Source organism: Carex rostrata, chromosome 11 (assembly GCF_964058835.1).
Source record: "Carex rostrata chromosome 11, lpCarRost1.2, whole genome shotgun sequence".
Taxonomy (NCBI): domain Eukaryota; kingdom Viridiplantae; phylum Streptophyta; class Magnoliopsida; order Poales; family Cyperaceae; genus Carex; species Carex rostrata.
This window is the reverse complement of record NC_135928.1, coordinates 7,692,279-7,764,367: the sequence shown is the minus strand read 5'-3', so window position 1 is coordinate 7,764,367 and position 72,089 is coordinate 7,692,279. Positions and strand designations below refer to the sequence as shown.

Sequence of the window (72,089 nt, the reverse complement as noted above, 5' to 3'; positions counted from 1 at the left end):
GAATTTAGTTGTCACAAAAGTACACATGGCAAAACCTCACTAAACTATTCTTACACTGAGTCTCACCAAATGAAAAAAAAGAGAGAGAGAAAAGGGAAAATGCTATTGTACTTTAGAGAAAGCATTTTCTCCCATGAACCAAAACTCAAAGTTATCTACTGTTACTATCTGCAAATACTTCTCCTGCGGTTTCTCTACATTTGCACTTGGTATTGTCTTCTTTACTTTTTTAACCGGAATCACAACTTTGTATGGCACTTCGACAATTTTTCCTTTCGGAGAAGGAATCTTTAGTAATTCGTCACTGCAAAATGCAACTTTTTTGGTCGAAATGAATAGAGATCCTTTAATGGGGCCGGCCGTGGTAGAGAGGAAGCATCTGCAGCCTTTGATCAATCTCTCTTCTTTATCGACAGAGAATGATTTTCGGAATAGCCTTTCTACTTTGCTAGTTTGTTGTGTCTTTTTGCTGAGATTATTCGATCTTTTTCTGAGCTTGTTGATCCAACTAAAACCAAAGCTCCTTCCTTCTTTGATTGAGGAACCCATTGGAATCCCAATTACTTGGCCTTCACTGAAATTCTTCATCTTTGCAAATCGGGCAATGCTACTTAATTTCTTCTCTTGGATGTTCTCTGTTTGTTTGATAAGATAATATTGTTGCTAAATGACTTGCTAGGGGCTTCTTATATAGACAAAGGTCTAAATGGAGGGATGAATGCTTTTCCAATTTCAAAAAGGATTGTAGTGCCTTTACAGTCATCATCGCGTCGTCAAGATTTAAAGTAGCAATAGAGAAATTGATGGTGTAAGGAAGAGAGAAAAGAAAAGAAAAAGTCAAGGTTAATAATAATATAGAAAATTCTATTCCTATGGGAAACAGAGTAGGTCCGATGGGCTTTGGTTCCAACGGGTTCACTCACCGTCGGATTGACTTTAGGATTCGCGCCAGAACTTTCGCGTCTGCTTTAATATTCGTGCGCACAAATCCTGAAGCAAATTAGATGGTATATCTGCCCATCGGAACCAAACTAGGTCCGATAGGCATCGGACCTACACCTTTCTCATTTCTATGACCTATGACACCACTGTGGAAATTGAGATATCCAGTGCATGATACCCGACCGTGTAGAATGGACCTGAGTTGTCCATTTCAGTCTGACACGAATCTCAAAACGGCCCCCATATTCTATGGGAATTTTGAAAGAAAAAAAAAATTAGTGCATTTATTTTTTATATTGCCTACCTTTATAAACAAGTTTGCTTACTCCTAAATCAAATTCATTTTCTTTTTCTGTCCAACACATTTTCTTCTCAACTTAATTTTTTTTTTTTTCAACCCAACTCTTTTACTTGCTTATTCTTGGCCCAATTTGTGAGTCCGCTTTGTTTGATGGGTATCACAACAACAAAGTAGGCATTTTTTGCGAAAGAAAAAACGCATTTATGATGGTACTCTGTTACGAAAAGTACCGTCACGAATAGAAAAAACATGTTTATGACGGTACTCCGTCACGAAAAGTCACTTTTTACCCTCGCGAAAAGTGTCAGCCTTTTGTACTGTATATTCTCACAGGTACCGTAGAGGATCTCTTTCACTTTACGGTTTGAGATTAAATCTCAATTGGTTTGGGATTTGGACTAGCGCAGGGGCAGTATTATTGGGCTTTGAGATTCGTGCCAAGTTAAAAGGAACAATCCGAATCCACTAATTATAAAAGATTCTCTTTTCAGGTAATGGAGAGGATGCGATTCCTATTTGATTGGAAGTATTCTATTTCTTCAAATACCTGACAAGATATGGATTTTCACTTTACACAAAGCTAGCGTATAATTTATTTCATTAATTTACACGGGCTGTGCTGGTCATAAATAAATTTGAACTTCTCGACACACATAATAAACCATGCGATTCTCGCAGCTATAAATGAACAGGAAAACAAAACAATATTTGTGATCATGATATATGATTGAATTTAGTTCTCACAAAAGTACACAAGGCAAAACCTCACTAAACTATTATTACACTGAGTCTCACCAAATGAAAAAAAAAAAGAGAAAAGGGAAAATGCTATTGTACTTTAGAGAAAGCATTTTCTCCCATGAACCAAAACTCAAAGTTATCTACTGTTACTATCTGCAAATACTTCTCCTGCGGTTTCTCTACATTTGCACTTGGTATTGTCTTCTTTACTTTTTTAACCGGAATCACAACTTTGTATGGCACTTCGACAAATTCTCCTTTTGTAGAAGGAATATTTAGTAATTCGTCACTGCAAAATGCAACTTTTTTGGTCGAAATGAATAGAGATCCTTTAATGGGGCCGGCCGTGGTAGAGAGGTAGCATCTGCAGCCTTTGATCAATCTCTCTTCTTTATCGACAGAGAATGATTTTCGGAATAGCCTTTCTACTTTGCTAGTTTGATGTGTCTTTTGGGTGAGATTATTCGATCTTTTTCTGAGCTTGTTGATCCAACTAAAACCAAAGCTCCTTCCTTCTTTGATTGAGGTACCCATTGGAATCCCAATTACTTGGCCTTCACCAAAATTCTTCATCTTTGCAAATCGGGGAATGCTACTTAATTTCTTCTCTTGGAGGTTCTCTGTTTGTTTGATAAGATAATGTTGTTGCTAAATGACTTGCTAGGGGCTTCTTATATAGACAAAGGTCTAAATGGAGGGATGAATGCTTTTCCAAATTCAAAAAAGATTGTAGTGCCTTTACAGTCATCATCGCGTCGTCAAGATTTAAAGTAGTAATAGAGAAATTGATGGTGGAAGGAAGAGAAAAAAGCAAAGAAAAAGTCAAGGTTAATATAGAAAATTCTATTCCTATTTGCTATGACACCACTGTGGGAATTGAGATATCCAGTGCAATACCCGACCGTGTAGAATGGACCTGAGTTGTCCATTTCAGTCTGACACGAATCTCAAAACGGTCCCCATATTCTAAATAGGAATAAAATTGATTCAGCTTGGATTGGCTATGGTAATTTTGAAAAAAAAAAAAAAATTTAGCCCATTTATTTTTGGGATATTGCGTACCTCTTATAAACAAGTTTGCCTACTCCTAAATCAAATTCATTTTTTTCTCAACTTAATTTTTTTTTTTCAACCCAACTATTTTTCTTGCTTATCCCTGGCCCAATTTCTGAGCCCGCTCTGTTTGATGAATTCAGATCCTCCCCGTACTGTAATAAGGAATCTTTTACAATTAATAGATCTGGACTGTTCTTTTTAACTTGGCACGAATCTCAAAGCCCAATAATACTTGTTAGCCCAAATCTCAAAGCGGCTGAGAGTTAATCTCAAACCGTAAAGTGAAGAGAATCTTTCACAGTACCTGGGAGGATACTTTTCCTGTTTGATTGGGAGGATTCTACCTCTTCAGATATCTGACAGGATATGGATTTCCACTGTGGAGGGGGTCCCAGGTTAGGTAAGTTTATCCGAGAGATAAGATGTTAGATAAATTTGAAGATGAGATTTGGATAGGTCTGCGTCACCTTATCTTTTCCACCGTTAACAATAGTGGAATCACTTTTGATTTTTCAAGAAACCAATAGTCCAATTTGATGGTCTTGAGGTGTATTTCTGGGGGATAAATGCTCCTTAAACAACTAGAGAAGCTTCTCATGGAGGTGCAACAAATTAATTATGAGAGAAAAACAGAACAAATCAATCCAGGTGGCAGTTACGGAGATAATATTTTAGTTATTATTATTGCTATCAAAATAATTTATTTGCTTTATTTTAACAAGTAAATATTGTGAATATTTTATTTTGTATACTTGATGAACTTGGGATGTGCGCTTTAACATTCAATTTAGTCTTAATGTGTAGTTTAATGGTATTATGTTCAGCTTAATTATTTATATATTTAATTTGATGATTTTAGTAATTAGTTTAGTAACTTTAATATTCAGCTTTTTTGCCTTAAAGCTTAATTAGGTTGTAATGTACTAATGTTTACATTACTATTTCACAATTCAGTGTTTTTTTTTATCATATTATTAAGTTTATTAGCCTTAATATTAATTCCGCATATTTGCTTTATATAGAGTTAGGCTAATATGACACTAGTGTTATATCAAACTAAATAACACCACATCTTAAACCCTTAGATCTGCTTTAAGATTCGTACAAAATGAAGTGCTTGAACAGTAAAAGCGGATAGTACGAATCTTAAAGCAGATCTAAGGGTTTAAGATGTGGTGTTATTTAGTTTGATATAACACTAGTGTCATATTAGCCTAACTCCTTTATATAGGTTATAATATAAATTTTATATTACATTACGATTTTACAATTGAGTTATTTAAGTACATTAGTATTTATCTTATTGGTCTTAATTTAGATTATAAGCTTTATCATTTAGTTTAAATATTTCAATCGAAGTTTCGTCGGAGCATCATCGAAACCGATGCCACAAGTTCACCAGAATCCGTGCGGAGATTGCATGAGATAGAAAAATAGGTGATTTAAATACTATTTTTTAGGGTTAGTGGATTAGACCACTAACAAATATATTAATAAAAAAGTTATTTACAAGTTTCTATTTTCTCCTCCTCTAGATATATACTAACATATCGGTATTGAGTAGTCAAAAACATATTGGCCAATAAAGTAGTTTGTAGTAAGAATAATAGTAATTATAATATGACTGAGGTTAGGTACTATATATATGGTAATATGGAAAGAAAAAAAAAGAGATTATAATATGACTTGTACTATGGATTCATATTTTTATTTATAAAATTCAAATATTCAGTCTAAAGAATTTACCATATTAATTTCTTAGAAATTGGATGAGAATAAAACGCTAAAATCTCAATTTCTTGAAAGTCACTAATAATGGACAAAAATTTTCATGAAATAAAATTCATGATAAAATTCTACATAAAAACATGAATTTTGATATAAAGAAGCTCTAAAATCTCAAAAGGGATAAATTTATACGAGTTTTTGAAGTTCTTGAGACAATTTTAGGTGCACAAATATGGTATCTAATCAACTCCCAGGTATCCACATGGACTATGCAGCATGTAGTATTATGTATCCACATATTCAAATATGTATATTTATGACTGCATACATGCTATTTTGAACGCAACAGCAAACCACATATGTATATATACGGCCACATTTAAAAACACCCATGTGTCAAATAAAATAATTTCACGTCAACATAAAAATATGTTGAAAGGACTAAATTATTAGTCCGTTTAGAACGGTAAAGGAATAATTTTCTTTTTCTTTTTATAATATATAGATATCTTGTTGACTATCTGTTTGTAAAGAAAAATTATAATTCCGTGATCCAGAAAAAAAAAATACTAATACTATGTGCTTTTAATTGTTTCCTTCAAAACTCGATGCAGTTCATCAGAATGATAATGTATAAATGTTTTCCCAAGTCATAGCGCGCCATGTAATAAATTTATAATTAATCAGGCAAAAAGGAATGCCTGACTAGGCTCTGCATGTGCACCGATCGATGGAGATCTTGTTTTCAATCGGCAGCAAGATTAATGAAATCTTGTGGAAAGTTGGTGGAGTTACACATCAGTCTGGTCTTTTGATGCATCAGCCATGAGCCTAACATGACCCCATTGACACATAAGATTCCTCATATATAAAAGCACTAAATCTTCTCGATCCCCATTGACATCTTTGGATTAATCCAATCTATCACGATGGAGACGAGACGTCAGAAAAAGGAGTGGGTCCCTTTAACTTTCTATATGCTCTCGTCGGCTCAATATTTTTTTTTGATGATTACTTTAAATCCTGATGACTGTGTACAGCAGCAGTTTGTTTGTTCTAAAAAGGAATAATCAATTTTTCCCTAAGGTCACCTTATACATGACCTTAGTATATTTATGTATGTCGCTAAGGTTATTATTTGTTTTGTTCTAAAAAGGAATAATTCAATCTAACTGATCGAATTGAGTTGTGGTTTAATCTCTTTACATGAAAGGAATTATACATGTTAGCTATGATAATCGAATGGAGTTGTTCTAAAAAGTAAGACTGTCGGATCGAACATCACATAGAATGATAATCCTAAACCTAGAGATAAAACATGTTAGCTATGATAATACTCCGGAGGTATATGATTGAATTATAAATTATGTATATCAGTATATGTATGTTGAATATATTAATTGTTTATGTGTTGAATGTTTTTTTTTTTTTGATGGTTGGCAGGTAACCGCCAAACAAATTTTATAAATAATATAAAGGGTTTAAGTACACAAATTTTCAAAAATAAAACGGAAGCAGTCCCTCCACACTAGTGACTATTATTTGGTCTAAATTGCTAGACCCAATAATTGCCCTCTAAGGTCCCTTCCTTGTTATAAAATTAAAACGCCAAAACATAAAAGAAATCAGAAAAGCAGTGCAATAAACTGAGAGTAAGCTGAACCGAAATTAACGACAATTATCCATTTTGAAGCCAAAACATGATCTCCCCAATGGCATCGACGGCCAGGTGTGATGCCAACCGTCGTTTGTTTGAGAAGAGTCTTCAATATATTGCGCTCTCTCCACAGTGCCCAAACTCCCCCCACTCATACCACGTCCCACCTTTCTTTGGCTGTCTTTGACTGAGTATCCCTCACACTTTTCCACACCTGAATGACTAATGTGGTGCCCTGTATGACACAGAAATTGAAACGAGAACATAGGCTTTGTCAGAATGCTGCCGCAAATCCACATTCCCATAGCATGTGGCATGTGATCCCTTGTCTCCTCGATATTAATTCCACACAGATGGCATTCCAATTGCACATTGCACCCCCTCATGCTTAGCACTTCCTGTGTCAGGATTTTGTTATCCAAAATTAACCAGACAAAGATTTTTACCTTCATTGGAATTTTAATTTTCCAAAGAAACCAAGGACAAATAAGTCCCTTTTGGTGTAAAAACCTGTATGCCGATGATGTAGTAAAGATTCCTAACACGGTCCATCGCCATCGCACCCCATCATTCCATTCTATGGAACATCTCATTAGTGGCCCCAGATTTACCAGGTCATTGAGGAAGAACGAATGGTCCTGACTAACCACTAACTGGACGGCTAAATTTATACCGTAGAGCATACGAACTATGGTGGACCATAAGCCGTCTGGCCTACTTGTGATTATCCAAAGCCACTTTGCCAGAAGTACTGCTTCATTTTGGGTTTGCAAATTAATGATTCCCAAGCCTTTATGTGTTGAATGTTGAATAAATATGATTGATTTTCTTTTGTATGCTGTGATGTTGAATATTTATTGAATGATGGATGTATAATATTGTATTTTTAATGGCTAGCAAATATAGATGATAGCCAATTATAAATCGTTTAATAAAATAAAATAAAAACATATACATGCAGTTCTAAATAACAAACCGTGTATAGTTAAGAAAATAATAATACACGGATGTCTTGTACGAACTGTGTATTAATCCTTGTTATTGTACACGGTTACTTTGACCATGTAGAAAACACCATTATCATTACCTTTTTCTACACCTAACACGGCCCATTCCTATATATTAACGGTGTATGTTAGTCTTATACAAACACATTGCGGTAACTGTGTACAAAGTATTTCCCTATTCATACACGATGCTTGTTAATACAATCATGTAACCGTGTGTCATTAGCTTTTTGAACTGTGTATGGTCACATTTTCTGTACTAGTGTTATAGAAAATTCAAAGTTCAGATAAGATGTTAGATTCCACTAATAGTCTAGCTTTTTAGACTGTGTATGGTCATGTTTTCTGTACTATGATTCCACTGTGTATGTGGTCCTAGGCTGATTTATCCAAAAGATAAGATGTTAGATAAAATTTAAGATTTGAATATGTTCTGCTGCGTCACTTTAATTATCTTTTCCACCGTTAGCAATAGTGGAATGACTTTTGATTTTGATCTTTCAAGAAACCAAGATCAGTTGGCATATTAAAATTTATCCCCTTGAAAAATCAAAACTCAAATACACCTCAAGGCATTTACCCCACCGTTAACAATAGTGGAATGACTTTTGAATTTTAATGGCCTTGAGGTATACTTGTGGGGGGTAAATGCTCCTTTACAATTAGAGCAGCTAGTCATGGAGGGGCAGCAAATTAATTATGAGAGATCAATGCAGAAAAAATCAATCCAGCTATGGCAGTTATTACTCTCATGTTACGGAAATAATATTAATTGTCATTATTATTATTGCTATCAAATAATTTGATTAATTTAAATTTTATTTTGAGTAATTAATATTGTGAATAATATATATTTTTATCTTGTATAACTTTCTATCAATAAACTTACACCACATTTGCATATATGTTGTTTTTTTTTTTTTTTTGTTGCTTGGGATCTAATGATACTGTTTATTCTAAGACCCCCAGATTTGTTGAAAGAGCCGCATATTCCATGGGAGTGTTGGAAAGCATGTGCACAACACAATATTGCACAAAACGACATTCTCCCGTAGACATGGGAAACGACAAGGTTCTGAACATAACTTTATTTTATAACAAAATATTTTAAATTACACAAAAAAAATGTTGTATTATAAATATATCCATAAAAAGTGTCATAATGCTTATAGGAAACAAACAAAATTTCATATATAATTTGAATTTTGAAAATAAATAATGTCATGATGCATATATTAATTTAGAGGTCTTTATATATACAAATAATTTTTTTGTTTGAAAATCCTACAGATGAATTATTTTACATATTTTACTTAATTTATGGTGAGAGGAGTTGGAATTCTCGATTTTTGAGTATTCAATAGTCCTAAGACTTTTTTTTAACTATGCTACTGCTCTATTCTCTTTAAATTTCAGTCCTTTCAATCAAAATTTTCTAGTCCTGCTTCTTAATTATATTGGACTAAATTCGTTCCGATATTAAGTCAGAATTTCGCATTAAGATTCATGCTAACAATTTAAAATTTATACTGATGAAGTACATACAAAGATACATATTTTATTGACCATCGGACTGCCCCCACTCTGCCGAATTAAACACAATCGATGCTATCGATTGCAATTAATAATTAATACGGCATATTTATAATGACGAGTGGGCGGATAAGACTATCTCCTTGGAGAAGAATGAGATTGGAGATGCGAGGACCCTTCCCAATTGTGGGTCTGAGGTCAGCTTAACTTTATTTTCCAATTTGTCATGAAAATCTTTTTTTTTGAAAACTTGGTAGTAGCTACCAAACAATTTGTCATGAAAATCAAAGGAGAGAAGAACGGTACAAAGATCTTGCAGAGGGGATTAGTTTTTCGGATCAAATATCTGTTCAGGCCCTTGTCGGCAGGAAGCATATCTTTGTAGTACTCTGTATCATTATCATTTTATGCAATTTCAGCTAAACGATTGATTTTTCTTGGACAATCGTAATATACGTAGGTCTTTCACATTCATATAGATTAAAATGAACAGTGCAAAGGGATGATGCTCATGTTTGGTGTATGAATAAAAAATATGATGCTATATATATTTAATTTAAAACTTATGATTAATTTCTTGTGATTGAATGACCTATCATAAAGTTTACATATCTTTACTATGGCGGGAGCACAGGATACAATCCTTATGGTTGGTACAGGTGATAGATCTGACTACAGAGATGGTACTCCTTGAAGATGTTTAGTGTTGTTGTGATTATATTGGTTTTAGCGGTTTTTATGCTTAATTCTAGTTTCTTTGTATTTTGTTGCAGAGGTACTATAGATGCTGTTCTTTTGTGGTTACTATGTGTAGTTATTTTTCTATAATATCTGGTATGGATAATTGTAAATGTTGTTATTGTTGTAGGCTGGTACTAATGGTGGTCCCAATAAAACATGTCTTTTGTATGGTTTTCATTTTAATGGACATCAGTGGGCAAGCTTTAACAGAATGCCACCAACTCATCCTCCGAAAACGAAGTGACAACATTTAAATGAGACTCGAGGACAAGTCTCGTCAAGTTAGGCGTAAAGAACTTATGAATCAAATATGACTCGAAATTCACTTCTAGGCCCACTTTTTTTAAAAAAAAAATAGACAATGCAAATTCATCATTCCATTTTATTCATTATGAATACTCTACTGGATTGTCGGCCATGACCTACGTAATAAAGTGCATTTATGACAGTACTCTGTCGCGAAAAGTACTGTCGCAAATAGAAAAAACAGAACAATAACGGTACTCCGTCGCGAAAAATCACTTTTTATCCTCGCAAAAAGTGTCTCATTCTTGTTGTGGTGGGAGAAAGAAGTAAACCCGAGTCAAAAGAGAGTCATATGCAGTCAGATCCGATCCATTAACTCAGTTATCTGACGATCTAGATTTAAACTCAAAAATTGAGTTACTTAGAAGATCTGAACTCCTCCGGATCCTCTAAAGTAATCCAATTTTTTAGTTTAGATCCGGACTGTTATATTCAAATCCGGGCTAATCCAGCTTGAGATAAAGCTCACGGGACCCTTTTAATTGAACGGTCCGATTCAAATTTGACAGGCCGGATCTAAACTAAAAAATTGAGCTACTTTAGGAGATCCGAATTCTCATATGTATCCAACTGCCTAAGTTGCTAATTAGGTGATTTCATTTTTGTTGATTGTCCCTCAATTTTATGAATAATACAAATATTTCGATTTCTAAAAGTTTGACAAGATTATTTTAATTTTGAACAAAATCATACAGCAGTTTTGACTGGACTCAAATATTTATAACTTGCACTGAAAATAATATTATGTTTTCCAGGTTCACAATGGAGTCCAATGAAAAAAAAAATATAAACTGAAAATGTGGCAATTAATTACTTAAGATAATATTCTTTATTTGTCCAGTACTCAAAATATTTTAGATAACGAGAACTAGTATTTGATCTAGTGGCAAAGACATATAGTCTCTATGTAAGAGATCATTGGTTCGAAATCCGGAAGGAGAAAATCATTTGTTATAATAACAAAAGTATTAAATAGTTGGGTAGCTTGACCTCCAACCTTACTCAAAAAAAGAAAAAGAAAATTAGTTAGTTAATGAAAAACTATATTTTGTTTCCAATTATTAAACTTTTATTTCAATATAAAGGTGTTCATTTATGCCGTGTTGACATCTGAAAGGATATAGATTGATTTGAGGTGAGCGTAAAATCATAATACCCTACTAGGTTTTACAGGATTCTCCCTTAAATTGAATGTACAATCCGGATATTTATCTGAATTTAAAACCCATTAAAAAAAATGAAAATAAATTAATTAATAACACTTAACTAGTTGTAAGATTCCGCAGTACCCTGTTCGTGTAATCCCTAAACAATACTAAAATACAAAATTCATTGCTCAGATTCTATGATTTCTGGAAACTAGCCTAAAATCATACTTACGCAGATAAAGCTCTAAAGAACTATGAAGGTGCATCATAGAAATGCTAAACATAGAAAGTTCTCATCAATAATTTTATGCGTAATTGTAACCTTAAAAAAAAAAAAAAATTCTGTCAGAGCAAAACTTCTGACCATATTTTGGAATAATTTGAAAGGAACAAAGAACTCGTTGATTATAAAACCATTAAAATTATATTAACACTAAATACTTCATACTATTTACACAACAGGAAAATTTTCACAAGATTGTTTAAATCTCTCTTCCAAAATAAAAGGAAAAAAAAAAGAAATTGGGCAATTTTATCAGAAGTCAGAGAGAGCTAGCTAGCTTGTTGTAAGCTCTCAAATGATCTCATTTGCTTAACAATGCCCGAGAACCAAAACTCAAACTTATCTATCGTTACTATGCGCAGATAATTCTCTTCCAGCTTGTTGACATTCTTGCTCGGTGTTGCTTCTTTTACCTTTGAAAGTGGAATCAGTACCTTATAAGGTATTTTAACAATTTCTCCTTTTGGTGAAGTGATTAAAAGAGGCTTATCACTACAAAAGGCAATTCTTTTGGTTGACATGAAAAGTACTCCTCTAATAGGTCCAGCTGTTGTGTAGAGATAGCAATGGTGACTCTGTAACAATCTCTCATCTTGATTTACAGAGAAAGATTTTCTAAATAATCTTTCAACACCACTTTGAGCTTGAAGAAATCTTTTACCAAGGTTCAGATTCCTTTTACCAGTTTCAGAAGAATTCTGTTTCAAGGCTTCTGCAAGTAACAAAAAAAAAATATTCTTGCATTAGATGAAGACATTTTAATGTGACTTGGTTAAATTAAAATTTTCTTGCTGAAAATCAGAAATAAATTAATAAATAAGATAAATTCCTTACCATGTCCAAGTCCTGTAGAGAGATTCTCTGAACTCTTGAGGAATTTTCTTATCCAATTAAAACTCGGCCGCTTTTTTTCTTTGATTGAAACAAATGATTCACCTTCTGAATGCGAAACGCTTGGAAAATCCTCTTCTGGAAATGTCTTAGACGAACCCGCTGGTATCCCAATTACTTGGCCAAGAGTGACGAAGTTCTCCATATTTGCAATAAAAGCTTTCTTTTCCTTTCTCCTCTTTGAGATGTATCTCAGTTTAATTTGTTGTTGATGGTAGTTGCTCTAATTCTTTTGTAATGGGCATTATTTATAGGGCGAGGAATGAAGGGATTTATAAATGCTTTATTTCAATTTCTTAATAGTGAAGTGCAGTTACAGTCATCACATGTCACCAGGATATAAAGTATGAATTAAAATATTATGTTTTACAACAACTACAAGTCGGCTACATTCATCATTGGATAAAAGTATTATGCAAGGTTTATATGTTTTTCAATAGTTAGGTGGCAGTTCCGTCCTTTTTTTTTTTACCAACCAACCAATAATCCAATTCATATAAATTGGTTTTGTTTTATATTTTATGAAAATTTTGAATACTACATAACCAATTATTTTTCAAATAGAATCAAATTGGTTCATAAATTTTTAATTGTACTATATTAGTTCTTGAATATTTAATAACAAATTATATTAGTCTCTTCACTTCACGAAATGGATTCAGTTAGTCACTCCATCAAATTTTCTTTCCACATGATGAACTTCAATCTATCGCTTGAATTTGAACAAGTTGCAAAGAAAAAAAATTAAACAGAGTACTTATCAAAACTCAGCTCTGACACTAAAGATCTAATTAAAATGGATTGGATTCGGTGATATTATCTAGATTTGATTTATATCAATGTAGTTAACTATATATAAATTTAGGCGGAAGATCAGAAATGCATGTGTCAAATAAATTAATTTGCGTCAGCATGTTGGAAGGACTAAATTAGTCCGTTTAGAACAGTAAATGTTTTTTTTTTTTTTTCTTTTTTTAGAAAATTTAACGACTAAGTTTGTACAAATAATATTATATCTAATGTGAGCTCTCGATTATCATGATATTAATTTTTTTATTGACTTTCTGTTTATAAAGCAAGATATTATAATTCCTATATCTAGAAAAGAAAAGTACTAATATTATGTGCTCTTGTTTATATCCTTCAAAGCCAAAGTCAGTTCAGAATAATCAAGTACGAATTAATGCTTTCCCAAGTCATAGCCATGTTGTAAATTTATAGTTAATCAGGCAAAAATGACAGGCTGACTACGCGCTTCATGCATGTGCACGGTGCACAGATGGAGATCCATTTCCAATGGACAGAAAAAACCGAGCAAGTTTAATAAAATCTTGTGTAAAGTAGGTGGATTTAAACATCAGGTTGGTCTATCAATGCATCAGCCATAAGCCTAACAGATTTCAATATTGACACGTAAGATTCCTATTAAAAGCATAGAGATCTTCTCCTCCGGACTGGGTCATCTCTTTGCGACCTACCTTGACAAGTGTTTTGGGTCAGAGATGCGAGGACCCTTCCCAATTGTGGGTCTGAGGTCAGCGAATTTTTTTTTTTTTTTGAAGGTTGGTGATTTTAAATACTAATTTATTGATAAAAAAAAACATTTATAATAGGTCAAATGACTGTAATTCTTAAATTTATTATTTTATTCTCACAAAATATAATCAAGTATTGTAATCTTCATCTCGCTCCACCACTGGATCAACTTCTTCGATTGCTGCCGCACTCCGACGGCAACCGGATTTACTTACCGTCACGCTCCAATCGAGATGTTGATCACCGTAATACTTTATTTCCATTTTGTATCATGAAAAACAAAGGACAAAAGAACAAAGTACACAGAGGGAGTGTCATGAAAAATAAAGGAGAGGAGAACAAAGAACTTGTAGAGGGAGTTAGTTTTAGGAAATCGGGGGCGGTTCGATAGGTATCGGATCAAATTCAGTTTGATGTTCGGTTTTGATTCACATTAAAATTCATGCCGACACTTCCAAATTTTCGCAGATCAAGTGAGCATGAATATTCAATCTGACGACTCTAGCCGAACATCAGACTGAATTTGATTTGATATCAATCGGACTGCCCCACTCGTAGTTTTAGCAATAAGAGAGCGGCCAATCTTAGCTTTAAGTCTCACTCATGTTCGGATGTTCCCTGTCGGGCATGACCTACATAGTTAGGGGTGTCAATGGGTACGAAACAGGTCGGGTGCAAGAATTTTCATACCCTTACCCATTAAGTTAACAATAAATTAAAAACTTTATACTTATCCATAGCAGATAGGCTAAAGACAAAAAGATTTTACCCATACATGTCTTATCGAATACAGTACAGATCAAGTAAACAGATAAAAGAATGTCATTGAATAGATATATTTGGACTATGAATAAAATATATCATGTTATAAATCATCCTCATATAAATATATATATTTATTGAGGAGGGTTCCAATATTTCATGTCTTTCATATCTCATTGTATCTCATATTTTATATCTTTGTTTTCAAAGTCTAAGCTGTTGATGCGAACCACTAAGTATGAACCCATAAAAGGTCTCAATTGAAACTAAATTTGACCCATTCAATGAAACTAGATTTGAATTTGGCAAAATATTTTAGTTGAGAAAAATCAACACTATTATGGAATGATAAAAGTATCCATAGAAAGGTACCAATGATGGTGCGTGTATTACCAGGAAATCGAAGGGAAGCCACATCGCCATGTAAGCAGGTCCAAGGGAACTCTACGGCTTTGATTTTCCAACCGATCGAGAGACGGAGGTAGTGACAAGTGTGCACGGATGAGGGCTGCGAAGATGAGGCGAACTAAAGAGGAAGAGGCGGGGATCCAGGAGGCAGAGGGGAGGTGGAGCGCAAGAAAAAGAGGCAAAGCCCAAGTAGAGGGAGTGAGGGAGGAGAGAGAGCTTAGGAGGGGAATATGAAAGATCGGGAAGGGAATTTCAGGGGACAAAAATGAAGATAATGGCCTGGGCAAGAAGCGGATGGGATATGGCCTGGACAAGAGGGTGCTGGACTATGTGGAAGGAGAACAGGAGGACCTTCTTGGGCACAACAAAGACCTTGAGTATATTAATAGATAAAACCACAACAAATTTACATAATTGGGAGCTTTTTATATAAAATTAAGTGTAAAAGGGGATTGTTAGATCAGGCAGGGGCGTACTGTGTACTCGTGGCAACGATATTTACTAAATAGATTACTTTTGTGCTAAGTAGGAAACTTGTAAATACACTTTCTTTTCAATATATTTGTTGCCGACAATTGTCGACAGCCTTCAAAAAAAAAATGAAGATAATGGAGGAGCCTCTTTAAAATTTTCCGGCTGCGTTTGGTTTCAGCGCTAAACATAAATCAGAGATCGCACGAATCTAAAAACAATCGGATGGTGATGGGGTTAAGCTCACCATAAGGGTTTGGTGAGCCTAGCATACGCTAGCCTTACTCTCTCTCTCTGTGTATATATATGTGTGTGTGTGTATGTGTGTGTGTTTTTATATTTTATATTTTTAATGATTACCGTATCGTATAGGGTAATAGATATAAAATAGTTTTTATCCGTATTCTTACCCGTTTTGTTAACAAAAAAGAAAAATTTATCCATACACTTATATCTATCTTATTAAATACCATAGTAGGAATTATCGGTATCGGGATCGGTCCCGGCCGATACCGATACGGGATCGGAGTATCGGCTCAGGATCAGCTCAGGATCGGGGGTTTGTTTTTTTCTTTATGATTTGCTACGTGAGGATCGGCTCAGGATTGGATCGGATTCGGCCGATCCGTATCGGTATCGGCGGATATTTCCTACTATGTTAAATACGGTATGAGTCTGATAAATGGATAAAAGGTACCATTGACACCCCTGCAACGTAAGAAAGTTAGAGCAAAAAAGGAGCTGATCCGAGTCAAAAGAGAGTCAAAAACAGTCACACCCGACCCAATAATTTCAACAGTTCTCTGTTCTTGTAACACCTAAACAATACTGGCATACAAATTTCATTACTAACCAGATTCCATGATTTCTGGAAACTAGCCTAAAGTTACACTTAGGCTGATAATGCTCTAGAGAACTATGGAGGTCCATCATAGAAATGCTAAACATGAAAATTTCGACCTTTTTTTGGACTAATTTTGAAGGATAAAAAAGGATCTCGTCGACTAATAAACCATTAAAATAAAATTAATTACTAAAAACTGCATAGTATTTACACAGCAGGAAAATCCTCTTCCAAAAGACAAAAAGAAAAACAAGAAAGCGGGCAATGTAATCAGAAGTCAGAGAGCTTGTTGTAAGCTCTCAAATGATCTTGTTTGCTTAACAAAGCCCGAGAACCAAAACTCAAACTTATCTATTGTTACTATGCGCAAATAATTCTCTTCCAGCTTGTCGACATTCTTGCTCAGTGTTGCTTCTTTAACCTTTGAAAGTGGAATCAGTACCTTATAAGGTATTTTAACAATTTCTCCTTTTGGTGAAGTAATTAAAAGTGGTTTATCACTACAAAAGGCAATCCTTTTGGTTGACATGAAAAGTACTCCTCTAATAGGTCCAGCTGTTGTGTAGAGATAGCAATGGTGACTCTGTAACAATCTCTCATCTTGATCTACAGAGAAAGATTTTCTAAATAATCTTTCAACACCACTTTGAGCTTGAAGAAATCTTTTACCAAGGTTCAGATTCCTTTTACCAATTTCAGATGAATTATGTTCCAAGGTTTCTGCAAGTAACCAAAAAATAATTCTTGAATTAGATGCAGAAATTTTTATTTGACTTGATTATATTAAAAAGAATGCTCAAAATCAGAAGTAGATTAAGAAATGAGATAAGTTCCTTACCATTTTTTAGTCCTGTAGAGAGATTCTCTGAACTCTTGAGGAATTTTCTTATCCATTTAAAACCCAGTCTCTTTTTTTCTTTGATTGAAGCAACTGATTCACCTTCTGAACGCGAAACGCTTGGAAAATTCTCTTCTGCATATGTCTTAGACGAACCCGCTCGTATCCCAATTACTTGGCCAAGAGTGACGAAGTTCTCCATATTTGCAATAAAAGCTTTCCTTTCCTTTCTCCTCTTTGAGATGTATCTCAGTTTAATTTGTTGTTGATGGTAGTTGCTCTAATTCTATTGTAATGGGCATTATTTATAGTGCGAGGAATGAATGGATTTATAAATGCTTTATTTCAATTTCGTAATAGTGAAGTGCAGTTACAGTCATCACATGTCACGAGGATATAAAGTATGAATTAAAATATTATGTTTTAGGACAACTACAAGTCGGCTACATTCATCGTTGGATAAAAGTATTATCCAAGATTTATTTGTTTTCCATAGTTAGGTGGCAGTTCTGTCCTCTTTTTTTTTTTACCACCAACCAATAATCCACTTAACCAAGTTTTTTTCAAATAGAATCAAATTGGTTCATAAATTTTTAATTGTACTATATTAGTTCTTGAATTTTTAGTAACAAATTATTTTAGTCTCTTTACTTCACGAAATGGATTGAGTTAGTCACTCCATCAAATTTTCTATTTTCCACATGATGAACTTTAATTTTTCGCTTGAATTTGCAATTTTAAAGTATGAATTAAAAATATGATTCATAAAGAGCATATTATGTTTTAGCACCACCATAAGTCGGCTACATTCATGATTCATCATTTGATAAAAGTATAATGCAAGATTTATATGTTTTACATAGGTGGCAGTTCTGTCTTTTTTTGAGCAACCAATAATCCAATGCTAACAATTTATTTTTTTTATATTTTTTGATAAATTTGAATAATAGTTGAAAAAGATAATACTTTTGACAACAGGTCATCCTGCTTTATTTAGGGTTATGACATGGATAAAAACTGACCTTGTTTTTCAAGATAACAATTTAGCTGTGGGACCAACCGGCTGATGCAAAAACAAATCAATCTGACATGTAAATTAAAGCTACCCTCTTTGTTAGAATTCAATTGGTAACCATTACCTCACAAGTCATAAAGTCTGTTTGCTGAGTGTTGCCCCCTGTTTTCTTAGTGCTCACGCTACACCATGTCAGCCCCTCTTCCAAAGGAATTCTCCATTAAGTTCATGAAAATTCAGTGATTAACTTTTGCTAATATTCCAAACTTGGCATCTGAATATTCTTCTAACCTTTCGAATATTACCGAGTTACAGTAAAATACACACACGTTTCTGTTACTTTATTGGTTTGTTCTGTTTTGAATGAAAACCACACTAGTAAAAGAGAATGAGATCAGAGATTTACCCAGTAAAGGTGAATCCTGAATTCCTGATAACAGTAGATGGGAGGAAATTTGATCAGCACAATCAAGGAAAGAACAAAAAAGGATATGTTGGTCTTTGGGTTATGGTGGGCTTTTCATAAATGGATTTTAATCTTTATGGCAGCCTAACATTTTTAACATTGAATTTTTACCAATGTACTGCGACCTTTTTTAAAAAAAAAATACTAACTAAAAAATTAGCAAATGCAATTTAATTAACAAAGGTTGGCAACGGGACATTTCTTGCCCTTTCTGTTATAACAAATCATCTGTTTATTACTACAAATCATTTGTTTGTTACTTGTTGTTTTATATCTTCAAATTGGTCATGGATTGTCATTCATAATGATTTTGTATTTGATTGTGTTACAATAGAAGATTAATGGCTTATTAATACTTGTGTCCCTCTAAAAGATACATTACTAGTGGAATTTGTCAGAGCTACTACCATTTGGGTAGTTGGCTGACAAGAAACAAAATTTGTTTTAACAATTCATCTATTTCTTCTCTTACAACTATAAGAACTGTTATTATTGCTCTTACCTCTTATTGGTGTAAAGTTAAACATGATAATATTTTTTTAAAAACTAATCTTAATTCTACCTATGGATGTTTTCTTTTTGGTTCAAATAGGAAGATTCTGATTTGTCTGCCTATTTTAGGGACTTAGAAGATATTGCAGTTCTTGATGGTGCTGCGTCAGATACTTCTAATCAATGAGATTGTCCTAATTGTAATAATTGATGTTGCACTTTGTTCTGTGTTTTGTCTTGATCCCTATTAGTTAGATTATGCTAATATGCTATTTTCTTACCATTTGCTGTTTAGATACCTAAGATGATCCTTCAGATCTCTTAAGGGGTGTTCTATCTGTTTTAGTTTTTATTTTGTGAAATTTATCTATTGCTTTTTGTAAGAACTACTATTTGTTTCAGTTAATCAAACAGGTGGGTCTTACCCGACTTTATTCAAAAAAATAATAATAATAAAATTAGCTGTGGGACCAAGCGGCTGATCCAAAAACAAATCAATCTGACATGTAAAGTAAAGCTACTCTCTTATTAAAATATTTCTGAAATACAACTAGATATATCGTCCCTGCTTAGCAACGACCCTTTTTGCTAAATTCCTTTAATTTACACAAATGAATATTTTAATACAATTTGATAAGAAGTCTAAAACTATAAATTCTGAAGATTACAATAGTATAGATGCTTAAGTTCAGTAGTGTTAAGAAATCTGACTAATTTTGAGGGATTTGAGAGGAGATCGGAAGAGGCAGAGAGGCACTAGAAACCCCAAATATTTGATAGATATATTTCCGTAACCCCCTCTGGATAGAGAGAAAAGTTTACATATTAAAAAAAGGTAAACTTAAATATATAACCCTGAAAGTAATAGAAATAGCAAAATGGTGAGATAAGAGACACATCTAACAATCTCCACCTTGAATCGAAATCTCACCCAAAAGAAAACAAAAACATAAAACAAGAACAAACTAACAACAAACAGAAATCAACTCAGCACAGTAGCTGAACTTCGCAGTTGGAATAGGCTTCGTCAACATGTCGGCAGGGTTATGGGCAGTAGCTATCTTGTTGATCTTTACTACACCCCTTGAAATCACTTGCCGAACAAAATGGAACTTGACATCAATATGCTTGCTCCTTTCGTGATACATCTGATCCTTCGCTAAATAAATTGCACTCTGACTATCACAATAAACAGAGATAGGATCATCACAAGTTGAGATTTCTTCAAGCAAACCTTTAAGCCAAATTGCCTCCTTAACACCTTCTGTAACTGCCATATATTCAGCTTCTGTTGTTGATAACGCAACAGTGGATTGAAGAGTAGCCTTCCAACTGATTGCACATCCTCCCAAAGTGAAAACATAGGCAGTCAAAGACCGCCTCTTATCTAGATCACCCATAAAGTCCGAGTCTACATAACCTGTCAAGTTCATGTCACTTTTCCCAAACTCCAACCGGGCATTTGCAGTACCTTTCAAATAGCGAAGAATCCACTTCACTGCCTCCCAATGCACTCTACCGGGACATGACAAATAGCGACTCACAACACTGACAGCATGAGCGATATCAGGTCTAGTGCAAACCATCAGGTACATGACACTCCCAACAGCACTAGAGTATGGTACTTTCGACATGTAATCTTGCTCCTTCTCTGTTTTCGGACTTTGTTGCTTTGACAATCTGAATTTTGCAGCAAGAGGAGTTGTCACTGGTTTCACATCCTTCATCTTAAAACGATCCAAAACCTTCTCAACAAAACACTTTTGTGAAAGATACAATTTCCCTTTAGGCCTATCTCTCGTGATCTCCATCCCGAGAATTCTCTTTGCAGCCCCTAACTCCTTCATCTCAAACTCTGAGCTCAATTGTTCCTTCACCTTTCTAATCTCCTCCTTGTTTAATGCCGCAACTAACATGTCATCTACATAGAGAAGTAAATACATGTAACTCCCGTCAGACAGCCTTTTGAAATAGACACAGCTGTCATACTGTGATCTACAAAATCCAATATTCTCCATAAAAGAATCAAACCTCCTGTACCATTGCCTAGGCGACTGTTTGAGGCCATACAAAGATTTCTTCAATAGGCACACATGATTCTCCTTACCCGAGATTTGGTAACCTTCGGGTTGCTGCATATAAATATGCTCCTCTAGGTCACCATGCAAGAAAGCTGTCTTTACATCTAATTGCTCCAACTCATAATTTTTGGCAGCCACTAAGGAAAGCAAAACCCGAATAGATGTGTGCTTTACCACGGGTGAGAAAACCTCATTGAAATCCACGCCTTCAACCTGACTGTAGCCTTTAGCTACTAATCTCGCCTTGTATCGTACACCAGCATTATCATCCTTTTTCTTGAACACCCACTTGCAACCTACAACTTTCTTTTCTTTGGGTTGCTCAACAAGTGTCCATGTCTGATTCTTATGAAGAGATTGAATCTCTTCTTTCATGGCAGTTTTCCATTTCGCTGCATCAGATGAGGCAATTGCTTCCTTGTAATTTGAGGGTTCACCAAACTCCACCTCTTCTGCAACTGCCAAACAGTAAGCAAAATCAGAAAAACCATACCTTGTAGGTGCTTTAGTTACCCTCCTTTCTCGATCTCTAGCCAAAGAGTAAGCTTGTTGCTCCTCTTCATCCGACAAATCTGATTCACTCTCGGCTTGAGGAAAATCAACATGAACTGAATGAGGCTGAACCTCGGAAACAGGGATCTCTAACTCCACATTTTCCTTCACTTGCTCAACCTCCTTAACAGGCTCAGGTTCTTTTACTTGCAACATTGCTGACTCATCAAAAGTTACATCCCGTGAGATCAGAAACTTTGGAGACTTTGGGTCCGCACACCACAGGCGAAACCCCTTTACTCCCTCACCATAACCAAGAAAAATGCACTTCTTTGCTCTAGGATCAAGCTTGTCTTCCTTTACATGCGCATATGCGGGACATCCAAATACCCGTAATGTCGAGTAGTCAGCCGGCTTACCCGACCAGACCTCTTCTGGTGTCTTGCATTCAATGGCACTGTGTGGAGAACGATTTACCAAGTAACAAGCTGTGTTAATGGCTTCTGCCCAAAATTCTTTGCCAAGGCCCGCATGAGAAAGCATGCATCTAGCTTTCTCCAGTAATGTCCTGTTCATTCTTTCTGCCACACCATTTTGTTGTGGGGTACCAACAACTGTTCGATGCCTCACGATCCCTTCATCCTTGCAAAACTTATCAAAATATTTATTACAAAACTCTAGGCCATTGTCGGTTCTCAACCGCTTAATCTGCTTACCGGTTTGTTTCTCAATCAAGGTCTTCCATTGCTTAAAAATATTAAACACCTCACTCTTTTCTTTCAAGAAAAAGACCCAAACCTTTCGTGAGAAATCATCAATGAAAAGAAGCATATAACGAGAACCATTACCTTTAGAAGGTACACGTGAAGGCCCCCACAAATCAGAATGAATGTAATCCAAAGTCCCTTTGGTACTATGCACAGCTGTGCTAAAACTGAGTCTTTTCTGCTTGCCAAAAACACAATTCTCCCAAAAACTGACTTTTCCAGTACTCTGACCACATAACAGCCCTCTCTTGCTCAATTCGGCCATACCACGCTCGCTCATGTGACCCAACCTCATATGCCACAATTTGGTATTGTCTGAATCTGATAGAGAATTTGCAACTGCAGCGGTGCCTATGACTGGTGTACCATTCAGAAAATACAAAGTCCTGATTCTTTCGGCTTTCATCAATGTAAGAGCTCCTTTTGATACTTTGAGAACTCCACCTTCACTTTGAAATTTACAACCAGACTCCACAAGACACCCAAGTGAGACCAAATTCTTTGTCAATTCTGGGATATGCCTAACACCCGTCAAAGTACGGGTAATACCATCGTGCATCTTAATCTTCACTGTACCAACACCGGCAACTTTGCACAAATGGTCATTTCCCAAAAGAACTCCTCCATCACACGTCTCATAAGTTGCAAACCATTCTCTTTTTGGGGTCATATGCTGAGAAGCCCCCGTATCCATTACCCAATGTGCCTCAAACTTATCATTTCTATTTGACACAATTAACAAATCTCCTTCTGACTCAGATTCGGCTACATTAGCCTCTTCAGTGGAAACACCTTTTTGGCTTGCCTGCTGTTTATTTTTCAGCTTGAAACAGTCAGCTTTTATGTGTCCGATTTTCTTACAGTAATTGCATGTCAGGTTTCTATGTTTGGACCTTGAACGACTTTTGTTAATGTGATAACTCTTTTCCTTTTGTCTACCTCTCTCAACAATCAACCCAACATCCTGATGACTACTTCCTGCCTTGGTAGAGTCCAAATCGATGTCGGACTTAATTAAGAGATTGTTTTTCACATCATCAAAAGTGAGAGAATCCCTACTGTGGAGAATAGTTTCCTTGAAAACTTTATAAGAATTGGGCAACGAACACAACAAAACCATGGCCTTATCCTCGTCATCGATTTTTATACCAATCATTTCCATGTCATTCAACAAAGCAGTGTATTCAAAAATATGAGATTTAAGGGGAGTACCTTCAGTCATTCTCAAAGAATGAAACCTCTGTTTCAAACGCAAACGATTTGTGACTGTCTTTTGCATATAGGTTTTCTCAAGCTTTGCCCAAGCGTCAGCTGCTTTGGTTTCGGTAAGGATTTCCTGAAGTGTGCAATCACTAAGACACAATTGAATGGTTGACAAGGCTTTATCTTCCATTACCTCCCACTTCCTATCATTATCAGCACCTTCTAAATCTTTAGGTCGACCGGTTAAGGCTGCCTTTACACCCATATTTGTCAAAATAGCTTTCATTCGTATTTGCCAAAGTGCAAAACTAGATGTACCATCGAACTTCTCAATATCAAACTTAGACCAATTTGCACTCATCTTAACGGGTAACGGCAACAATTTTCAACCCAATCAGATCTGCTGACTACTAGAGAAGAAGAACGCGAAACCTGGATTGGCGTTGGCGCGGTCCACCAGAGATAAACGCAGCTGAGATCTCAGTCCTGAAAGCCGTGAATCTGACAGATGGCGGCGAAGTGGCGACAGCAGCGAAGTGGCGGCGGTGGAGCTCTTGACCCTGAAAACCGCAACGTGGTGGCAGCGGAGTGGCAGCAATCGAGCTCTAATACCAGTCTGTTAAGAAATCTGACTAATTTTGAGGGATTTGAGAGGAGATCGGAAGAGGCAGAGAGGCACTAGAAACCCCAAATATTTGATAGATATATTTCCGTAACCCCCTCTGGATAGAGAGAAAAGTTTACATATTAAAAAAGGTAAACTTACATATATAACCCTGAAAGTAATAGAAATAGCAAAATGGTGAGATAAGAGACACATCTAACAAGTAGGTTGGGCACTCGAATTTCAAATGATTTTTCGCAATTTATAGCTTTGTGTTTAATGGGAAATTTTAGGTTTTAGTCTTCAAATGTTTTTCTAAAAGAATCAAATTGGTTCTTGATTATACTATATTAGTCTCTTAACTTCACCAAATGATTTAGTTAGTCACTCCATCAAATATTCTTTGACGTGGATTATTCTATTTACCTCATAAACTTGATCTATCGGCTTGAATTTGAACTAGGTGTACAAAAAAAAGAGAAGTTTAAACAGAGTACTTTTCAAAAAGAAAAAAAAAAAACAAAAGGATTTAGAGAAAATTTTAGTGTTGTCGACATGACACTAAAGATCTAATTAAAATGGATTGTATTCCTTGATATCATTTTGATTTGGTTTAAATCTATAGTAAACTCCCAATATAAGTGGCCGATCAGAGATGCATGTGTCCAACAAAATAATTTGCGTCAGCGTGTTGGAAGGACTAAATTAGTCCGTTTAGAACAGTAAAGGTATTTTTTTTTTCTTTTATATTAAATTTAACGACTAAGATTGTACAAATAAAACTATATCTGATGTAAGCTCTCGATGATCATGATATTAATCTTTTGTTGAGTTTCTATTTATAAATCAACATTATAATTCCGTTATCCAGAAAAAAAAAAAAAAGAGTTACTAATACCATGTGCTCTTGTTTATTTCCTTCAAAGCCAAAGGCAGTTCAGAATAATAATGTAGGAATGCTTTCCCAAGTCATAGCCATATATGTTCTAAATTCAAAATAAATCAGGCAAAAATAACAGGCTGACTAGGCGCTGCATGTGAACGGTGCACCAATGGAGATCCATTTTCCAATGGACAGAAAAAACAGAGCAAGATTAATAAAATCTGGTGTAAAGTAGGTGGATTTACACATCAGGTTGGTCTATTAATGCATCATCCCTGAGCCTAACAGATTACAATATGGATACGTAAGATTCCGCATAAAAGCATAGAGATCTTCTCCTCCAGACTGGGTCATATCTTTGTGACCTACCTTGACAAGTTGTTTGGATCAGAGATTCGAGGACCCTTCCCAATTGTGGGTCTGAGGTCTGCAAAAGTTTATGTCCAGTTTGTGTCATGAAAAAAAAAGGAGAGAAGAAAAAAGAACTTCACTATCCGCGAGTGTAAAAAGTGACTATTTCAGAGCGTATCGGTATTACCGACAGGAGTATCCGTGAAGATACCATGACAAAAAAACACTTTTATCTCACAGATAGTAACATATTTTTGTCATAAAAAATAAAGGAGAGAAGAACAAAGAAATTGCATAAGATGGCGAATCTAGGATTTTTAAATAGCTAATTGATTTTAAACTCATTAACTAATTGAACACTCGATAAAAAACAATGGTTTAACTTATACTTTTTAAAGCTCCGACTTCTAATTTTTATACTCTAACTTATAATTCTATTTATCAATCATAATTTAAGAAATTTATTTTAATGTTAACTCTAAATTCAAGCAAATTACAAATCCAAAGGGGGGCCAAAGTCAGTCGGGACCGATAGATCTCCATTAAAACTTAAGTGATCATGAATTTTAATGTGAATTGGATGATTCCAACCGAACATCGGACTAAATTTAATTCGATGCCCCCCCCCACCCCCCCCCCCCCCCCCCCCCCCCCCCACTCGTAGTTTTAGTGATAATTAAGAGAGCAACCAATCTTAGCTTTAGGTCTCACTCATGTCCCTTGTCGGTAGGGCTGGCCAAAAAAACACATTGTGGATGTTCAGCATCACATGAGGAATTAAATTTTAAGTGGAGTTATGGAGCACCTGTTCAGTAGAATCAGATTAAGAAAAATGTGCTAAGTAGGCAAAAAAGATGCTAAGGATGCTTAATCCAAGAGAAATGGTGTCTTAAGAATTGGGGCAAGAGGGGCTTAATCTTAGGAATTTGGACAAATGGAACAAACTTTAATCCTCACTAAAGAGAGGTTGTTCGGATTAATTAAGCTTCTAAGGAATTTAAAGGAAGTCTAAGGAGTCTAAAGGAGGGGTTGCCAAACACCCATATTAGCTTGTAGATCAATCGTGACTCGCATCTAACTCGAGTTTGAGCTAGAACCTAGCTCGCTCGCTAGTTGGCGAGTCATCTCGGTCCAAGTATGAATTCGTGAATTTGTGTAAATTTAAAGTTGTCCAGTTTAGTGCAGGTATAAATTTGTGTGAATTTTTGTCAGAATCTTAACTATGCATGAATTTGTTCGAACTATGAAGGTCCAACAAAGAAATGCTAACAATAGAAAGTTTTGTCAGGCCAAAACTTTCGACCTTTTCTTGGACTAATTTTAAGGGAAAAAAGGACCTCGTCGATTAATAAAACCATTAAAATTAAATTAATTACTAAAGATTGCATGTCTGCATAATATTTACACAACAGGAAAATCCTCTTCCAAAAGGCAAAAAGAAAAACAAGAAATCGGGCAATGTTATCAGAATTCAGAGAGAGCTTGTTGTAAGCTCTCAAATGAACCAAAACTCAAACTTATCTATCGTTACTATGTGCAGATAATTCTCTTACAGCTTGTCGACATTCTTGCTCAGTGTTGCTTCTTTAACCTTTGAAAGTGGAATCAGTACCTTATAAGGTATTTTAACAATTTCTCCTTCTGGTGAAGTAATTAAAAGTGGTTTATCACTACAAAAGGCAATCCTTTTGTTGACATGAAAAGTACTCTAATAGGTCCAGCTGTTGTGTAGAGATAGCAATGGTGGCCCTTCAACAATCCTTCAACAATCTCTCATCAGTGATTAACTTTTGTTAATACTCCAAACTTGGCATAATATTCTTCTTACTTTTTGAATACTACCCAGTAAAACACACACACACACATATTTCTGTTACTTTACTAGTCGGTTCTGTTTTGAATGAAAACCACACTAGTAAAGGAGAATAAGATGAGATATTATATTAAAGTTCAGTGATTAACTTTTGTTAATACTCCAAACTTGGCATAATATTCTTCTTACTTTCTGAATACTACTCAGTAAACAAAAAACACACACACACACACTATTTCTGTTACTTTATTAGTCGGTTCTGTATTGAATGAAAACCACAGTAGTAAAGGAGAATAAGATGATCAGAGATTAAAAGAGTTTGGACACCACTGAAGCAGCTATCTTGGAGGTGAATCCTGATATCAGTAATTGGGAAGAAATTTAATCAGCACAAGCAGGTTGGAACGACTAAATTAGTCCGTTTAGAACAGTAAAGGGATTATTATTTTTCCCTTTTTATAAAATTTAATGACTATGTTTGCACAAATAATATTATATCTAATGTAAGTTCTCGATCATCATAATATTAATTTTTTTTGTTGACTTTTTGTTTATAAAGTAATATTATAATTCCGTTATCCAGAAAAAAAAAAAAAGGTACTAGTCCTATGTTCTCTTGTTTATATTCTTCAAAGCCAAAGGCAGTTCAGAATTAATGCTTTCCCAAGTCATAGCCATGTTGTAAATTTATGGAAAAATTGGTTATTTGTGTTAATTTTAGGGGAAGTATGAGAGAATTATGAATTGTTGTATTGATATATATTTTTGTTGTTGTTTTTTTACAATATGTCATATGAGTATTTATAGCCTCTACACTCATTGTACCGTTAAAATTCCAACGGTAACTTTCTAATTTCCTAAATTACAATAAAGCCCTTTTCCTATTTTACACTTTTAACCTTCTATATTTATTTTATTCTCAACAATTTGCCTCTCCAAAACTTTTAAATTGTAAAAATGTCATCCCGAAATTTGAAATTGTAAAAATGGCACTCCAAACTTCATTAATTTGTAATTTTGCCACTCCAAATAATTAATGACTAAAATGCCCTCCCTTCTTCTTTCTCCTCTTCTTCTTCTCATGCCTCCTCTTCTTCTCCTGCCATGGGGAAAGGCCGATTATGGGCTTCCTGTTCAAGAGAAAGAAAACAGTTGTCAAGTAACCCCAATAAAGTAAAAAATACAATTAAGGGACTATTTGCAAGATTACCCATCAAGAGTTTGACGTGTAGGATTTAAGTTACTAATGTTGTTCAAGTGCCAGTCGAGCTTTTCTATCTCCATATTTACCAGTTGCTTGTTGCTTTGGCACTTGCGCCGGTACCCGTACAGTCCCACTTAACAAATTAAATTAGATATTTGTTAAAATCCTGATATCCCTTAATTAAATTAAATTTAAAGCAAGATTATTTTTGGTGTCATACCGCTATTAAGATTAAAGAATTACAGTTTGAACATTTATTTTCTTTATCTTTATATATAAAAGATGATCTGTTTGTATATACAAAAGAAATGTACACAAGGATCAGAAAAGTAATACAAATCCTAAACCTAATAGCTTAAATAATATTTCTACACTAGTCCTCTACTTTTACAAAAATACAGATCCAATACAGCTTTTTCATAACCTTTTCAGGGATTGAAAACGTAATTGTTAGATATAAGAAATCAAGAATATAAAAGTAAGTAACAATCAGGGATTGAGAACAAATTTGACTCGAACTAATTTGTATATTAAACCCTCCCTCTAATTTCATCAAATCAGAGATTGTAACGCATTCTACTTATCAAAGTTTAAAAATGAAAGACAAGAATTTGAAGTTAATAACCAATTTTCCCTAAATTTATAGTTAATCAGTTAAAAATGACAGGCTGACTATTTGTGCATTAGACCATAAATCTAAAATTCAAAATTCAAATGGCCGATCTAAACCGTTCATCTTGTTCTCCATATTAATATGTGCTTGGAGACCAAATTTTACATTTTTCTGAATTTGTTTACTATTTATTAAGTATTTTACAAAATTGTTGATCCAACGGTGGCTTAACAAAACAGTAAAATCAGCAGCCACCGTTGGATCAACAATTTTGTAAAATACTTAATAAATAGTAAAATAATTCAGAAAAATGTAAAATTTGGTCTCCAAGCACATATTAATATGGAGAACAAGATGAACGGTTTAGATCGGCCATTTGAATTTTGAATTTTAGATTTATGATCTAATGCACAAATCCCTCCATGCATTGCAATGCACCATAGCCCATCTCTCTCTCTCTCTCTCTCTCTATATATATATATATATATATATATATATATATATATTATGAGTACGGCTAACGCGCTTCCTCTAGCATATGGGCCGAAATGCTTCCGGTGAAAAGTTGAAATTTCAAAATCCAAAAAGTCGATCTGAACCGTTCATCTTCTTCTCCATATTAATATCTGCTTGGAGACCAAATTTTACATTTTTCTGAAATTTTTTACTATTTATTAAGCCATTTTGAAAATCGCTGATCCAACGGTAGCTTCTGATTTTTACTGTTTGGTAAGCCACCGTTGGATCAGCAATTTTCAAAGTGGCTTAATAAATAGTAAAAAATTTCAGAAAAATGTAAAATTTGGTCTCCAAGCAGATATTAATATGGAGAAGAAGATGAACGGTTCAGATCGACTTTTTAGATTTTGAAATTTCAAATTTCCACCGGAAGAATTTCGGCCCATATGCTAGAGGAAGTGCGTTTGCCGTACTCTATATATTATATAGTTTTATAATTTTTATTTTTAATAATTACTGTATAAGTTACTACATATAAAAAAAAATTATTTGTATTCTTTATATTAATAAATAAAAAACTTTACCCTTACTCGTATCTGTCTTATATATGTCTTAGCAAATATGGTACGAGTTGGACAAATAGATAAAAGGGTGTACCATTGACACCCCTATAACGTAAGAAAGTTAGAGAAATAAAAGAGCTGACCCGGCCGAGGCAAAAAAGAGTCAAATGTAGTCAGACCCGATCCAAGAACCCCTTAAGAGTTATTTGATCCGAACTATATTATACTGTGAATTTCAACAGTACCCTGTTCTTGTAATGAAGTATTATGTTCTTGTAACAAGATTCTATGATTTCTGGAAACTAGCCTAAAATCACACTTAGGCTGATAATGCTCTACACTCTAGAGAACTATGAAGGTCCAACAAAGAAATGCTAAACATAGAAAGTTTTGTCGGGCCATAACTTTCGACCTTTTTTTGGACTAATTTTAAAGGAAAAAAGGACCTCGTTGATTAATAAAACCACTAAAATTAAATTAATTACTAAAGACTGCATGTCTGCATAGTATTTACACAACAAGAAAATCTTCGAAAAGACAAAAAGAAAAACAAGAAATCAGGCAATGTAATCAGAAGTCAAAGAGCTTGTTGTAAGCTCTCAAATGATCTTGTTTTGTTAACAAAGCCCGAGAACCAAAACTCAAACTTATCTATCGTTACTATGCGCATATAATTCTCTTCCAGCTTGTCGACATTCTTTCTCAGTGTTGCATCTTTTATCTTTGAAAGTGGAATCAGTACCTTATAAGGTACTTCAACAATTTCTCCTTTTGGTGAAGTAATTAAAAGTGGCTTATCACTACAAAAGGCAATCCTTTTGGTAGACATGAAAAGTACTCCTCTCATAGGTCCAGCTGTTGTGTAGAGATAGCAATGATGGCCCTTCAACAATCTCTCATCTTGATCTATAGAAAAAGATTTTCTAAATAATCTTTCAACACCACTGTGAGCTTGAAGAAATCTTTTACCAAGGTTCATATTCCTTTTACCAGTTTCAGATGAATTTTGTTCCAAGGCTTCTGCAAGTAACCAAAAAATAATTCTTGAATTAGATGGAGAAAATTTTATTTGACTTGATTATATTAAAAAGAATGCTCAAAATCAGAAGTAGATTAAGAAATGAGATAAGTTCCTTGCCATTTTTTGGTCCTGTAGAGAGATTCTCTGAACTCTTGAGGAATTTTCTTATCCATTTAAAACCCGGCCGCTTTTTTTCTTTGATTGAAGCAACTGTTTCACCTTCTGAATGTGAAACGCTTGGAAAATCCTCTTTTGCATATGTCTTAGACGAACCCGCTGGTATCCCAATTACTTGGCCAAGAGTGATGAAGTTCTCCATATTTGCAATAAAAGTTTTCTTTTCCTTTCTTCTCTATGAGATGTATCTCAGTTTAATTTGTTGTTGATGGAACTTGCTCTAAATCGGTTGCAACGGACCTCCTTTTTATAGGACAAGCAATGAAGGGATTTATAAATGCTTTACTTCAATTTCTATATAATGAAGTGCAGTTACAGTCATCACTTATGTCACCAGGATATAAAGTATGATTCATAAAGAGCATATTATGTTTTAGCACAACCATAAGTCGGCTACATTGATGATTCTCATTTGATAAAAGTATAATGCAAGATTTATATGTTTTACATAGTTAGGTGGCAGTTGTGTCCTTTTTTGACCAAAAAATAATACTTCTGAAAACAGATCATCCTGCTTTATTTAGGGTTATGACATGGATAAAGACCGACCTTCCTTTTTAAGATAACAATTTAGCTGTGGGACCAACCGGCTGATGCAAAAACAAATCAATCTGACATGTAAATTAAAGCTACCCTCTTTGTTAGAATTCAATTGGTAACCATTACCTTATAAAGTATGTTTGTTGAGTGCTGCCCCCTCTGTTTACTTAGTGCCCACGCTGCACCAGTCAGCACCTCTCCCAAAGGAATTCTCTAACAAGTTCATAAAAGTTCAGTGATTAACTTTTGTTAATACTCCAAACTTGGCATAATATTCTTCTTACTTTCTGAATACTACCCAGTAAACAAAAAACACACACACACACACTATTTCTGTTACTTTCTTAGTCAGTTCTGTATTGAATGAAAACCACACTAGTAAAGGAGAATAAGATGAGAGATTAAAAGAGTTTGGACACCACTGAAGCAGCTATCTAGGAGGTGAATCCTGATATCAGTAATTAGGAAGAAATTTGATCAGCACAAGTAAGGAAAGAACAAAAAGGGATATGTTGGGCTTTGGGTTATGGTGGGCTTTTCATAAATGGATTTGAATTTTTATGGCAGCCTAACATTTTAATATTGAATTTTGGATAATCTGATGAGCTAATGGTTTTTTTTTTTTTTTTTTTGAGATAAAATGTGCTCCAGCCATTCAACTTTAAATATCAACAAGAAACCGTCAGTTGGATTTCGAACATGTAGCTTCCTATACGGAGGATATTATCTTGGCCATTAAGATCAACTAATAGTTTGTTTCTTTATAACTTGGTTAAATATTTCTAATATATATGATCGCCAAGGTTTCTATGGAAGTTAGCTAGAAATTCTATATAAATTATGATTGTTGTTATACTTATCCTGCCAATATTCATGTAAGTGATTAATTCTAGGTTACCAACTTCGTATTTTAAGATCATTTTGCTACATAACTTCCTAGCATGCAAATGTTAATAATAATCCAAGTCAATATTCAACTAATAAAATAATTCTCCTCTCAACTGGAATGAGAACTATCCTGAATTTATCTTTGCTAATAACATGACATGATTGGGATCTGCAACTTCAAGATTAAATGATGGAGAAAATTAGTAAGGTGCATGAGTCCTTCAAAGTCATGAGGATCTTTAATTACTATTATTGACAATAGTTTTTTTTTTTTTTTTTAAATACTATTGTTGACAATTGTGACAATTCCTGTCCTCTTGATTCACAACCTAGCAACTGTTAGCTCCTTCATCGGATCTTTATTTTGGTATGTGCATACATTCTGGTATTGGCATCTCCTGCTATTAGTTCCTTGTTGCTCCATTTCTACATCTTCTACGTACATCCACAAAATGTGTGCTCTGCTCATGTCATTTATTGTACTAGTCTTACCTGACCATCTGGACCAATCCAGTAAAATTCTGGATTGAAGCTGATCATTCTTGCAGAATCCTTGTTAATGATCTGGACAACACTTCTTCCTTGGAAACAAAAGGCATCATCCATAGTTTTAACAGAACAGTTTTGACTTCATGCAGCGCACATATTATAGAATCATAACAGCGCTGTATATTATTTGTGTGGTACATGAAGCCTAAACTACTCAGTTAAAATCTTTACCCCACATGGACTCGAGGGGAGGCAGTTGCTTAGCCATGGCTCAAAAAAGAATTCAAGATATTCTTCTTTTATAATGTTACAAAAACATGTTTGTATTTAAAATAATTATACAATTATAGCCTACTCTGAAAATTTTATCTCACCCTATACCATTTCGTGCTCCGCCTCTCTCCACAAAGCATACACTATCTCCGATGAAGGCCTCTTCCCTGACTGTTCCATCTGAGTAATTATTACTGCACGTTAATAAATCTTTGGTTTCCTGAGTCACTGAGTGTTACAATATATAGATTCTACCTGGTTCATGTAACAACTTCAATTCCGATGGTGGATAATTATTATTTGTGTATTTACTAGTATCATTTATCCGGTTTGAGTATGTTTCATTGTTATTGAAAGAACAAGCTTAATTAAAAATATTATTTTGTAGTCAGTTTTTGTAACACAGACAGCAGAACCTTAAGCTCTGAGGCCATATATATTTAATTAATCCAGTATATATAATATTTTTCGTTTGACATATAAATTGAAAATATTTTCAAGTGAAATATATATTTATACAGTTATCTGTTACAGTATAGTAAAGAAGAATAATATCTGAAGTCAAGGTTATGGTCCAGGAATAAAAAGTCTATAATTGTTTTTGTGTGTGTGTTCTAAAATTGGCAGGAGCTTTTGATTGCTGTTAATACTTCTTCCAAAAAATTGTAGAGGTTAGCATTGCAGAATTTCATGACAATCATTTTGTTATAATTTACCAAAACTAGTAATAAATTCAAATTAGCCACCATAATTAATACACATTAATTAACAGAACAAAAGCTAATAATCACAATATCCGATTCTATACGAACTTGCGCTAATAGTAAAATACAGAGCAATTTCCAGCACTTGCAACAAGATATTGCACACATATTTTCCTCCTTACCTAAATAAAAAAGGACAGACCCTACCTATAGTAAACAAAAGAACAAAAGAATGCTATTATAGCTCAGAGATGGCTTGTTTTAGATACTTAAAAGATCTCTGATAATTAACAAACCCCATAAACCAGAATTCAAAGTCATCAACAGTTACTATGTGTACATATTTCTGATCTGGTTTGTTCATGTTCTCGCTTTCAGTCACCTCTTTGACCTTCTCTAGAGGAATCAAAACCTTGTATGGTACCTTTGCAACTTCTCCTTTGGGAGAACTAAGGGAGAGGGATCTGTCGCTACGGAAAGCAATCTGTTTGGTCGAAATGAAAAGAATTCCAGCAATAGGACCAGCTGATGTATAGAGGTGGCACTGGGAGGCCTTCAACAATTCCTCACCAGTTTCAACAGTAAAAGATTGTCTGAATACTCTTTCAATACCTCCAGCTTGAAGAATTCTTTTACCTAGGTTCAACTTTCCTTTGACTGTTTCCGAAAATTTTGGACCCAGACTCACTGCAAAAATTAAAAGAGAAAAATTGAAATTAGCTCAATGATCCATATTAACTTTTAAAAAAAATAGAGAAAATAAAAATTTCAAAACAAAAATTAGTATAGATTATTACCATGCTCGCGTATGCCATGAGCTAAAATATCAGCCTTTTTGCTAAATCGACTCATCAGCCCAACAACAGAATCCTTGCTCTGCTTTGAACTAGATGCACAAGACTCTCTATCCTTCATGGTACAAACTGGTACACCGTCACAAGCCGGTTCACCCAACAACTCCTCTTCAGCATAAGTTCTTGAAGAACCAATGGGGATCCCAATCACTTGGCCATGGCTATACTTCTTCATTCTAGCAATGGAACTTATATTAACTCTCTCGCCAGAGGAATTCTGGTGTAAATTTGAGAGAGTTTTGCTAACTGTGGTGCCAAACAATTATCTTGTGGTGCCTCTTTTATAGGAGGAACCAACCTAGAAATTGGGTGGTTGCTTTCCAAAGAAATGAATAGTTGCACAGTCATAATCATCTCATCAGGATTGAAAGTTGGTTTAGAAAGAAGTGGGTCCTTTACCTTTTATGAAAACAGTATGATTTACAAAAAGAATGGGCCTTGTATTGCATATTCTTGTTTGTTCAATGATTCAATGGCACCTAAAACTGTCAGACTGTGGGGGCAGTAGATTTTATCCAGATTAAAAAGTGAAGAAAATTATTCTAACTTTGAGGTTTGACACTGCATATAAACCTTATCTTTCCTTTTTTTGGTGTGACAAAACCTTATCTGATTACTACTAGCTGGTTAAAAGTTTTAACTTTGAGGTTGCTTACCTTCAAAAAGTTCCAAATCCGAATCTTTTTTGGTGGTCCTGATTAGATTTGTTTATTTACATATTCATTCTGGAATTTATTTGAAAAACAGGAGTTATATTGTGAAATTAATTGTTTTATATTTATTTGAACAACTTACTAGTCTTAATTAAAAAATGTTTTAGTATTGAACAGGCTTTAACTATTGCACATTCTAAATTTTGAACCTACGACCTTTTACAGATAGAACATTGTTTTTAGTCATTAGATTCAAGACTAATTCATGTATAAAAATAATATATATTTTTTAAAACATGAATGCTCCATCAAACTAGCATAGTTAGAATTTGTCCAACAATATTTTTGAATGAGAGATCAAACCACCCAACATTTTTTTCAAACTCCTCTAACAAAAAAAAAAAAGTTCGAATTTCGAACACATAATCTCTTACATCATAGAACCTGTATTTTTGCCACTAAATCAAAAACTAGTTCTTATATTTCCAACAATATTGATTATCAAATTACATTAATGAATGAATTACTCAACACCCGCAGTTGCATTTCTACGCGCTTATCTTTGCAACATTTAATATTTCTTAGTACGTACTAATTAAATATTATGGCAATCCTTATCTACATGTATGACATTTCAACAACTTAATTAAACAGTCAAAATATATATATACTAGTATCATACTCATGCGTTGCAACGGAGATATATTATAAGAAACAAATATATCAATGAAAATAATAATTATCTAAAAATTAAGATACATGTTAATAGAAAATTTATATGATTTTGTATTTTTAATTAACTTTAATCGTGATCTCTAATAACAATTTGATGATGTGATGATTCTTTATTTTTAAGTACCAATAATATTAAATAATAGCTCGATTTGAATCTAATATCAAATATCACACAACAATTCAATATTGGCATATAATATGATATAAAAAAACATAAATAAAAAGTGTTATCATGTGTATGTATAGGATATATATATACACACATATTATAAGAGAAATATATACTTACACACACGTTCCAATTTTGTATTCTTCTTTGTTTCTAATTTAGAATACACACACACACACATTGATATATTATATATTGAAAATATATTTTAAATTGTCCACACCAATATGTATAGAAACAAAGAAAGAGAAATAGGGAAATAAAAAAAATAATTTCCATTATGATCTGTATAGAAATGAAGAAGAAGGAAATAAAGAAATAAGAAAATGGAAGGTGAAGCCTTCTCAATTGAAGAGGAGAAATATAGAAACAAAGAAATAAGAAAATGAATAAATATATCGCTAAATTTCAGAATTTATTCAATTTTAATTGTAACATATCGTGTGGCAGCACATGTGGTGAGTATGTTTTTAACTAAATTTAGACTTTTATACATAAAATAGATGCATTTAGTCAAAAGAAGATAAATTATATAATTGGAGGGCTGAGATCAAATCCGAAGTTTCATCTTTCAATCATAGCCGTTGGCAGATCGGACACCCAACGTGCTTAATAATAGAATGGAGATATTATGAGGTCTCTTATACTGTTAACATCTGCGGTGCATATATATATGCAGTTTAATTAACTTTTGGAGTATATTTTTTATGACCTTAATTGCCGTGGATCATGACCAATAAAGACCACCGATTAGGTGCTTGGGAATTGTTACGTAATTCTTGCTCACCTTGTTTTTATATTATTAACAATGTCTATAAGTTACCATCCATAGAAAGCGAAATATTGCAATTTGATTGGGAACATCCCATGTGTCCTGTTATAGGGGAAAAAATGTAGAAGTGGATCAGAATAATGATCTTTCTATCCCACTATTTAAAAAAAGAAGAAGAATTAAACATACAAACAAGATTGGTTTAAAATAATACTGTGCTTAATTATTAATAAGAGAAATAATAATTTAGATCATTGGCAAATTTTATCCCCATACATTTCAGTTCGCAACAAATCAAAAAGTATAATTAAATTATATGCAAATTTAAATTTATATAAAGTTCACATTTATGAATAAATTAAATTTTATACATTGTTGGACGAACTCGGACAAAATTTCTCAGGACGATTGTGAACAAGCCATCAATTATTCCAATTAAATTTCAACTCCATCTATAGCGACAAGTTTGTGGCAGCATGTGACTATGTGAGGAAAATTCAAAACATAATGCTTTGAATTTGTTTGAAATTGGAATAATTGTGTGAAATTTGGAAAAGAAAAATATCTTACCAGACATAAATCCATCCTTCTTTTACCTTGCAATGTAAAAGTTATATATATTTTTATTTTAGCTTTAGTATTTATGTGTTGTATGAAATCAAAACAATATTATCAATATCTTTACTCACTAATATAAAGTGAAGCTACGATAATATGCATATTACTGATCGACATGTGCTATAAATTTGTATCTCTATTTTCAAAGTTTAAACAGTCAATCCTAACCGTTACAAATAATATCTATATGAAAATGTATTTGGAGACCAAATTTTGCTCTCTTTTTTTTAGAAATTTTTTTATTTCTTAAATAAGTAGAAAATTACTTCTTTCAAATGCTCCAAAATTTATTGATCAAGTGATTTTACATAAATCATACCTTATTTATTGTAACGGGGACTAGTATATTCATCCATCCACGTTCATCCAATCACACAATACGGCACACAGAAATGGCCTCACATTTACTTGCCACAGAATGGGCCTCCGTATCACAGAAAATCTTCGTCAGGTTATTAATGGGTCCCACTGCTGAGGCAGGAAGATGTCTATCTGATGTGTAAATAACGACCAATTCTCAAAACAATTTAATAATGCCATTAAGGCAGTTGGAGAAATTTAAGGCCTTTACTTTTCTTCATGCCTACGCTGGGCCGAGTCGACATCGCATCCCACGCAGCACCGAGTCAGCACGGCCTTTCAATATCCTGTGCCTGGTGGCGACTTGACGACTAAGTTTTGGTTAAATTTTTGTTTATATATCCACTAATTATTAGTATTTATATTCATATCTTGTAAAGTATCAGAAAATCTTGAAGGACCCGCAAGTTCCTCAATTTTTTCTTTTTTATAATCGATCTGTGTGTCCAGGGGTCGGAGCTATGCATAAGGTATAAGGAGACCTCATTATTTTTCAGAAATTTTTATATTAACATGTATTTTTCTATATAGTTTAAAATAAAATACTATGAATACTATAAAATTGATCTCTATTCGTAGTATAAATATTTATATAATTAATTTTCATTCACATTTGACGTTCATAGTCTGAAGGACTGACTCCACCCCCTACGTGTACCTATTGTTAATCTATATTTGTTTATAGGTCAATGTATATAATTTTATACCCTTACTTTTCTTAGGTATCAAATTATGTCCACGGATTGTTTGGGTTGAATTTTTATATCAGGTTATAAGTTGTTCGGATTTGGGTTAAGGTGTAATTTAAGATTATTTTATATCAGATTCGAATCATTTTTACTTTCGAAAAAGTATTAAATTAAATTAGTTCAAATTCGAATCAAATCGAAAAAATTCTGTCGAGTCTATTCTGTTATTTGTCAATTCTAATACATAATCCATGTTATAAAAAAAAAAGTGCACACGCTGTCAACTTTCTTTGTTCTTTTATTGCAATTACTTTAATAACTTTTGAGAAGCTAATAGAAATCGTAACTTTCGTATCATCGGATCTATCTATTTCATTTTCAAATAAACGAGGCAGGACTCCTTCCCTGCTAAGTTTTCAGTATTAGGCAGGATCCAAAAGACAGTATATCCAATTTGCATTTGGATTGTACAATTTTTTTTATTTATAGAAATTTTATAAAAAAATTATATAGGATAATAGATGAATTGTATGAAAATTTTGATCTCATAGTAGAAACCAAATTTTCTTATTCCTTCAAAGAAATAAGCAAAAGAAAATGGTTTGAGATCCAACTTGACACACACATTATGCAACCAAAAAAAAGTTGATTCCTTCTATGAGATCAAAATCACAAAACAATCCATCTATTATCGTACATCATAAATAAAAAGTGATGCTTGGATTTGGTATTTCATCATATTTTGGGTGCTTTAGGTCGGAATATCTCCAGCCAGATCTTAGTTCAAGTCATAATAAGGTGCTTAGTCACTTTCATATAATTTTCTCTTTTTTTTTAGAGTAAAGATCTTAGATCAAGCTACTTAACTATTTAATATCTATAAGAAATTTTTTCATCTGAGTTTCGAACATGTGACATCTCACACAGAAGGTGTTGTTTTTACCACTAGACTAAATGATATCTCTCTACTTTTATAATGTTAAAGGTCAAGCTACCTAACTATTTTAATATCCGCAAGAGATTCTCCATCCGGGTTTCAAACCTTCGACCTTCCAACTATTTTAATTGAATTTTTTCCTGTAAATTTGTATATAGTTTAACCCCTTTATAAGCTAGTAATTAAAACTTGAATTTAAATTTCACTTATCACGTTATATATTTTCATATTTCATATTGCAGTTTCTTTATCTAAATTTTATGTTCCGCCTGTCTCCAATTCAGCAAATTTCAATTTTCATGTTGGTCAAAATATGTTGGATTTTATTACAAAACGAAATTCAGGTAAGCACAAAACGGACTTTGTACAGATTTGGTAGGTTTCAGTTAACCAAATACAGGTTTGAGTCAATCATAGATTAATCAAGGGAAGGGTCGAAAAATACATGATAGGAGTGAACGGTTTAGCTTCCATCGATCTCATGCTAAAAAATAATTAAATAAAGGACATTATTATAAACACATAATTTTATAATGCTTACTAAATAAAATAGATATATTAAGCCAAGAATAAAATATTGGACAAATAGAGTAAAGATTGTAGACATCAATTTATCTAACTATTTAATATCCATAAGAGAGTCTTTAATTCGAATTTTAAGCATGTGATCTCCTACACAGAGAGTATTGTCTTTACCATTAGACTAAAGACTAGTTCTCTATTTTTATAAAGTTAGAAATCAATTTACCCAATTGTTTTAATATCCATAAGGGATCCCTATCCGAGTTTCAAACCTTCGACCTTCCAACTATTTTAATTGATTTTTTTCCTATAAATTTTTATATAGTTTAACCCCTTTATAAGCTAGTAATTAAATATTGGTCAAGCTATCTAGGTTTAAGTCAATCATAGATTAATCAAGGGAAGGGTCGAAATATACATGATAAGAGTGAACGGTTTAAGTTCCATCTCATGCTCAAAAATAATTAAATAAATGGACATTATTATATACATATAATTCAATAATGCTTACTAAATAAAATAGATATATTTTAGCTAAAGAATAAAATAGATATATTTTAGCTAAAGAAGAAAATATTGGACAAATATATAGATGTATTTAAGTGTATTGTTTTTATTATGAATAAAAAAAAAGTCGTTGTCAGACTGATTCATCCATTAACCAACTGAAATGGAATTTACAAAGATTTGTTGCCAAAAAAAAAAAAGACTTGACGAAGACTTCTTTAATATTCGTGCAGATTATAATTGGTCGGTCCTGATGTAAACATAATATATCATTATCTTGGGTGATACGAATTCAATGTTTTTGCCCCTTCTTTCCCTTCCTAGAGTCTACACATAGGAAGTTTAGGCGAGTCGAGACCCCAGAAACCATACATCGTAATTAAATTTCTCTATTCATCGACTTTGAATAGGCAACTCACCCCAGAAATCATACATCGTAATAAAATATCGTGGGTTTTGAATAATCATAACAGATTCTTCCATCTGAATTTCTGCGACCTTTCACACAAAGAGCATTGTCTTTATTATTAGACTAAAAACTAGTTCTCTATTTTTATAAAGTTGGAGGTCAAGTTATCCAATTGTTTTAATATCCACAAGGGATTCCCATTAGGATTTCAAATCTACAACCTTTCAACTGTTTTAATTGAATTTTTTCTATAAATTTTTATATAGTTTAATCATTTATAAAATATCACATGTGTTTCTTGTAGTCTAGTCATTAAAACTCAAATTTATATTTCACTTACTAGGTTATATATTTTTATATTTCATATTTCAGTCTTTCTATCTAAATTTTATGTTCCATCCGTCTCTAATTCAGCAAATTTCAATTTTCATATTGATCAAAATATTTTGGATTTTATTACAAAACGAAATTCAGGTAAGGACAAAATGGACTTTGTACAAATTTGGGAAGTTCTAGTTAACCAAATACAAGTTTTGATTATCACTGTTGTCTAGTACAGATGGTTAGAACACTCCATTTTTCTAGGAGAAAATGTGGATTCGAACTCTACTAAAAACAGAAAAAAAAAAAATGTGTGTTGCCTACGGACTATAATAAAAAAAAATATATACAAGTTTTGAGTTGATCATTGATGGAAATGGTCAGAAATTGTATTATTGGAACGGCAACCAAAATGTTGAATGATGAAAGTTATAATTAAGATGAATGATTCGGAAGCATATAATAATATTTGATCCTTGTATTTGAGTGTATTATTTCAAAAAAATACATGATATATTGCACTAGGAATTCCGCATTAGGAGTGAACGGTTTAACTTCCATCTCATGCTAAAAAAAAATTAAATAAAGGACATAATTATAAACATATAATTTAATAATGCTTACTAAATAAAATAGATATATTTTAGCTAAAGAAGAAAATATTGGACAAAATAGATGTGATTAAGTGTATTATTTTTTTATTATGAATAAAAAAGGTCGTTGTCAGACTGATTCATCCATTAACCAACTGAAATGGAATTTACAAAGATTTGTTGCCAAAAAAAAAAAAAAAGACTTGACGAAGACTTCTTTAATATTCGTGCAGATTATAATTGGACGGTCCTGATGTAAACATAATAAATCGTTATCTTGGGTGATACGAATTCAATGTTTCTGCCCCTTCTTTCCCTTCCTAGAGTCTACAGATAGGAAGTTTAGGCGAGTCGGCCCCAGAAACCATACATCGTAATTAAATGTCTCTATTCATCGACTTTGAATAGGCCCCAGAAACCATACATCGTAATTAAATATCGCTATTCATCGACTTTGAATAGCGCTTACAAACCGTGTAACGACGGTAATATAATATTGAATGAAAAGTCTCCCCAAAAACTGCATGATATTGATATCTCTCCCCACCATGTGGCAGCTCAGAAATTGGCCAAATTCTACTTTTCTCAATTGAAAAGCACCGACAAAGTTTGGTGGTTTACGTTCTGCCAGCTGGGCGTTAAATCAACAAAAAAAAGGACCCCCACTACCAGTATTTTTGTGTGTACTGTATAAATAAAAAAATTGTCATGTATTTTATATTTTGACATTTGTGAAAAAGAAAGAGACTGGGTAGCACCGAAATGTTCTTCCTCATACTTTGGAGTACATGTAGTTTCTTTTAAATTAAATGTTGTTCCTTTTTTTCTTTTTGTTGAATATGCTACATGTTCTATTGTCCTTTGTGAGCTTTATTTCTAGACTTCGAAATGAATTTTAATTTAAATTTAGTTAAAAGGCGTACAAATAGTGTTGCTAATGGTTCGGGTTTGGATGAAGTAGAACCCAAGTACCAATTTATTAAAATTTTACAAAATTCACATGCACAGATTCTTATTCAATAAAAAATTGAATCTAAATGTGAATTTATATCTGTTAACATTGTGAATTTTAAATCTGATTTGGATCATATTGGATGTATTAATCAAAACATCTTATAACAAAATATATGTACAACATGAGTACAACTGAAACTATTTTTTTTGTATATCTTAAATGTAAAGATTAAGAACAAAAACAGAACTTAAACTAATTTATATGACTTATTATAATTTTTTTAAACCACGATATTAAAACATTTCAAATTATATTCAGAATATTATTTATAGTAACATTACTTAAATATTCTTTAGCATATTTTGGATTCTGATCATATAAAATTCAAGAGGATAATTCAAATGCCTCCATTTTTTGTGTCTCCATCATGCTTCCATTTTAAGAACTTTAATAACTCAAAATTAAAAAAAATAATATAAAACCGTTGGATATGATATACATCGTTTTATCTATATACGTCTAAAAATTTATGATATTTCAACTTTGTTTTAGTTGTCATCGAGAGCTTGTAAAAATATACTAATGTGGATAATTTCTAAACGTTGATTTTTCAAATGATTAATTCACATAAAAACAAAATCAAAATATAATATTTTTGTTATGAACACATAAATAAAATAACATAGATCATATCTAACAGTATTATTTTGACGTTTATGGTTTAAATTTTGATTTATGAAAGGTTTTAAAAATAAAGGCATGATAGAGTCACAAAAAATAAATGGAGACATTTCGGGTGTGCATTTTACCAGCGTCTTTCTCACTTTATGCAGTCGTGAGGTTCGAGAAAAAAAAGTTTTTGGACTGTATTGTCCTTACTTGAAAAGAAGTATAAATATATAATCTAACTGTGAGTAAATCTTTCCAAAGTTTATATAAAAAAAGATTTCAGTTATTATTTTATGAATATTTTTAAATTAAGTACCGAGTAATTTTACTTACCAAACCTTTTTGAGATACTTTGACAGATAATTTGAAAAGGATAAACAAAATCGTTGTTTTTATTAAAATTTGCATCATTGAAAAACAGCTATTTCAAACCATCTTAATAAATAGTAAAAAAATTCCAAAAAAATGTAAAATTTGGTCTCCAAACACATTTTAATATAGATTGAACATCTGATGGTTTGGATCGATTGTTTGAACTTCAAAAAGCGAAAAACCGAATTGTTTGTTCCGGAGGCTAGAAAAAAAATACATTTTGAGTTTAGCCATTCTCTCTATGTATATATTCATTACAGCTTACATCATTCATTTTTAAGGCAATTAATTTTTCATAGTCTCCTTTGTATAGACTTTGGAAAGATTCACTTCACCATTGATTATATTCTTTTTCAAGCAAGGGCAGTATAGTAAAAAAAAAAAAAAAATTCCACTGACCTCACCGCTGCGCCAAGTCGAAAGACGCTGTTAAAATCCGCACCCGACATTTGAACCCTCTCTCAAAATTCAAATGCATATCCAATAAATAAGGTGAACCATATGCCGGTCCTAAGTTTTAATTTGCAACAAACAAATTCCTATAATAAATTGAGAATAAGCCCAAGGCCCAATAAAAACATTTATCTCCATACAAAATGAACTATGCCTTTGAAATTGCCAGACCAGCAATGTTTAGTTTTGTGAAATTATGGGTTTCAGTCTATAATTTTTTTTGCTGGGTGGAATGATTCTTCCTTTCGGCTGCCATAAGAAGAAGAGCACGCTTCATAATTTTCAAGTATGTAAAGTGGGAATTGAGTAGTGTCATAACGAACTGGTACGTAGCTCGGTGAGTATTCTTTTCTGATCTAAAGTTAATAAAGTTTAAGACCAAAATAATGCATTCGTGCTCAATTGTAGTAATGGATCATGAATCAAATCATAGCAAGTTTTTCTTTTTTTCTTTTTTAGCTTTTTTTTTCTCCTATCGAGTTGAGCGAATTAAAACTAAATTAATTTAACTAGTAGATATTGATTTAATAATCAAGTTTATATATGAAAATAAATTTCAAATTGAACAGAAATCAATCACTTCAAAACTAAATTGCATCACAGAAGCAAAATTATCTCATACATCAGCAACATTAGAACAGTATCTGGACCAAACCCTACGACTACGAGTCCATTAACGAAAACATTTAGCATATAGCTTCAAAATCAGCATGTATCTGGACCAAACCCTAGGAGTCCATTAACAGTATCAAATGAAATCTGGATCCCCTTCTGTTGTATATTCCCCAAAATAGATAAACCAGAGACCGATGGTGCAAAAGCCAAGCAGAATGTCCCATTTCCATCAACTGGTATCAAATAATTCTTTGCTGGCATCGTCAATTCAGGCCCATCTGAAAAGAAGAATGACACAGTAGGAACACGCACGGTGCCAAAACCAGACAGATCATAGCATGTGTCAAATATAGACAAGCCATCTGCTCGTGAAAAGCCTACGGTAGCATCAACAAATGCATCTCTTAATGCCTCATAGGCTGGTACAGGCAATCTAGTAACTGCTGTACCAGTATCCAGGATTGTTCCACCATCGCCATTTTCTGATAACCGAAATACCTCTTCTGACACCATGACCCGAACCCCGCCTACTCCAAGGCCCACAAGCCCAACATAGTAGAAGCTTGGATTCAGTGTGTTTCTTACTAGAGGAACCCAAATTGCACCAGCGGGGGTACTGGCAGCCCGACCAAAAACTAAAGACCCATCTGAGTCAGACCCAGGGCTTGCCAAACAATAAGCAAATGAACCTCCAGTCTGTCCACCAAGTTGCCCGACAAGTGACATCACGCCTCCACCAAGACCCAATAGTCCTGAGGCCCATGCAAAAAGCCCAAGGTTATGGTGGCCGCACCCTATAGCGATATTTCGGACCTCAGTGGACCCAAATTTTAGTGTTTCAAGTGCTAAGGTGCCTTTAGTGTAGGAACCATCCTCATAATTGACCTCATACTGACACTGACCTGAGCCACACTCGCCGGTCTGGTGTAGTAAACCACAAGCCACCGAACCACATGAAACCCTTGTAAAGGAAGCCGAACCGGCTGGGTCAAAAATAGGATCAGCTTGGTGGTAACATTGTGTGCACGGTTCGCACTGGACCCACGTCATGTCACTTCCCGTGTCGATGACCATGTATTGATCTACTGGCGGGTTACCAATTCCAATTTTGACAAAGTACTCGCCAATGCCTTCTTCGGCACCTGAAATAACGGCTGAACCAAAATCTTGCAACTCGTAGAGTGAACTTATGTTTGAGTTGTTCTTTTGCCGTCTATAGAGACCAGCTACTCTCTTTGAATCACGGTTAAGCCGCTCTTTGAAAAGATCCCAATAACTCTGTTTCCCATGGATAGAGATTTTGTCACGGTGAACCAACTCCAGAGCTCTCTTATGTTTCTTGTGGAGAGAGTTTGAAGGGAAGTGTGAAGAATGAGATGTACCTAATTCATGGATGGCGTAAGCCGATTCGTGCGCCAGGAGAGATTGGAATTTGATTGGATTACCACAAATAGAGGACAAGGATACCATGAAGACTATGCTTGACATTGCAATTGTTATCATCTTTATCACCATGTGATAGGATTCTCCTAAGTTTTACTGATTGGATATAGAAGAGATCCAAGTTGACAACTAGCTAGGTTGAAAGTCTGAATTCTGTTTTCTGCATTTTGTTCACAAATTGTTTGAGTAACTTTGGTGAAGTTTAAATGCAAGTGAATTGCATAGATGATTATTAGTGCAAGTAGTGCGCTTTCTTTAAAAGACTGAATACTGAAAAGAAGAGGGAACTGATCATGTTTAAATCAGTTAAAAAGTCAGTAAATGGACAGGGTGGGCCCCCTCAGATAATTATATTTGCAAACTTTCTTTTTAAAAAAATGTTGAAAAGGACAATGTCATGAAAACTTTCAATTGGGTTAAAGAGTATGGCTATGTTATTATGTATAGTGTGGATTGATCTGTACTGCATATCAATATTTTTATTTTTTTTAAATTGAAACAAGCAATTTGAACAGTTCAACGTAATCTTTGTATGAAAATATACTTGTAGATCACAATTTACATTTTTTACTTTTTTTCTTTACTGTTTTTTAGATAGGTAGAAAATCACTTGATCTAAAATTTTAGACCATTCAAAAGTACTGATTTCAACCTATCTAAATTAATATTAAAAAATTCTTAAAATATAAAATTTAGTCTGAAAATATGTTTTAATATATTAGCCTGGCTCTTTCTTTATTGCATGCACGGTTTGTTGAACTTTGAATGAAAATGGTATCTTTTTTCCCTAAATAAGGGCCCTTCAACTTTCTTGAATGTTTCTTTTTTTCGCTTTTTTTTCTTTTCTTTTCTTTTGAGAGGAGTAATAATTGTCTCTTATCAACACAAGGGGGGACCTTATCTACATCTCAAAGTATATTTATATTTTGCTAAAACATCTATATGTGTATTGATAAAAGTACTTATACCTAATATTACTAATAATACTAATAATAAAGTATGAAAAGTGTGCTTTTACTCATTGAACAAAGTTTGAACTTTTCATTTTTTATATAATCATTATAAAAAAAGTATAAACTTTGTATATTAATTATTAAGTAAAAAATACTTCCGACTGCAAATATATAACTTGTATTTAAATATAAATATAGTGAGGTTTAGATAAGGGTTCACAATATGTAAAATAAAAATTGCATATATTTTTTGTAAAATTTCTTAGTGAAAGTTAACTTTAAAGCTTATTGACAATTGGAACAAAACAAATTAAGGATGTTTGTTTCTTTTTTTTATCTTTTTTTTTTTTTGCGTAAAGAATAAATTGTTATTACCAATTAAAGACATTAATATGACTTGCTATGTACATTTTAGTTAGAGATGTAAACGTAACAGATTTAAAAGGAATAATGTTAACATTATATATGTCCGTTTTTGTGTTTGATTGAGAAAAAATTGAGATAAATTCCATATTTTTTGAAGAAGCTAATTTTAAAATTGTTGTTTCTCGAAGATGACAAAATTAACAATTAGAGCTCTTGTCCTATTGAAACATCACTACATCTATTTTTTGAATGTGAAAATGCTTTGGCAGTTTGGCAAAGGTTTCATGCGTTGCTTCAATCGAAGGATACAGTTTAGGAAACTTGGATAGCCTCCTCACACTATTACTGTCTGCAAACAGGGCTTCGTAAAAAAGACTGGAGTATTATTTTTATAGCAATACTTTGGTCTCTGACAAAGGAATCTCAGACAAAGGAATGAGATGATATTTCGTAATGTTAAACAACCGGTTTGGCTGGTGGCAACTCGGGCAAAGGAGGATACAACTCTTTCGGCTCGGTACTGTGGGAAGGTTAGAAAGATGGATTGTACTGTTGTGAATCAGAATACCTGAAAAGGTACTTACGGATGTAAACAATAAATTATTGATGTAGTTGTTCTGTAATAGGAATAGTTGTTGTAATCAAGTTTATTAATATAATCTTGGTAGCACCTACCAAGTTTTCAAAAAAAAAAAAAAAATTAGAGCTCTTTGTGCACTTTCAATTAACATGTAATTAATGTCATTAACTATAAACAAGTTGATTTTATTGTAATTAAGTTAATTGGAGTCTATTCAAGTTGGAAATCAATTGAACTGTGTGTTAACCTCAGATTAACTTGCAATCTTATCTAGATAAAATTAATTGAACTCAACTATTTCCTTCTATTTATTTTTGTATATATCATCCTTATCCATGAAATTACAAGAAGTTGAACTTGTGAAGCTAAAAGTTTAACAAATTTTATATAATAAAATTAAGAAAGTAAATTAAAATAAAATCTGAAATAGCGTGAAAATAAAAAAAAGCTTGAAATCATCGTGAAAAATTCAGAAAAAAAATGAATGTTTAAAAAATAAGTAAAATAACCAAAAAATAGGAAATAATTATTAAGAAAAGTTTGATTTATTTTATTTGTTGTAACATATATCAGCCCTCCCTCCCTTCCACTTTATTTCTTCATTTGTTAGACAAATCTGAACTGTCCATCTCAATTTGGACGGTTCGGATAGGATTTGATGGAGTAGCTGCTCTGTATTCGTTTGCACTAAGTTTCCGTGCAGATCTAATATGTACGAATCTTAAAACAGATCAGACAAATGAGATTTATTAACTCAAAAGATTCACTTTTGAATTAATGCAGAGGATACAAATTCTTAGACAAGTGCATCATACACAAGTTCGGATCCCCTAAAGTAACTCAATTTTTGAGTTTAGATCCGGACCGTCCGATTCAAATCTGATCAATTCGGTTCAAGGTAGAGCGCATGGAATCCCTTTAATTTGACGGCCCGATTTGAATCTGACGGTCCATATCTAAACTCAAAAATTGAGTTACTTTAGGAGATCCGAACTCATCATACACGAAATGAAATATGTTGAAATCCTTGAGGATTCCAGAACCCTGAAATTCCAAATCCAATCATTTAAGTTTTTTCATACACAAATCTCAAAGCAGACATAATTTTATGCACAAATCATGAAATATATATGGTTGGATTGAGAATTTCAGAGTCCCTGAAATCACCATGGATTCCAGCAGATTTGTTTCCATCATACCTTCCATTTGGGCCATTGGGATTTGGGGTGACCTTGCAATTTCGCTCGAATCTGATATTTGTTTAGACTTTAGCATTTTTTTTTCAGTTTATCTAACATCTAGTCAAGGCTGTCAAGCTGTATTGTTCCAGAAGACCAGAACTATTTCCATTTGGTTTTAAGAATAGATTATAAACCAATGAATAGATTCACAGTTTCATAATTAACACGTTTCCAGGGTTATAATTACAATTTGTGCTCCTACTTTTTAATTTTTATATTTCTGTTTGTAAAAAGACTCTAAATAGAAAATTTACTTCTTTAAAATTAGTCTATCTCTTCTCTATTTCTCAAATTTGAACCATAGTGTCACACCCCGGAACAAGGGGTCGTGCAGTTACGCCGTGAATATATAGATGACTATACATTCACAAGGCAATTACGGTGTAAACCTAACATAATATCGGTTTACAACATCACCACTTATCATTTAAGTAGTCAAAAATCATATTTATACAACTATGATTTATATATTTTCGACATATACTCTCAATCATATAATACTCATTTCCAATACCATTTCAAGCACATTTAAAACATAATAATCTATATTAACATAAAGTATGTATATTTAGGTCGTATTTAGGGTTACAATCAACATGACATGGTCCGATAAGAGGCTATACAACAAATACCATACCAAAACCCTATCGACATCAAAATGGACTCAATGTGAGGCATACCCTATCGCTGTGCGGCTTAAACCTCACTGGTCGAGCACTCGAATCCCTTCTATTCGCGTTTACATGCAAACACATACAAAAGAATAAAGTTCCCCGAGGGGATAGGGGGTGAGAAAACTTGTCAACCGTTTTCTCAGTGCGGAATTTAGTCAGGGCTACTGGATTTGTAAGAAATCCATTACCGGAACTAAATAAACCCGCAACGAGTTTCAATTCAACAATTCGATAAAAGAAATGCATATGCAACACCTATAGAAGCAATTGAAATCCAACTCATATCACAATCAAATGAAATCGAAGAATTCATAGAATGGTTTTGGTATAACAGATACAATTGCTAAGTCCGGTTACAATTGATAGATATCGACTATCCCTCTCATTTGGCTTAACATTTCTCTGGTCTGGTTTATAGTCAAACATCCATATCAATTCGTCAATTTCCAATTTAGGATTTCATATCTCCCGATCATGCAACGGGTTGTCACTCTTCCAAAGAGAGACCAATAACAATCAATTATCCACAGTTTCAATCCTCCTGCTATACTCTACCTTTTTGGTATCAGTTAACCTAGCTCTGCCTTTCTCCTTGGTTACCGATACCCTCCACAATTAGGGTTATTCACCGTATGCGCATATGGGCCCTGAGACAAAGTCTAGTAGCTAGCTAGACATTGTCCCTACAATTCACTCATTTCATTCACAATTAACTTATCCTCTGTCCTCTTCACATTTCAGTACTGTGGTTCCATTCAATTATCAAAACAATAGAACAATCAATCGAATAACAATACCAACATGCTAGATCAACAATATCATATCAATGCAATTATATCATTACTTATTTTCATGCAATGCTGCAAATAATGCTAACAATAGAGATCCAACATGAGGTCATGCACAATAAGTCAATTAACAATTCAATCGGTATATATATATAAGCACACACATATATATATATATACATGTACCGTTATTTAATTCTAAGTAATAGAATCCAAAACAGATTCCGTGAACCCCCGCACCTGATTATGAAGAGCGTATCTCGCACTTAGGGTTCGAACGTCTCGAAAGATTCCGCAAAATCTTGCTCAACCAAGCCTACACCTATATTAACATATATACTTAATTCAATATTTGTTCGACGATTGACATGCTTACTTGAGTGATATTATTTTCTATATATTTTCCTTAACATAATCCATATAACTTTGTATCCACCTTCTTGGTGTTAAAAATAGAGAGCCCTATTGGAGAAAGAGTAAACAAGAACACAAAATAAATGAAAAACGAAATTATAGACAGCAGCCCTAAATTCTGACCCTTGGTTACTAAAACTGCAATAACTTTTTATAGGAAACTCCAAACAACTTGAAACTTGAACCACTAGAAACTAGACTCCGAGACGCATCAAATAGACTCTTCATTTGTCCAGAATGATTTAGAATTGCCCATTCAAATTAGCTTCTTAATCAGCCTAAAAATCTGCCCACTGTGCAGTCACAAATTTAATGGTAAATCAAGTTTGTTCATCAACACTTGCTATTTTGATTCAATACGTTGGACATCATAGAATATGCAAAGTTCACCTTTTAGGATTCCAATTGAACAACAACATACACCAAAGAGGGAACAAATAAAAGAGACCTATTTAATAGCCTTCCGATTTAAAATCCCTTTCGATTTAATATGAGGACTTTTCTAATCAATATAGAGACTTTCTCAATCAGTATCATCTATTTTGGAATAAATAATCAAGCCTTTCTCAATAAATATTAAGCCTTTCGGAGACAATATTAACACTTCCTCAAAAATATTATGACTTTGTTTAATTATCATCATACACAATAAATACTAGGCCTTTCGGAGACAATATTAGCACTTCATCAAAAAATATTATGACTTTATTTCATTATCACCATACACAAAAGATGGAACAAAGAAAAGAGATCAACACCAAATTGATTTCAGATTTTAAGAGAGTGAGAGAAGAACTTACCAATCAACACCTTTGTTTGTTGGATTAGACTAGGCAAATCAAAATATTTCTCTAATTTTCGGATTTGAACCAAACCCTAGATAGAAAATCAAGATTAAGATAGAATTGAGAAGAGAATCACTAAATTTACAACCTAGAAGCATAATGGAGATAGATTACTCATCATTTATACAAACATTTCAGATTTGAGCAAAACCCTAGCAATGGAGATAAAATTCAGATTTTTGATGAGAGAGGAGAGAAAAGCAGTACCAATGGGGAAGCTAGATTGCCACTAGAGAGAGATTCTCAACAATTTCCATTCTTTTCTTCAATTTCTCAAGGTTTCTTGGTGGATTTTTAAGAGAGAAGAGATGATCTCTCCTTCTCTTTCTTTTGGCAGCAAACACACAAGGGAGCAACGAAGAGAGAAAGAGAGGGTTGAATTGTTTACATGCATTTTGGACATTTTTCAAAATAGACCCTCCACTTGTTTGATATTACTAAAAGAAGAATATACATATATATACACAATTTAATTTAACACTTAGGCTTTTAATTCAATTTGCATTTAAAATTTTATGTTATATTTTTTTTTTTTTTCACGGTGTTACACATAGCTAACAAGATTGATCCTTTTGATGATTCAACCGGATAATAATTTGTAAAAAGACTTGTAAAATATATAACTTGTAAAAAGAATCTAAGTAGAAGAAGAAAAAATGTAGGAAAATACCATGTTTTTGTCCTTGATACAAAAGATGCTCAATATAAATTTGTTACAAGTTTCATGGTTCTAGTATTAAGTTGTTTAATTCAAACAATGCACATGTTATTTATCAAATTATTGGGCCTTCCTTGTTCCAACCTTTTACATGATTCTATTAATTAAGCACATAGGAAAACTAAATTCGACTGTATGATCAACCTTTAATTCGCAGTACTAGGTATATTATTTTACTAATTCAAACTTAGACCAATAGTTTCATGGCAATTTCATAAACTTGGGTCAACCATTTTCAGAACCAATAATACAAGGCGGCTAATTACGTACTATCCCTTTAAATATTCTCAATTTGAGAATCGAGATCCAGAAAAACCGATAATAATTTCAATATTATCACTGCAATAGGTTCATGACCTGTACTGTGGACTCAAAATTCTCTATAAATGTGAAAAACTGTAACAATACTGCTCAACTCATTTGAAAATTGAATCAAAATGACAAACAAACTTGTTCTTACACTTGCAGTACTCTTCCTCCTAAACAAACCCAATCTTTCCCAAGCCATCCAGCATCGCTTCCTCCTCGACACGTGCAACCCGATTGGGAACCTTCCGGGCCAGGACACCAGCAACTGCAACACTCAAAACAATGCTGAGTGCTGCCAATCAGACCAGACGTACCCGCAATACCAGTGCTCACCTGATGTCTCTGATGAGACACCAGCAATCCTTACACTCAACAGCTTTAAAGAAGGTGGCGAGGGTGGTGCTAAGTCATCCTGCGACCTGAAATGGCATGATGATTCTGAGATGGTGGTTGCATTGTCCACTGGGTGGTACAATGGGGGTAGTAGATGTCTACAGAATATACAGATCAATGCGAATGGAAAATCGGTTATTGCAAAGGTGGTTGATGAGTGTGACTCTATGAATGGGTGTGACGAAGAACATGCGTACCAGCCAACTATTCACACATCAAAGCACATATGTGAATACTTTCCATATTACATATTATTACAATCAGTGTCATTTGTAAAAAAAAAAATACTTTACAACATAACAATTAATATTTTACTACATATGTAAGAATACTTGATCTTTTAGATATTAATATTTGACATTTTAGAAATAAATACTTAACATTTTAAAAATAAATAAGTATGAATACTTGACAATTTACATATGAATACTTGACGTTTTAGAGATAAATAATTCATTATGGATCTCATTTGAAAGAAAAAAAATTATATAGAAGACGTTTGTGGTTTAAGATTCACAAAAATTTTCACAGATCGTCATAAATATTGGCGAGACTAAACGGAGAAAAAAAAACTCCATATAAAAATGTGTAAAATATGGGTGTGTGATGAGAGAGATGAAAGAAAATTGATGTCCAAATTTTTTTAAAAATACTTAGTATATTACGTATGAATACATGCATTTTAGAGATAAATACTTAAAATTTTAGCAGTGTAATAAAATACGGTTAATGTCCAAGACATGTTTGTGGATTTCTCATATATACTTTACAACATAAATATTCACACTTTACTGAGTAAGTATGAATACTCGACATTTCATAGAAAAATACTTGACAAGACATAAATACTTGCACATCAAGGTATGAATACTTGAACAATGAAGAACCCGAAAGTACTTCATCATGAATAGGCCTGCTAAACGAGCCGGGCCGGCTCATGGGCTTTAAGCTGGGCTCTTGAATGAGCCGAATTGAGCTGAGCTCAATTCGAGTTGAGTCCAAACTCAGCTTGAACTCGAAATATAACATCCTTTTCCTAATCGATCCGATCTAAGCCAGGCCGCCCATTGAGCCAAACCATCACTCTGTTTCTCTTCCTTCGCTTTCCTTCGCTTCGCTAGGAGAAGCTCCGTCGCTCTCTCGCTCGGTTGCTCTCCAGTTTCCATCTTCTCTCTCACTCCGTAGCTCTCCAATTTCCATCTTCTCTCTTCTTTCAGGTGCGCTCTCTCTCTCTCTGAGTTGTTTAAATTGAAAACGAAATCCCATATAACCTATAAGAAAAAACGAAATTCTCTCAGGTGCTTTTTTTCGTGGGTTTTGTTAAATTACGATCAGGATTAATTTTTAGGCTTTTAAGCATCACTGTACTAATTTATCATTTACTGGTACATCACTGTACTGATATCTCCAATTCATCACTGTACTGATATCTCAACAATGTATGGTTTCTCTTTACTCACTATTTCTCTTTTTATTGTTTCATTATTATGTTAGTCAAAGATTTTTTAGTTATGCTTGTTATTACCCAAATGTTGTTTTATTTTCTTTATCAGCTTATAACAGTCAAAGATATTTTATGTATACGTGGCTGCTAGGATACACCAGAGAAAGCATCTAAAGCAGCCATAATAGATCAGTTTAAGGATCAGATCCAGCAACCCTCTATTTTCCAACATATACTGGTAAATTGTTTTATTTTTATTTTATTTTTCTAGTCAATTATAAGATATCAGCATTTTCACGAAGCATTTGTGAGTGTGAATTTCTTATTTGCTGAAGGAAACCCAAGTCTCTTTATTTTTGGATAAAAAGCAGCATACAGTTGAAACAAAGCTTAATTGAAGCTGAAAAAATGACTATAATTCTAATCGCCGCCTGCTCCGATTTGTTAAATTACGATTAGGTTTATATTGGTACTGATTTCATTTTGTGGGTTTTGACAAATTTGACTTAGAGCCAATGTTTTTCATTTATTTTCAATTAAAGGATATTTTGGGGTTGGTTTTGATAATCACAGTACCAGCATATATCTAACTTCCAATTTTTTTATTCTGTAATTCTTAGCAGCAAGAAATGAATCGACTCAGCCAACTCAGCCCCTTGAGAATGAAAGCTTCAAATCAAGTGGTATAGATTTTACACCATTCATTTTACTGATACTTAAGTAGATAGCAGACAATTTATTCGTGCTTACTGTACTATGTACCAAATAAATTTCTGAGCTAAATGTCTCTTATAAAGTATATGTATTTTTTTGTGTGGCTTTTGAGATGTTCTAATGAATCAATTAGTATCAGTTTTCATTTTTTTTAATTCATATATCCTTGAAGGAACATAGAAATTCTGCTCCAAAATCCTTCGAGCCTTGAAACCTCTGTACTGATATGAAATTGTATGTAATTTTTTGCTTCTAACTTTTTTCTTTGTGAAGTGCACTTTCTCTTGTCAGATGTCACAACATACTTGAGTGTTCTTACTGATGAAAAATACTTCCGGTCTGATTTTTAGCTGAGGAAATCTTCCAAAGTGATTGAAATTGATACAAAACGGACAAAACAGATGAGACTAGCAAGTAGGTGATGGTAAGTGTGAACACATTTAGTACATGCCTTTGAAATATATTACAATTAATTGAGTTTGAGCCGAGTTTTGGGTTTGAGCTGAGTTCAGGCCGAGCCTAAAGAGTCCAATGGACCGAGCCGAGTTCAACCTGAGCCTAAAGAGTCTAATGGACCGAGTCGAGTCGGGCTTTACTCTTCAAAGTTGAGTCGAGCCGAGTTGGGTTCTAATGAAAGAATGAATGGACCGGGCCGAGTTTTGAGCGAGTTACCGCTCATTAGCAGGCATAATCATGGATCTCATTTGAAAGAGAAAATTGCATAGAAGATGTTCGTGTTTTGAGATTCGCAAAATTCCTTACAGATCATTAGAAATGTTGATGAGATTAAACAAATAAAAAAAATCACTTCTAAAAACGTGTAAAAGATGGGTGTGTGATTAGAGAGAAAATAAAGTTGATGTCCAGTTTTTTATTTTAATACTTGATGTCTTAGGTATGAATACTTAATATATTATATAGTAATACTTGCATGTATAAGTATCCATACATGCGCGCACCAGTTGTAATTTTTTTTAAATATAAGTGGTTCCCATCGTACTTTATGCATCAGTTAGTTAGGGGAACGTTTAGGGGACTGAAGCAGGGGTACTCTTAGTCGATCCCTATGATTAATATCTTATTTTGGTTCAACCGAACAAATTAAAATTTACTTCATTTATTTAGTCGGTTCTTATTCAGTTCTTATCCAATTTCGGTTTGATTTTTGAAACCAAATAAAATTTTGATTTGTCTATTTAATTTAGTTTGGACCGAACCGAACCGATGAATACCCCTAACCGAATTAATTTGGTCTATTTAATTTGGTTCTAATGAATGTTAAGAACTGGGGCCATGGATTAATTATGGTTCTGACTAGGATTGATAGATTTTTCTTTATATTGGATTAATGTTTATATTTTATATGCTTTATTTGCTTTATATTGGATTGTTTGCTTTATTTGCTTTGTTGTTTAAACTAAATTATATATCTCTCCATACTCGCAACAGAGGATCTCTATTATATGAGAGTCGCTTTATTTGTCCCATGTCAACTGTCCTAAACTAAAGTTTGGTATCACTGTTCTGAACTAGAGAAGGAAAAAGACAAAACTTAATTAACTTCAAAGCAAATCGTGTAAAAAAAAAAAAAGTCACATAATTTTCATGCAATTTGGGACCTTAATTTCAAGTCGTAAAAAAATCCTGCACCTTGAGTATTTTTAACAAAAATCCAATAATCTAGTTATTTTTATTAAAATATATTATAAAATGAGTAAACATCAAAATGTCGGTACCTGACACATTCAATAAATCAATTAGATATCCTGAACTAGAATTTTTTTTTTTTTTTTTTTTTTTTTAATCAAAATCTTAACCTTCATGGGAATCTACATCCTCCAGGGCTCTTTCTGCGGTCGCACATAGAACCTTCCATTGTGCAGGTAATTTGGACTAATTCAAACTTGACCAATAGTTTCGTGGCAATTTCATGTACTTGGGTCAACCATTTTCAGAACTAATACAAGTCAGTCAAACAACTTTCCCTTTTAATATTCTCAATTAGAGAATTGAGACCCAGAAAAACCGGTAATAATTTCATGTACTATGGACTCAAAATTCCCTATAAATGTTAAGAACTATAACAATACTGCTCAACTCATTTGAAAATTGAAACAAAATGGCAAACAAACTAGTTCTTGCACTTGCAGTACTCTTCCTCCTAAACAAACCCAACCTTTCCCAAGCCATCCAGCATCGCTTCCTCCTCGACACGTGCAACCCAACTGGGTACCTTTCGGGCCAGGACACCAGCAACTGCAACACTCAAAACAAGTCTGAGTGCTGCCAATCAGGCCAGATGTACCCGCAATACCAGTGCTCACCTGATGTCTCTGATGCCACTCCAGCGATCCTTACAGTCAACAGCTTTAAAGACGGTGGTGATGGTGGTGATAAGTCAGCCTGTGATGAGAGTTGGCATGATGATTCTGAGATGGTGGTTGCATTGTCTACCGGGTGGTACAGTGCGGGTAGTAGATGTCTGAAGAATATACGGATCAATGCGAATGGAAATTCGGTTATTGCGAAGGTTGTTGATGAGTGTGACTCCATGAATGGGTGTGATGAAGAGCATGCGTACCAGCCACCTTGCAGAAACAACATCGTGGATGCGTCACAGGCGGTTTGGAATGCATTGGGGATTTCTGATGGGGAGTATGACATAACCTGGTCTGATGCGTAAATCAAGCATGTTAATTATTTTAGTTCTAGATGAGGATAGTTTAGTTAATAATAAGAGTGTTGTTTTAGGGGCGGATTTAATACTTAGTCAAATTAAGGTGGCTAAGCCACACCTGTGATTTCAAAATTTCAATTATACATATAGAAATTTAATTAAATTTTATCTGTTTTAGAACTTTCTATATAGTATAGCCACACCCTCAATAAATGACAAATGTTTAGTTATAACCTGGTGGTTAAAACTTTATTTCGTGGTTGAGAAGTCTTGAATTCAAATCTTACTCAATACAATTGTGTATTTTAATTTTTAACCACTCCTATCAAAAAAATTTAGTTCCACCCTTAGTTGTTGTATAATTAATTACATAATACCAAGGTGCCGTTTATGCTTTGAATATTTGCACAATTAAATTATATTTTCTCTATTTTATGATCTACGCTGAGATTATATTGTGTTTGATTCTTGAAAAAAAACAAAATAATTTTCATTGGCCAGTAGTTAGCCATTTTTTGAACTCATTATCAGAGAGATTCATTCATGCAATGATGAAATATCGAAGGGAGCCCACAATTTAAAGTTAGATGGGTCAAACGCACATTGATAGTCAATTATATAAAACTTTTCCATGGTAAGTAAGAGATTCAATTTTATAATATTCATAATATTTTACTTTAACCTATATAAAAAATTATTTATAAACACGTAAATTTAAGTTGGAGTACCTCATGACAATGGTCTCCAGGAGCTTCACCTAACCTCTGACAATGATGAGATTAGATGGAATTGGGAGGTCTCAGCCAATTACACAGTAAAATTCATCTACACACTGATATCTTCTGGGGTAAAAATAAAATGGCCTTTTTGCACTATTTGGACTAGCAAGGTTCCACCTACAGTTTAAATATTTGCTTATAAGGTACTGCAAGGTAAGGTGCTGACCCGGGATGTGCTAAGGAGAAGGGGAATATTGGTAGAGTGACATTATGTAGTATGTCGAAACTGCCCTTTTGAATCACTGGCGCATTTGTTTTTTTTATGTCCCTATGCAATAGAAGTGTGGTTCCATACTTCCACGTAGCATCTATACTTGGTAAGCAATTCATGAAACCGGCTCTCAATGTACCAGAGATATGGGAGGCTTCCTGGGAGCTAGCAAAAACGGTACCCAAAATGAAAAGAAAAAAAAAGAGTGGCTGGTAGGATTCATATGCACAGTATGGCATATCTAGAAGAATAGAAATGCTATAATTTTCAGAGGTGAGAGGATACAGCCATTACATGTTGCTAACAGGAGCATACAAGACACGAGGAATTGGATTAAATTGTGTTAATGTTTAGGAATTGGCGGTAAGAATGAATAATTATGATTCTAAATAGATGTTGTAAATTGATAGGCTGAGTAGGTACAGTACTGGCATAACTCTATTCTATCCTATTTCATACATAGATGTAATGATGTAATTTGATTCTACCTTAATATAAATTCCATGGTAGCTTCTGTCATGTTTTAAAAAAAAAAACACATAAATTTAATCAAATGACTGAGTCAAAATTATTTCGGAATCTCTAAGGGGTGAGTATTTACTTCCAACAGAGCCAAAATTATTTTGGTGCATATATGAATCATAGATCAGTCTGCTTTGGGACTCGTGCCAAGTTAAAACGAACTATGTGAATCTCATTCTTTAAGATATGATACTATACTGGATCTGAAGTTTTGAACCCCCTCTAATTAAGTGATTATTGTTCGTGTAAATGTTGGTGTGGAAAAATAGAAATATAATGTGATCTCAGTAGAGTGTCATTTATACTCTTTTAACTTATTACCTGACCTATATCATATTTGATAAAGTGAGTATAGGTAATTAAAAATAAAATTCGTTAACTTATCAGATAAGAAAAAAAGAATCGTTATGTTATTAGAGAAGAGTATTTCATAACGGTAACCTAGGGGTGGCAACGAATCAAACCAAATCGAACTTATCCTAATTTGAGTTTGAGTTTGAATAAGATTCGAATCGAACTAGATTTGATTTGTTGCAAATCGAACTAATTTTGAATCAAATTAATTACGAACTACAAATTTTTTGAATCGAAGTCAATCAAATTACGAATTACAATTTTTTTTGGCAGCCCTAGTTATACCGGTAGTTTATGCATTAGTTTTCTTCTCGCGGAACAAAATTCACACAGTTTCCTTTTACCTTTCACAAATGCACACTAATGAATTAGGGTACGTTTGGATGCACTCTAGAATAGCTATAATAGCTACTATTTGATAATAGTGATTTTTGGAAGAGCGTGAGAATAGTGTTGATGTGGTGCTATTCAGAATGACGAAAATGTTGTTTGGATTGAACATTTAGAAGAGCGATGGAGGAATTGAACATTTGAGAGAGCACCAATTGTTATTCCGACATTTTGTAGGAATAGCGGAACAGCGTTATTCTCACTGTTTCGAATAGCAATTGAGTATGTTTGGATTGATCAGAACCGCGCTATTCTCGCTATTCTCAGTACATCTAAACATAGCCTTATGAGACAGTTCAAGATTTCCTTACCTTTTACGCTATTAGAAATATTTTTCTATTATAAGTTATCATTATATTAACAATTTTGAGCTGTGATATATATTTGGTTCATGCATTATTAAAGATTAATGGTTGAATCCATTAGTTGTATTATTTGAGATTCGAACCTAAATAGTTCGCGAATCAATTTCAATGAATTATACCCAGTTTGAGTTTGATTTGAATAAGATTCGAACCGAACTGGTTTGATTTGTTTAAGAATGAACTAATTTCAAATCAAACTAAAATCAAACTCAAATCGAATCACGAACTACAAATTTTTTTGCCACTCCTACGATAACCCTATAAGATAATTAATAAATATAAAATGATATATGATATTTTTATTTATACATATAACTATATAATTCTATTATTATAAGGGGAGGGATCCAATTACACCTTTTTTTAGTGACACCGGATTACACTCTATATTTTCAAAGTCCAAACAGTCGATCCAAACTGTTCAACATGATGGATATGTTGCACCGAGAATGCTAACACAGTATTCGGTGGGGCCCATTTATTCACCAGCCCGTTTATTCCCAAAATATTACCAAGGATAGAATTAGTTTCTCAAAACTACAAAGACATGCATTCACTGATATAGGCAATCATTTGCAAGTATCCCACAGGAGCTCAATTGAGCAATCAAACATTTAATTACACCAAATGGAGTGCTGCATTGAGAGAACATATGTATATTTGGCTCAACAGGTCAATATCACCTCAACGATGCAAGTTAATAGATTGAACATATATATAAAGAAATGAAAATTCAAGATTAACAATCAATTCCAATTTTCCAGATAGCTCTCTTCAGAAGAAAAATATGTTTCATCTCATCAGTAGTAGCTCTCAATTTCCTTTGTAGTCACTACCTGGATATCAAAAAAAAAAAGCTCTCAATTTCCTTTACGCAATTGAATCTTATTTAGGAACAGTGGTTCTTTCTTACATCAATCAGCCAAATATTGCTCTAATTTATTTCAATATTAGAAATTCTATATCATAATCCTCATTTTTTTTTTTTCAATGTTGTGTTCAATATCTATGGTACCATTTAGACAAAATCCAAATATAGCAGATAATTATATAAGTTCCTACCATATATTATGTTCCCTTTGTGGATAAAAAAGGTATTTCATAGACAAGCACACACACTAAAGAAAATACATAGTGATTCATATCTATTTATTAGTACAAAAGCTCTTAGATATATCCATCAATGAAAATGTTGGAAGTAAAACTTATCGATAATGAAATTTTTTTTGAAGAAAAATATGGATCAAGCCCATAATTTCATTGATAAAATGTATGTTACAAGAGATTTGTAACAAGTAATAAAAAACACAGTATAGCTCAAATACATTTGAGCTTAAAGTAAATAAAAACAGTAAGAAAAATAAAAAACAAACATAAACTAGAAGGAACAGTAAAGAAAAACAATTGAAATTATTTATGCTAATTTGTTGTCGTTGTTGTTGGCATGTGCCATCTTCCTTCAAAAAAAATCATCTGCCAAAGGACTTCACTCTTGAGTTCTTCAATATCTTTGCTTCTTTTTGTAAATGTTCGAGCACATCTTTCGCGCCATAAGATAAAATGTGTCATTAATACAACCGACTTCTGTCGAACCGACACTCTTGCTTTTTGTTAAGACCTTGATTTTTGACATGCTTGCATTTACCATTTCTTCGAGTATTATCCTTGCTATCTCTTCATGTAGTGCTTTTGAGAAAGGGCAGTGGTTGAACAAATGCTTTGATGTTTCTTGATTCGCTTTACATAAGACGCATCTACTGACTATTTGAAATCCTCTCTTTTAAAGATTGTCAACCGTGGGTAATTTATTCCTTATCAACAATCATCCAAATACCTTCATTCGTGGAGGTACGTGCAGTTTCCAAATTCTGTGAATTGGTGTTTGTATTCTCGGCTCATCCTTCAACCTTTGATATGCACTCTTGATTGTATATACCCCTGTGTCTAACCATTGCCATTGAATTCCATCTTCCTCCAACTGACTCAGTGTTACGTGTGACAAATGGTGTTCTAAGACTTCTAATTCTTCGCATGCCTTGTCTGTTAGTCTATGTGCGAATAATTCTTGCAGGGCGTTGGCTTGTTTAGCCTCAGCTAGGGTGATATCGAAACCCCCAGCATGTGTAAATAAGTTTTGCAGTTCAAATTTTAGTATACGATTGCCCCAATTGTGATGCCAAAGAAGGATTTTTCGTCCATTACCTAGTTTGTATTGAAAAGACATGCAACAAAATTTTACAAAGGTCTTTGTTTCTTTCGTGAAGAGCGGTACGTCTGGCAGTAATGTTTGCGGCGTTAAGCAGTGTTGTATGGATGGTTTCCATAAAGTCTTTTCTGGTCTACCCCATTGTCAAACCCACTTGAGAAGGAGTGCTTGATTGAAAATTTCCAAATCCATGATTCCGAGTCCTCCATGTTCTTTTGGCATGCATACTATATTCCAGTTTATTAAGCTCATTTTCTTTTGTTCTGGTGAGACTCCATGCCATAGTAACCTTCTTTGTATCTTATCCATCTTGTTGATTACCTACTTGGGCATCTTGAGACATGTCATGTAATATGTCGGTATGGATGTTAGTACCGCATTGATCAACACTATCCTACCTGCAATGGAGAGATGCTTTGTGGCGCAACCAGCAAGAGGTGAGCTCATTCTTTGGATCAAAGGTAGAAATGTTGATCTTGGTAATCTTTTGTTTGATAATGGGAGGCTGAGATATGTAAAGGAAAAACTACCTAATTTGGATCCAAGGATATTTGCTAAATCCTGATTATCTTCTTGAGCTCCTTGAGAGACCAGTAACTCCGACTTAGCCAGGTTTACAGATAGCCCTGATATTTTTTCAAATACCACAAGCATAATCTGTAGTGCTTGTAGTTGCTGAATTTCTGGTTTCACAAAGAAAAGTGCATCATCGACATAAAGTAGGCATGGGGTCATTTCTTGGAAAGGCATTCTCAAAGCCTGTATATCTGTGAGCTTATGTGCGTAGCGAGCGAGGAAATCAATTGCCATAATGAATAAAAGCGATGAAAGGGGGTCCCCTTGCCTGACCCCGCGCTTTAGCTTGATCTTTTTCCCGAGTAGGCCGTTTATCGTGATTTGTGAAGATCCTGCCAGAACTATGTGTTGTACCCAAAATATCCACGCGGTTGGGAGACCTTGATGCCTCATGACCTCTGCCATGAATTCCCAACTTACCGTATCAAAAGCTTTCACAAAATCAACTTTGAAAATGGCAACTGGAAATTTATTCTTTTTTGCTCTATATAGAATGCATTGTGCGTATATGTAACTCTCTGTAATTTGCCTATTTTTTTGGAAGCCTGTTTGTGCATTATGAAGTAACTTTGGTAACTTGTGTTGCAGCCGATTTGCTAATACCTTAGAGAAGATCTTTTGGACCTCATGTAAGAGACTTATAGGGCGGTAATCTTGAACCATGCTAGGGGCTGATTTTTTTGTAACAATACAATGTAGGAGTTGTTCAAAGAAGTCAGAGGTTCTCCTTTTGTTGTTGTGTTCTGAAACACTGAGCATAGATCTGGCACTATGATGTCGGCAAAAAAATTGTAGAATTCGCCTGAGAAACCGTCCGATCCTGGACTTTTGTGATTTGGCCATTGCTCAATGGCGTCTTTGACTTCTTGTGTTGTGATAAGCACTACTAAGCTGTCTGAATCTGAAGAGTCCATTGGCGTTGGATATAAATTGTCTCATTGTATTCGTGGTGTCAGATGCAATTGCGTACCTACCAGAGCAACATAATGGTCGAAAAAAACCTTTGCCTTTGAGACTTGATCGAAGCATATTTCTCCTTAGTATTCTATCTCTACTATGGTATTTTGATTCTTTGCTATTGACGCAATTGTGTGAAAATATTTCATACCTTTGTCACCTTCTAATTCCCATTTTGTGCATGTCCTTTGCCTCCATATGTCCTCTTCAGGTAGTGCTAAATCTACATATCTTGCTTTGATTATTGTCGTGATATATTTCTCCAACTGCGTTAGGTTTCTTCTTTCTTTGACTTTGTCGATCCATTCGAGGTAGTCCCTGCATACTTGAAGCTGTTGTTTGATGTTGCCTATTTTGTTTTTTGCCCATTCTTTAATGCATTTTTGAGTGTTTGTTAGCTTCAAGTGTAGCTGCTCTACTATGCTGTGCCAAGCCAAATCTCCTTGATCATTTCTGTGTTGCTGCCTTAGCCAGCAATTCTCAAATATGAATATCCTTGACTTGTCCCAACTTGTCCTTGCTGTGTATAGTATAGGACAGTGGTCCGAAGAGGTGTTGGCCAAAGCCATCTTATTTGAATTCGGGTATTTCCTGTTCCATTCTGTAGAGATTAAAAATCTATCTAACCTTACCATATGGGGTTGTTGTCTGTCGTTAGACCATGTAAAGCGTCTCCCGTGCAGTGTTGTGTTTATTAGTCCCATGGATGAAATGAAATTTGCAAAATTTAGTGTTGTCCTCATCTCTGCCGCTGTGTTGCTATTTCTGTCTTGAAAATCCAGAGTGATGTTTAGGTCTCCGCCTATTATCCACGGGGTGCCATCAGTTGGTCGAATCGTAGCCAATTCTTCATAGAACATACCTCTTTCTTGTGATGTTGATGGTCTGTATATTCCAGAGAACCAAAAAGTAGTTCCATCCACATTGTTTTTGAATAATAAGTTCAAACTGAAAGCTCTTTCATTCGATTGCATTAGAGTGAACTTTTCGGGTACCCATGCAATAATTATTCCTCCCCTAGTCCCTTGCGACTTTAGTGCTTGATATTGTTGTAGCTTAAGTCCGCATATTTGTCTAATCAATCTCTGATCTATTGTGTCTAATTTGGTTTCTTATAGACATATTAGGTCGGGTTTCTCCAATAAAAATGTTTCCCACACCGCTAATCTCTTTATCCTTTCATTTAATCCGCAAACATTCCATGAGATGAATTTAATTGTGATGTTTTGATTCATTTGTCACAAGTGTAGCATTTTTTTTCCTAGTTACCATCATTCCTTTTAGTAAACAGTAAAAAATAACACATTGGGACCATATGTTTTTTCTACTAACTTCATCTTTTTCCTTGACATTTTCAGATACAAAGGTTTCAAACCTTGAACAACTTGACACAGAAACACCTCCCTCTTGCTACCCTTTTCTAATCTATCCACTTCCCAATTATAAATTTAAGATCTAATAGGTTGCTGTGATTAACCTCATTAGATTTTGTACTACTAACACCATCTTTTTCTCCCATCATAACTGGATACAAAGGCCACACGCCTTGATAAAAGTAAAACAAAAACACCACCTTACTGCTAACCTTTTCTAATCTTTCATCTTCCATTAACAATAAATTAAACAACTAAAAGCACATTACATTTCCATAAAAGAACCTTGCTGCCGTTTGTCTTCCTTTCTAATTGACCACCATTGGTCCTTTGCTACCTTCTCCGCCACACCCCAGTAGTTCGCCACTGATCAGGGAACCGATTCTTGCCTCCATTTCGGTAGTTACCAAAACTCCTGCCGTTGCCAAAATAACTTCCGCTTGTTCTCTTGTGAGTGGGTCATAGGAACGCAAATAACTCATCTCTGTCTCGCTACCATGTGAAAGTTTTCTCTTATTCTTCTGTGGTGTGGTGTAGTCGGTGCCGCCATAGCCGAGAACTGCTCATGCTTTGTCTAGAGCTGAGATGTAAGGACCATCATTTTTCTTTTGGAGCCGTGGGATTCTCCTGATTGAGGCTGCTGCTTTGAACCTTGGTGGCCCCTTAAAGCCTGGTGGCGAATTGGGTTCTTCAAAACCTGTGGAGATTTCTTCTAAAATTTCATCTGAAAGGAGCTGCTGGCCTTCAATTCTCTCTGGGCTCTCTGTTTTATTTTGGGCTGGACCCGTTGCTAAAAGGCCCTGTAAAATCTGAATTTGGCCTTGGCCCGAATTGTTTTCCAGGAAATTTTTAGAAACGATAATGAGAACCGGTTCCTTCTTACCTTGGTCAGCCTAGCAATTCCAATTCGTGCCTCCTGGATAGCATATGGGGTTATTGCTATTTATTTTTAGCAGTGATATCTTAATTTCTTTTGACTTGTTGTACTGCGCGTGGAGAAAAACACTTCCCAAGGTTGTTGTAACGGTCACATGGGGAGTCCTTTCCTGCACTTTGTTCTCTTTTTCAAATTTTTCTTTGCTGACTTTGACACCAAAAATCACCATGTCAGACACTTCCTTTTTGTCCCAAGAGACAGAAATTACCTCATTTTCTTTGTCCTTTCTGCTTGGCTTGCTGTTTACCAACACAAACCTTAGTTCATGTGCCGAACTTTGTCCTATCTCCATTTTGTTTTGAGATGGCGCCTCCATTTCCTTACTCTCCAGTCCCCATTGTTGGAGCTTTCTCTCCCTCCTTGAATAGGTTGAGTCAGCCCCCATTTGGTACTCATTAGTAACCGAGCTATAATCACTTGAATCAAGAGAGTGTCTACGCTAGTTGTATGTCGGCCCGCGTGCCCCATCTTGCTGTGGATTGTCAATCCGGCTGTCTCCACCTCCATTAAGTAGGGAAACACTCAGAGTGTACAACCACCCTTCTAGTTTTAAATAAACTAGCTTCACATATGGATTTTGTTACATTAAAAGAGTTTTTGGTATAAGTAGCGGGTTCTTGGTTGCTATCATGACACGTATAGAGTGGTAATTCCCATTCTTGAAAACCGGCGCCATTTTAATTACATGGCCAATTCCAGATAAGAGATGGTCAATATCATCTATGTTACAGCCGTGTGGAGGAACATCGGTGATGCAAATACGTGCTTTGTGTTCTAGTGGGTTATAAACCATGCCTTGGCTTTTTTTTTCAACTCGGCCAGTTGCACGTAGGCATTAAAATCAATAGCAAAAATTCTACACAGCATGGTTTCGGAGGTCTTGTGTTGGGAAAATCACTATGCAGTCGGCTGATGCCGTGTCAAGTTGCCCGACTTCAAAAGCCCCTGGGTGGTGACCAAGCTGAGCAGCCAGAGTGGTGTCTAACCTGCGCGACAGAGTTTGTTTGTTGACGTTGGGGCCAATGTGTACTACTGTGGCTCTATCCAAAGCCTTGTTCGATGGATGAAAACCCTCTCTGTTTGGCACATAAACCGTTTGGTGCTGAGTCTTGTGCCTTGCAGGCGATTTGGGGGTGTCATAGGCATAATTTGCCAATTATCCATGCTTGCTGCTTTGTTTTCAAACTGCTCTTGTTCTTTGTTTTTGCTTGGTTTGATTTCTCCTCTGTTTTGAACTGCTGTCCTTCCCAGTCCTCTCGTACTAGGGAAAGGTCCTCTCAATGCTCTAACGCCTGCACCGGATATGGACCGAACTGTCTCACGACGTTATGAACCCAGCTCACGTACCGCTTTAATGGGCGAACAGCCCAACCCTTGGAACATCCTACAGCCCCAGGTGGCGAAGAGCCGACATCGAGGTGCCAAACCTTCCCGTCGATGTTGTCTCTTGGGGAAGATCAGCCTGTTATCCCTAGAGTAGCTTTTATCCGTTGAGCGACGGCCCTTCCACTCGGCACCGTCGGATCACTAAGGCCGACTTTTGTCCCTGCTCGACGGGTGAGTCTTGCAGTCAAGCTCCCTTCTGCCTTTGCACTCGAAAACCAATGCCTATCTGGCCCGAGGAAACCTTTGCACGCCTCTGTTACCTTTTGGGAGGCCTACGCCCCATAGAAACTGTCTACCTGAGACTGTCCCTTGGCCCGTAGGTGCTGACACAAGGTTAGAATTTATAGCTCTTCCAGAGTTGTATCTCACTGATGGCTCGGTCCCCCCCGGAAGGGGGCCTTCTTCGCCTTCCACCTAAGCTGCGCAGGAAAAGGCCCAAAGCCAATCCCAGGGAACAGTAAAGCTTCATAGGGTCTTTCTGTCCAGGTCTCCGAGACAGTGCCCAAATCGTTATGCCTTTCGTGCGGGTCGGAACTTACCCGACAATGAATTTTGCTACCTTAGGACCGTTATAGTTACGGCCGCCGTTAACCGGGGCTTCGGTCGCGAGCTCCCCTGTCATCAGTTCACCAACTTCCTTAACCTTCCGGCACTGGGCAGGCTTCAACCCCCATACATGGTCTTACGACTTTGCGGAGACCTATGTTTTTGGTAAACAGTCGCCCGGGCCTGGTCACTGCAACCTCCTTTAGGAGGCACCCCTTCTCCCAAAGTTACGGAGCTATTTTGCCGAGTTCCTTAGAGAGAGTTGTCTCGCGCCCCTAGGTATTCTTTACCTACCCACCTGTGTCGGTTTCGGGTACAGGTACCCTTTTGTTGAAAGTCGTTCGAGCTTTTCCTGGGAGTATGACATGGGTTACTTCAGCGTCATAGCGCCTGGTACTCGGCGCTTGGCTCGAGGCATTTTCTCTACCCCTTCTTAGTCACCTTGCGTCCTTGAACCGATAACCATATTTCCGGCTAACTTAGCCTCCTCCGTCCCTCCGTACTAACAAGTACAGGAATATTCACCTGTCTATGGGATGAAAGGCCTATTTGTATTACTGAGAGGTTTCCCTTTGCATCTTCCCGAGGTGTGGCCATGTTTATTGCAAATGTAGCACTTAATGTTATTCCTGCAATTAACTTGCGTGTGCCCTTTCTCCAAACATCTAAAGCATTTTCCTTGAGCTTTCAATGTCTGTAGCTTACTTTCAAGGAGACGGTTGTTGTACTTTCTAATTTTTGTTTTGCACATATAATGCTTGCTTTGGACTATTTTTCATTCTCCTTCCTGTGGTGGTTGGTTGCCTTCATTTTTGTATCTTCTCTTAGACTTTCTTGTGCTTCTTTATTCCAAGCATGCTCAATAGCTGCTGTCCCTTCCTGGTTGGCCGTATGAATGGCATTGATAGTTGCTTATTTCTTGTTCAAAAGTACTGAACTTACCTTGGTATTGTTAAGAACCTCATAAGTGCTTGCTGGCATGGCTCTACGAATGGCATTGATGGTGGCTTCCTTCCTGCGCAGGAGTACTGGAGTCTGTTTAGTAGCGTTGATATCTTCATTAACTGTTACAGAGCTGTTTGATGTCACTTGGCGTAGGTAGGAGTGTGGTTGAGCTGGTGGAAATGGATGTCTTGACTTTTGACTATCTCCTTACGTGTTGCCTCTTGGCGAGAGAACAGAGAAGACGCCATCTTGTTTTCATTAATGAGTCCCTGTGTTGTTTCATTAATGAAGGAGAGTTTGGTTTCCCCATGCAGCTCAACTGTTTTTGGCTTTCCATTCGTCCTTGGTTTCTCCTTCATTGCGTCCTCTATGCTTCTTGGCTTCTCCTTCATCGCCTCCTCAAATAGCTACAACAAGGTCTTCTCCTTCGTTGATGTCTTTCCATTCGCCTCTCTAGTCACCTGTTTTTTCTCTCTTTCCATTCTTCCTAATACTGAGATTTATCGATAATGAAATTAAACCACCTTCTTCCATTCTCCCATGATATCGTAGCCCAAATTACAAAGGCAAACCCCACACCTAACCCCAATCCTATAGAAACAGAGAGCTCAATTATGTCAATAGAAAGCTTTGAAGGCAAACCTTTATCAAACCCATGATTCGAAGAAGTTGTTACACACTGCATTGATAAAGGACTACCACACAATCCGGGGCTCCCAAGTAAGAAGCGTTTGAAAAGGTTGAGAACTGATGGGCTTTAGGTATATCTCCAACCAAATTGTTGTAAGAGAGATTTAGTGAAGCAAGAGCAGTGAGAGAGCTGAGTTCTTGAGGGATGTGTCCGAAAAGGTAGTTGGAGGAGAGATCTAGTGACTCAAGCTACACCAAATTACTCTGTTGGAATTATACCAGTCAAGGCATTATGTGATTGGTTAAGCACATGAATGGACTTGAGTTGCCATATCTCTTCAGGTATTTCACCCCAAAATTTATTGTTTGTCAGATCAAAGGAACATAATATGGCAAGTGAATTATGCATCTCCATTTATTGTCCTTTTGATGTAACCGTAATTGAATCCTCATAATACCCGTATACATGACTTCGATCAAATACACTAAAAACATCATCATAAGGCACCAAAGCCTTCATGTTTTCAAAAACAATTTTGGGAATGATGCTTTTGAAATGATTTGAAGAAAGATCAGGAACCTCTAGCTTAGCGAAATAGGAATTATTTGTTTTTGCTTTGGCTTCCATATTTGAAATTGTGCCATAAAATTTATTTGATCTAAGACAAGTCTTACATATCCAAGATTTCTGAACCAAAAGATCTATCGACTATTTTGATTATTTCCAACATCCATGACCTCTATGGTGTGGCAGTTCATTAGTGACTTGGGCAAACTTCCATTTATTTTATTTCCACTCAAATTTATTATTCTAAATTTGCATCCTTCACTAATATTTTGTGGCAATGGCCCACTTAAT

General features: G+C 34.5%; 3 protein-coding genes, 2 long non-coding RNA genes and 2 pseudogenes across 6 annotated transcripts; 1 reads left to right on the top strand and 6 right to left on the bottom strand.

Moving 5' to 3' along the window:
- Positions 1-102: 102 nt before the first annotated feature.
- On the bottom strand, positions 103-588 carry LOC144561393 (GEM-like protein 4 pseudogene; annotated as a pseudogene).
- A 10,979-nt stretch (positions 589-11,567) lies between these two features.
- Positions 11,568-12,685, bottom strand: LOC144561855 (uncharacterized). The gene is made up of 2 exons (XR_013513933.1): positions 12,278-12,685; positions 11,568-12,155 (listed from the first exon to the last, which is right to left on the bottom strand). It is a non-coding gene; the product is annotated as an uncharacterized LOC144561855 (long non-coding RNA).
- Positions 12,686-16,520: 3,835 nt separating this feature from the next.
- On the bottom strand, positions 16,521-17,504 carry LOC144561854 (GEM-like protein 4). The gene is made up of 2 exons (XM_078310953.1): positions 17,194-17,504; positions 16,521-17,075 (listed from the first exon to the last, which is right to left on the bottom strand). The coding sequence occupies exons 1-2, from the start codon at positions 17,393-17,395 to the stop codon at positions 16,633-16,635; spliced, it is 645 nt and encodes a 214-aa protein (XP_078167079.1). The 5' UTR covers positions 17,396-17,504; the 3' UTR covers positions 16,521-16,632.
- Positions 17,505-30,762: 13,258 nt separating this feature from the next.
- On the bottom strand, positions 30,763-33,511 carry LOC144561973 (uncharacterized). The gene is made up of 3 exons (XR_013513947.1): positions 33,318-33,511; positions 32,064-32,216; positions 30,763-31,640 (listed from the first exon to the last, which is right to left on the bottom strand). It is a non-coding gene; the product is annotated as an uncharacterized LOC144561973 (long non-coding RNA).
- An 846-nt stretch (positions 33,512-34,357) lies between these two features.
- Positions 34,358-35,460, bottom strand: LOC144562033 (GEM-like protein 4). The gene is made up of 2 exons (XM_078311155.1): positions 35,089-35,460; positions 34,358-34,978 (listed from the first exon to the last, which is right to left on the bottom strand). Exons 1-2 carry the CDS (start codon positions 35,318-35,320, stop codon positions 34,530-34,532), a joined length of 681 nt encoding a protein of 226 aa, XP_078167281.1. The 5' UTR covers positions 35,321-35,460; the 3' UTR covers positions 34,358-34,529.
- A 9,986-nt stretch (positions 35,461-45,446) lies between these two features.
- On the bottom strand, positions 45,447-47,270 carry LOC144562127 (protein ASPARTIC PROTEASE IN GUARD CELL 2 pseudogene; annotated as a pseudogene). The gene has a single exon (XR_013513986.1). The product of XR_013513986.1 is annotated as a protein ASPARTIC PROTEASE IN GUARD CELL 2 pseudogene (transcript).
- Positions 47,271-58,473: 11,203 nt separating this feature from the next.
- LOC144561707 (putative ripening-related protein 1) lies at positions 58,474-59,087 on the top strand. The gene has a single exon (XM_078310772.1). It carries the CDS (start codon positions 58,496-58,498, stop codon positions 59,057-59,059), a length of 564 nt encoding a protein of 187 aa, XP_078166898.1. The 5' UTR covers positions 58,474-58,495; the 3' UTR covers positions 59,060-59,087.
- The last annotated feature ends 13,002 nt before the right edge of the window (positions 59,088-72,089 follow it).

Excerpts from the sequence above, each read along its gene's own strand:
- LOC144561854 (XM_078310953.1), bottom strand. The coding sequence starts at position 17,395 with ATGGAGAACTTCGTCACTCTTGGCCAAGTAATTGGGATACGAGCGGGT. Across the intron at positions 17,076-17,193 it reads CTCTACAGGACTAAAAAATG|AAACCTTGGAACATAATTCA; the intron begins GTAAGGAACTTA and ends GGTTACTTGCAG.
- LOC144561707 (XM_078310772.1), top strand. The coding sequence starts at position 58,496 with ATGGCAAACAAACTAGTTCTTGCACTTGCAGTACTCTTCCTCCTAAAC.
- LOC144562033 (XM_078311155.1), bottom strand. The coding sequence starts at position 35,320 with ATGAAGAAGTATAGCCATGGCCAAGTGATTGGGATCCCCATTGGTTCT. Across the intron at positions 34,979-35,088 it reads TCATGGCATACGCGAGCATG|TGAGTCTGGGTCCAAAATTT; the intron begins GTAATAATCTAT and ends TAATTTTTGCAG.